Source organism: Anas platyrhynchos, chromosome 7, assembly GCF_047663525.1.
Source record: "Anas platyrhynchos isolate ZD024472 breed Pekin duck chromosome 7, IASCAAS_PekinDuck_T2T, whole genome shotgun sequence".
Taxonomy (NCBI): Eukaryota; Metazoa; Chordata; class Aves; order Anseriformes; family Anatidae; genus Anas; species Anas platyrhynchos.
Genome location: NC_092593.1, coordinates 7,800,773 through 7,851,250, shown reverse-complemented (window position 1 = coordinate 7,851,250; position 50,478 = coordinate 7,800,773). Strand labels below are relative to the sequence as shown.

General features: G+C 65.4%; 2 protein-coding genes across 12 annotated transcripts; one reads left to right on the top strand and one right to left on the bottom strand.

Moving 5' to 3' along the window:
- Window positions 1–225: 225 nt before the first annotated feature.
- Window positions 226–49,876, top strand: TNS1 (tensin 1). Of its 11 annotated transcripts, XM_072040629.1 has the most exons (34): window positions 226–326; window positions 2,352–2,466; window positions 3,176–3,213; window positions 15,020–15,058; window positions 16,470–16,511; window positions 18,099–18,148; window positions 18,351–18,522; window positions 18,722–18,772; window positions 18,898–19,020; window positions 19,212–19,276; window positions 19,385–19,468; window positions 19,580–19,692; window positions 19,986–20,046; window positions 20,942–21,017; window positions 21,106–21,235; window positions 21,492–21,557; window positions 21,869–22,030; window positions 28,974–30,668; window positions 32,347–32,433; window positions 34,823–35,001; window positions 35,225–35,300; window positions 37,187–37,279; window positions 37,899–37,928; window positions 40,220–40,394; window positions 40,511–41,382; window positions 42,314–42,400; window positions 42,803–42,934; window positions 43,304–43,396; window positions 43,665–43,742; window positions 44,031–44,102; window positions 44,181–44,349; window positions 44,550–44,618; window positions 44,887–44,919; window positions 45,507–49,876. In XM_072040629.1, exons 1-34 carry the CDS (start codon window positions 294–296, stop codon window positions 45,649–45,651), a joined length of 5,505 nt encoding a protein of 1,834 aa, XP_071896730.1. In that variant the 5' UTR covers window positions 226–293; the 3' UTR covers window positions 45,652–49,876. The 11 variants fall into 11 exon arrangements, with proteins under 11 accessions (XP_071896730.1, XP_071896731.1, XP_071896737.1 ...); XM_072040630.1 differs by lacking the exon at window positions 16,470–16,511; XM_072040631.1 differs by lacking the exons at window positions 226–326; window positions 2,352–2,466; window positions 3,176–3,213 and adding an exon at window positions 7,740–8,402.
- On the bottom strand, window positions 8,421–13,905 carry LOC140002964 (uncharacterized; the record flags this gene model as incomplete). Its single annotated transcript, XM_072041213.1, has 2 exons — window positions 13,842–13,905; window positions 8,421–9,409 (listed from the first exon to the last, which is right to left on the bottom strand). Coding segments are annotated over exons 1-2 (1,053 nt in total), but the record flags the coding sequence as incomplete, so codon positions are not given.
- Window positions 49,877–50,478: the final 602 nt, after the last annotated feature.

Sequence of the window (50,478 nt, the reverse complement as noted above, 5' to 3'; positions counted from 1 at the left end):
CCCCCCCGGCCACCTCCACAGCGTTTTTTTGTCTTTTTTTTTTTGGGGGGGGGTCTCCCTGAAGGCGGCTGCCCCCCATACATCCCCCAAAAGCGCCGCTGGGTGCTGCGAGGGGGCTGCGGAGGGTGCGCGCTGCCCCCTTCTCTTTGTCCCCAGGTTGGAAAGGGGGGGAGCTTGGGGGGGGGGGGGCTCGGTCCCGGGTTGGGGGGGTCGGGGGGGGGTCGGGGGCGGTCCGGGCGGGCGGAGCGAGCGGGGCCGGGCTGCGGGCGGTGCGGCGGGGCCGCCGGGGCAGCATGACCGGGCTGTGCCTCTCCTGCCTGCTTTGGGTACGGGGCCGGGGGTACCGCGCACTGGGGGGGGTGGGGGGCGCACGGAGGTGGGGAGAAGCTGGGGGGGGGTTGGTGTTGAACCGGGAACGGCTGTAAAAAAGAGGAGGGGGGCGCGGGGAGTGGGGGGGGGGCGGTGGAGGAGTGGGAGAGGTTTGGGGGAAGTGCTGCGCTGGCACCGGGGTGCCCCCCCCCGAGTATCCCCGGGGGTCTCCGGGGGTGGGGGGAGCCGGGATGGGGCCAAGAGGAGCAGAGGGGGGTGGGGGGGCACCGGACCGGGACGGCTGCAGCAAGGGGGGAGCGGGCGGAGGGGGCTGGGGAGGATGCGGGGGGGACACGGGGCTGGCCGGGGGGGCTCGGTGGGGGTGTGTGGGGCCCCCCCGTTACGCGCAGCCTGGCCCTGTGCTCGAGGCTCCGCTGCGCCGTGGCGCTTGGAGGAAGGGGGGGGGCACTGGTCAAACTGGGAGGTTCTGGTGTGTGCTGGGGGCTCTGCGCCCCCCCCTCCCCATCCAGACCAGTCGGGCTCCGAGGCTCCGGGGGTGCCCGAGGCTCCGGGGCAGCACCCCAAAAATGCCCCCCTCCCACCTCAGCTTTGCAGCCCCAGCCGAAGGGGATGGGGGATGGAGGAGGCGGGTGTCCCCCTTCCCAGGGGGGGGGACATTCCCTCTGCTGTCCCCCCCGCGGCTCTCTGCAGTGCTGGGCAGTGAACCCAGGCGTCCCGGCGCTTGATCCATCTGGCACCTCTCCCTGGGGCCTCATCCAGCCCAGGACACCTGGGTCCCCTTCCAGCCTCCTTGGGTCCCTCTGCCGGATTTGGGGACCCCAGGCTCTCAAGGTGACAGCCCCAGAGGGGCTCAGCCCCCCCCTGTGTGTCCCCCCCCAGCCCCAGAACGGAGCTGGTGCCCGGATCTGGCTGGCGGGGAGCTGGGATCCCATTGTTTCCCGGGACTGGGGGCACCTCCCCGGCGCGGGGACGGCGTTGGCACCGTGACAAGCACAGGGGGGCTCTGTGGGGTGGGAGCAGGGGGGGCTGCGCTTCCCCTGATGAGGATAATTGCCCTTAACGAAGCAGACCCCAGCTCCTGTGCGGGGTCAGGCTGGCGGGGTGGTGGTGGGGGGGTGCGCGTGTTGGAGACGGGCTGGCATCCCCGGGCATCCCTGGGAGCGGGGGGCAAAGCCTCTTCCCGGGGCACCCTGCAGCGGGGAGGCTGCTTTGCATATGCAAATGAGCTCATGGCATCGTTAGGCCTCGCTGTCACCCAGCAACTCTGCAGTGGGAGCCCCTGGGGGGGTGGGGGGGGGGGACACACAACACGGACCTTGGGGGGTTTGGGCACCAAAGGGGACGTTTTGCCCGCAGCCACAGGATCTGGGGCCCCCACCCCTCACTGGGGAAACTGAGGCAGGAGGAGCAAGGTGGGGGGGGGCAGCACGGACACTTCGGGTGCCCTGTGCAGCGCGGCGAGGCGTGCTAGCCCGGGGGGGGGGAGCAGGGTGAAAAGGGGGGGCTGCGGGGCCTCAGCGTAATCCCATTAGTCCTGGCACGGAAAGGCGGATTTGTGGGATCTCACGGCTTCATCACGGCCAGGGGGACCCCCCCTCTCCAAACAGCCGGGGGGCGGTCGGGGTGGGCACCCCCGTGCCAACACTTGTGCACACTTGTGCGCACACAGACGTGCACTTTACACGCACAAACCCGTGCGTCCACGCGTGTGCACACCCACAAGTGGTCCCACGCCGTGCGCGTCTTCATCTCTCCGTGTGCACCCCCGTGCGCGCACACCCCCCGCGTGCGCTCACACGCGTGTGCTCAGCCCCGGTGCGCGCCGCCAGAGGGCGGCAGAGACTCTTTATAGGGCCCGGGGGGTGTCGCAGCCCCCCCCCCGGCACCGGTGGGGCGCGGGGAAGGCGCAATTGGGGTGCCCTGGGGGGGCGTCAGTGTCCCTACCCGGAGGGGAGCTGAGGCAGGGCGAGGGAGCGGGGGTCTCCCCAACTTGCTGATGTGTCCCCGTGTGTCCCCCCCAGCCCCAGGACCTGGAGGCCCCCCCGGCGCACGCCTTCAAGATGACGAGCTTCAAGAAGGTGAAGGCGTGCGGGATCTGCCGGCAGGCCATCACGCGCCAGGGCAGCACCTGCCGAGGTGAGCGGACACCACCCCGCACGTGTGGGCACGGGCACGCTCACGGCCCCGCTGCCTGCTCCTCCCTTCGCTTTCCTGGTGGCCGCTGTCCCCCCCCCCGGTGAGGCCGGGGCGCCCGGTGGGACACGCGGTGACGTGTCCCCTCGCACGTGTGTGGTGACGCCGAGCCCCGTGCGAGGGGCGGCGGGAGGAAACGCTCCCGGCCGCGGGAACAATGCGCCTTCCTGTGTTCCCTGCGCTGCAGGAAACCATCCCGGGGGGGACGGGGTCTTGGGAGGGGGCCGTGCAGCCGCGGCCACGCTGCGCGGGGACCCTGGCATCCCCTTGGGGTGGCGCACCGGGGTGCGCCTGGTGTTGCCCCACTGATGGGTTGGCGTCCTGCACGGAGACTCGCAGTGCGTGTGCACAGCTGCGTGGGTGTGCAAGAGCTCACAAGCAGAGTTGGCACCACGCGCTCTCCATCCGTGCCCCCTACCTCCAGGCACCGCGGTGCGCACAGGCACACGCGCCCCCGGCACGTTGGCACCACGGGGGGGGACGTGTCCCGCGTGTGGGGCGCACGGGGGCAGGGTTTGTGCATCTCTGCGGGTGCACCCGCAGTCCTGGGGTGCTGGTGTGGTCCGTGCCCCCTCGTGGGTGCGACCCTGTGTGTGGGGTCACCACGGGCTGCCCCCACGTGTCCCCTCTAACGCCCTCTCCCCTCCCGCAGGCTGCAAGCTCTCCTGCCACACCAAGTGCCAAGCCAAGGTAAGGCTGGTCCCCTTTTGTCCAGGGGGGGGTCTGGGGGCTTAAGCAGGGGTTTTGGGATCCACGCCGGCCATCCCCAACCAGTTGGGCACCCGGATTGCTGCCTGCTCACGGCGGCACCGCTGTCACCAGTGCCAAAGCGGCAGCGTGCCACCCTGCTGCCCGTGCCTGCCCTGCCATCGGGGCTGGGTTTTGGGCTGCGCATTCCCGAGCCCCCGGGGAGGGCCGGGTGCCAGGCGGCTCCGGGGCTGGCATCTCTGGCGGGAAGAGGCTGGCGCGCCCCGGGCGGGCAGCGTGGGCTGGGACGTGCCTGTGCCCGTGCCTGTGCCCGTGCCCGTGCCCGGCTGGGCAGGGAGGGAGAGGATCAGCTCTGGAGCCCCGAGGCGGCCGTGCCAGGGGCCGGGCACGCGTGGCGCTTCGCAGCGTGCCGCGGTGTGGGTGGTGCTGGAGCAGCCCTGGCACCACGCCGGGGGCTCAAGGGGCTGCAGGGGAACCTTTGGGATGCGCCCGGCACCCCAGATCCCGAGCGGGCAGGGTAGAGGTGGCTGGGAGGCTGGGCAGGGCTGTGCCACCCTGTGGGGACCCTGTGACAATCCGGGGGATCCCGCGTCACCCCGGGGACCCTCTGCCAAGCGCCCCGGGGCTGAGCTGGGGGAGGCAGCGTGCCCTGGTGATGGGGAGAGGGAATGGGGATGCCGACAACACGGCACGCGGTGGCGGGGAGCGTCTGGCAGCGTTTACAGGCGGGAGGAAGCGTCTGGTGGGGATTCTCCGCTGTCTGCTATGGGGTTGCGCACCCGCAGGGCGTTGCACCCAGGGCGCTGGCTCGGTGCGTGAGGGAAGCCCGCTGCAGTCGGTCGGCCTCCCTCACCCTTCCCACGCTCGTCGGGGGCTGGAGCTTCCCCCTGCCGCGGGGGTGCTGCTGGGGTGGGGGGGTGCGTGCGTGGGGCCGGGGCCGGGGGCCTTCTCCGCAGCTCCGCTGGGCCAGCGCCCAGGGAGGGGCTGCTGCGGCCAGGCCAGCAGCCAGCGGGCTCACGCCAGCTCGTTCCTTTAGGGTCTCCAGGGAGGGAGCGGGTGGGGAGGGGGTGAAAACGGCCTCGGGTCCACCTGAAGCCCCTCGCCTTTAACCCCTGCGCCCCCTGGATGCTTGGGGAGTGGGGAAACTGGATCCCCCCCCCCGAGGTGCTTGGTGCTGTTCACCCCAACGCTTCCTCCTGCTGCCCTGGAGATGCTGCTGAGCTCGTGCCCCCCTCCCCGGCTGCTCCTGTCCCATTCGTGTCCCCTCCCTGTGGTTTCCCCAAGGGACCTGCCCCGAGCCCTCCCGCAGCCCCCTGCCAGCACCGCTGGATTCCTCCTGGCCCCATCTGGGGAAAAACCCCACGTAAAAGCCCCAAATGGACGGGCTCCGGTGGGAAGGGGGATGCGGAGGTGCTGGTGGCACCGAGGGGGACGTGGGGATGGCGAAGTGGCCGTGCCCCCGCGGTGGCAGGCGAGGCTGGCGGGGTGCCCGCAGCCCGTGGGCGGCACTGGGGGGGCCGGGGCAGACGCACAGACATCATCTGGGAAGCACGAAGCCGTTCCCATGCCCATGTAAGGCCCTTCTCGCGCCCGGCCCCTCCGCTCGGGGATTTTTCCTTGCTTAGCAAACCTTCCCCCCTCGGTCTGAGGGGGACGGACGGACGGACACCGGCGTGCGCTCGAGCCCCCCAGCCTTCCTCCTCCATCCCTCGCTGTGCCAGGGTCCTCAGCCCAAAGTTGGGGGGGCTGCAGCTTCCTTTGAAAAATGGGGAAACTGAGTCACGGGGGGTGGCCGGGCACGTGTGAGCCCCCGGGGTGCGTGGGCAGGTCCTGTCCTCACTCCCGAGCTGTGGTGCAGAGGTGGGGGCCCCATCCCGTGGGTCCCACCCTGCCAGGGTGGTGCTGCTGGGGGCGACCCCAAGGTGCTGGGTGCAGGGGGGGCCGCGCGTGCTCCCGGATTTCAGCCCCGGGGACATGCTGGGGGCCGGATCCATCCCCTGCTGGCCCCGTTCCAGGCTCGGCTTGGTTGCCAAAGTGCCCCCCACGATGGGGTCGGGGAGGGGGGGGGTTTGTCCATCATTAAACCGGGCGCTGGAGCGGGGCCAGGGCGGTGCAGCGAGGTGTGTCCTGGCCACAGCGATCGCTCCCGGTGCCCGCGGCACCTCCTGTGCCCCCGCACGGGGACGGGGTCCTGGGCTGCGGGAGGGGGGGACGCGGCGGGGACGCATCCGGGCAGCCTGGATTTGGGGTGCTGGGTGCTGTTTGGGGCACGGCCGGGCCCTGTGGCTGTGCCAGGCAGGGGGGACACGGGGAGGGGACAGCAGTGACCCCGCTGCGGCACACGGCTGTCCTGCTGGCCTGCCCCCAGCCCCGTGCCTCGGGCTGGGCGTCCCGTCCCCGTCCCCGATGCCCCCCGTTAAAAGCCACCCTGCCTCCGGGACAGATAATTAGCAACACCCATGGTCTCCACAACACAGCACGGGGGAGGAATGCGGCAGGAATGTGTCCTTGGCCCTGGCACGGGCCCAGCCGGGGTGCGGGACAGGGGGCTGCAGGGGGGGCAGCCCTGCCCGGCCGCTGTGCCAGCTGGTGTTGATGCAGCGGGTCCTGGAGGGGGGTTTGGGTTGTGTTGTTTTTTTTTTCCTTCTTCTTCTTTTTTTTTTTTTTCTCTTTCCTTTTTCCCCTTCTTTACGTCACCGCCGAAATATTCAGCCTCTGTCTCAGCTCTGGGGGGGGGGGGTCGGTGGAGCTGGGGCCCGTCCTGCACCCTCCGGGTGCTGAGCCCGCCCGCGCTCAGGGCAGGGGGGAGCGCGGGGAGGCTCCCCCCCAGGGCTGGTCCCCACGTCCCCTTCCTTCTGCCACCCTGGGGGTGGGTGGGGATGCTCCTCCCGGGCTGGGTGCGCTCCGGGATGGCTGTTTTGGGATAGGGATGGCTGTTTTGGGATGGGGATGGCTGGTTTGGGATGGGGATGGCTGTTTTGGGATGCGCAGGAGCTGGTTCAGGTGGGGTCCGTCACCGGGCCCAGGTTTCCCTGGGGGGGTTCCGTGAGGCCACCGGAGACACTGGGCCGCCTGCTGGACCCGTCCCCCTGTCCCGTGTTGGCTCCGGGATGTTTTTGGTGGCTGGCGGGGGTCTGAGTTCAGCGACACTTTAAGGACTCGAGTGGCTGCGCCCTGTGAAGGGGACGCGTCAGCTCCCCAAGGGACAGCTCCGTCGCCTCCCTGGGGACAGCTCCTGCAGGCAGGGGACAGGGACGAGCTGTCAGTGCCCTCCGCTCACCCCCTGGATTGCCGATCCTTTCCCATCTGGCCCCAGCTCTTCCCACACTGGGCTTTCCCAGGGCCTGGGAGCTGCCCCGGGGCCGTGTCCTGGGGAGCCGAGATTTGTGCCGGGTCCAGCTCCGTGCCCAGCTCCTGGGCTGGGGGCGTTCGTTGTTCCCCTGCCCCATTTCTGCTGGAAAGCCCCCAGCCCCCCGAGCCCTCCGTGGGCACGCAGCCGCCCCGTGCCTCGGTTTCCTCACGTGCCGGGGGCTTGCTCCACGCTTTCTAGGAGCACCGGGTGCAGGTGCCAGCAGCGGCTGCGTGGGGCTGAGGAGGAGCGGCCCCGGTGTGGCGCAGGGGATGCGATCAGCGGGATGCTCGGGTTGGACGTGGAAGGCTGTGGCTGGCTCCTGCCCCACGCCGCTGGCCCTGGGGGGAGAAGGGCGAGCCCCTCGCTGCCATCCCATCCCAACCCACCCCATCCCACCCCATCCCACCCCCTGGCTCCAGGCAGAGCCAGCCCTGGAGTTTTTTTGGCTGGGCCCGCGGCGCGAGGACGGAAACGCAAACAGGAACGGGGAGGTGTTGGGCGAGAAAATGTCAACAGTGCCGGGCCCGGCGGCTGGCTCGTGGCCCCCCCGGCCTGTTTGCCTTTCTGTGGGCTCGCCCCCGGCCCCGCTGCGGCCGGGGTTTCCTTACACCACGGCCCCTCTGCGCCCCGGTGTCCTGGCACTGACCACTTGCTCGCATGCCGCTGCCGGTGCCCGCGGGCAGGGCTGGGGCTGAGCTCCGAGGAGGAGGAGGAGGAGGAGGCTGGAGGGAGGTGGGAGGAAGGCCAGGGGGACGTTGGGTGTGCCCCGGTTTTGGGACAGGCCAGTGGGGGGGCTGGCAGGGTGTCATGTGCCACGGGACAGCGCCGGCAGCCAGGGCTTCCCCATCCTTTTTTTGGCTTTTTTGGGGGCAAAGCTTCGCTGCCCCCGCTCCGGCACCAGCGGGGTACCCAAGAGCCATTTTTCGGGCATGCAGGGTGGGGGACCGAGCTGTCCCCTGTTTGGGGGGGCCAAACAGAAAAGCCCCAAGCCGAGCCCCATGCCCGTGCCCCTGCCACCCCCCTGCCAAGGGCACGGGGACGCCGCCGGCGTCACATGGGGCGATAAGGCCCCGACCCCGCCACCCGCCCGGGGCCCCTTGGCACGGGGACGTGCGAGGCGCTGGGCTGGGCTGCTCGGGGAGGGGGGCAAAATTTGGATTTGGGGGTCTGGGGGGGTGTGTCCCCCTTCGCCAGCGCCCCTCGCCCCGGGGCCCGGCTCCCGGTTGCCTTTAAGGGCGTTTTTGGGGGAGGCGAGGGGAGCGGGGCTGGGCGTGTGCGTCCGACTTGGAGCGCGCCGGAGAGAGGGAAGAGGAGAAGAAAGAGAGGGAGAAGGGAGAGGAGGGAGGGGAGCGGTGGAAAAAAGCCACCCGGGACCCCCCCGTCCTCCCCCAAGGCCGGGGGCCGGCGCCCCAGGGCCCCCCCCAGCAGCCTTGGGGGTACGGAGGGGCGAGGAGGGGGGGGCTGCAGGGACCCCCTCCCCGGCTCCCCTCCATCGCCGGGGTCCTGCCTGCGGGGAGCGAAACCCTTGGGCTCTCCCCCCCCTTTTTCCCTCCCCTCCCTCCTCCCTCCCTCCTTCCTTCCTTCCTTCTCCGGGCTTGTCCCGGGGAGGGAGGGGGGCTCTGCCTGCAGTCCGCCTTCACGCCTGCCCGCCCGGGCGACGCTGGGCTCCCGCCTGCCCCCGGCCCCCCCCTCCCTCCCCCGTAAACCCCCCCCCCCCAGCCACCCCCAGAGCCCCCCGGCCAGGTGAGGCTGCGCTGCCGTCCCCCTCGGATGTAGGCAGGCGAGACCCCGGATGGATTTCGGGAGCGTCATGAACCAGGTACAGCTGGGTGCCACGGCACACGGGGGTCCTTGCCCCCCCCTCTTCCTCCCCCAAAACCCCATTAGGGGGACAAACGCTGCGCGGGGCGGCATCTCCTGGGGGTGTGTGGGGGGGTCCAAGCGTGACAGCCGTGCGGGGAGGGTGCTGCGTGGCTGGGGGACCCCCTCCTGCGCCCCCCTGCACACTCCAGGTTTGGGGACGCTGCTGGGGGTCGGTGCCCGGAGGGGGTCCCGCAGGGGGTGGGGGGCTCGGAGGGGGCAACGCGGGGAGCAGCGTCAAGGGAGGGGGCCAGGGAGGGGGTGCAGGGTGTGGGGGGTCCATCCCGGACACCCCGTGCCCCCTCTCCACGGACGCAGGAGTGGGGGGGGCCTGGCAGCCGTGTCCCCTCACTGGGGGGGTCACGGGGTGGGCTGCGTGTGTGTGGGGACAGCCCCGCAGCTCAGGGGTTAATCCCCCTCCCCGTCCTCCTGCGGGACCGTCAATGGTTAAACCCCGGGTTAATGAGTGGTGAGGGGCCTTGGGGAGAGGGGGGGGGACACCACAGTGGCCTCCTGGCCCCCCCCTCCCACCCCGACGCCGCCCGGGCACGCAGAGGGTTAAATTCGCCAGGGCAGGTCCCGGCGGCGCAGATGTTTTTGGGCTGTGTTCCTGGGAGAGGAAACGGCTGAGCGAGGCATCAGCCGTTTTGTTTTTAAGGGGAAAACAACAAAAAAAAAAAAAAGGAGAACTGCGCAGCCCCGTGCGGGGGCCGGGGTCCGTCCCTGGGTGTCCCCCCCGGCTGTGGGTGGTGGGGACAGAGCCGGCAGGGGGGCGGCGGTGGCTGCGTCCCCTGGGTGCTCGTGGAGGGTGCTGGGGTGCGCTTGGGTTTGGGGACGCGTTTTGGGGAGCCAGGGGGTACCCGAGCACGCGCCCCGTGCCCCTGCAGCGAGGTGACACGGAGAGGGCTGCGCTGTCCCTGCTGGGGCACGGCGTTGCCGGCGGCCCCCTGCTCGTCCCACACCTCCCTGGTCAATGCCACCCCCGTGGTGGCACCCCCGGGGGACACGAGCCCCCGGTCTCCGCTTTGGAGCCTCCCTAGGGCAGCCTCTCCGCGGGCCCCCGCGCCAGGAAGGGCAGGGCTGGCGGTGACGCTTCGTGGGGCCCCGCTCCTCGGGGCTGTGCTCGCCCGTGTCACAGAGTTTTGGGGTCCTGAGCCCCACCCGGGGCCTCACCCCAAACGCTGAGGGCCGGTGGCTCTGTTTGCACCCCGGTTTGTTGGGGGGAGCAGAGCCAGAGGGTTCGCCTGGTGCCACCCTCCCGCTGGCTTTGCTGTGCCCCGTGGCCAGCCTCGTGCGCCCTGTCCCCGTGGCACCCCAAAACGGTGGCGCCTGTGTCCCCTCAGCCCCCTGCCACCCCCGCAGGAGCGGGGCAGAGCCCCCCAGGTGGCGCAGGAGGGGACAGTTTGGGCACGGGGATCGCGGCCCCACGGGGACCGGGGGTACCCCCGCTGCCAGTCCCACGTGGGGATCCACTCAGCGACCAATCCTGTGCCGGGATCCCTGCCTTGGCCAATCCCATCTGAGTATCGGGGATCCAACCGATGCCACGGGGGGGGATCCACGTGCCGACAGCGAGGATCCACTCGCAGACCAATCCCTGCAAGAATCCACTCGCTGGCCAATCCCGCACGAGGACCTCTCCATCCCAGTCGATCCCTGGGGCCGATCGGGGTCCCCAGGGGGGGACGAGAGCCCTGGGATCCCCCCGCCCCGGTGGCTGGAGCAGGGCGCAGTGACCCCGCTCCTATCCGGGGTCCCCATTCCGGGGCAGGTGGCACCCTGGGGACGGGCATCCCTGCGCCCACGGGTGGCAGCACCCACGGGTGGCAGCACCCACGGGTGGTGGCCAGGCCGGGAGAGCGGCCACGGGACGGGCGCTGGGGCCGCAGCCAGGCAGGCGCTGGCCTGGCGGGGCGGCCGGTGCCGAAACGTTGCCTTTTTAGGTGCTGGAGCACAGCACGGCCCTACCCGTGGCCGGCCCCGTGCCGAGCCCGGCGCCCGCAGGAGGAGGCAGAGCAGGGCCGGCCCCGCTCTGGGGCACGCCGAGGTGCCCTTGCCGTGCTGCCGACCCCAAAGAGCCCTTTTGCATCCCAAGAATGTCCAAGGGCACGGCTTCTCCTCCTTCTCCCAGTCCGGCCGCTGCAACCCTTGGGCCGATTGCTCGAAGCCCTTCGGAGCCAGGAGCTGCCCTTATTTGGGTTAAACCCAGCTATTTTGGTTCAATGGAAACCAGCCGGAGTTGGAGGCCCCGCAACTTTCCCGCGCGTCCCCTTCCCGGCTCAGCCTGACAAGTGACACGCCACCGGGAGCCCTTGGGGCTGCCACCCTCCCTGCCCCTATTGCCACCTTCCTGGTGGGCCACCGGGGCAGGGGCCATCCCGGCCAGGCTCGGCACCGTGGGGCGGCTGCGCGGCGTCCCGGCAGCTCTCCGCTGCCTTCCCTTACATGGTCCCCTCGGCTTTGCTGCCCCGAGCCACCGCGCTGCCAGGGGACGAGGACTTGTTGCCACGAGGGTGTTTACGGGGCCAGCGCTCGGAGGTGTTTGTTGGAAATAGCAGGGAGGAGGTGGGAGGGGAGGGATCCTGCGCTGGTGCTGGGCAGGGAACCGCGTGCCGGGCGCACGGCCCCGCCGTGAGCTTAACCAGGCACCCGCGTGTCACCGGGGTGGCTGGAGGCCTCCGGCTGTAGCAGGGCAGCTGGGGATGTCCCCGGGCTGTGCCGCGGTGCCACGGCTCTTGGAGCACTGCGGGTGCTGTTGGAAATCAGTGCTGACCCCAAGGAAGGGCGCTGCTGGGGTTATGGGGGTTTGGGGTGGCTGTGGTGGGGTGCTTGGGGACGGCGTCCCCTTGCCTTCGCCCTGCCCCGGGGTTGGTGCTCATCCTTCCCCTGTGGTTGGGTATGGGGTGAATCCTTTCTGTTCCTGAGCCCTCCTTGTGGCTCTTCTGGGGTTTTAGTGGCCTGAATCAAGGAGGCGTGCAAGGGAGAAATAGGAGCGGGGCGTGCGGGTGCTGCAAGGGGTTCGCCCTGCAGCGAGCCTCCGGGCTGGGGATCGGAGGAGAGCACTTCCCTCCCCGGGTACCGCCAGCATCTCTTGTGCAACGGCTGCAGGGACACGGTGACGCCCAGCCCGTGGCCTCTGCCCTGCTCTGGGAGCGCCTCGGGGCCGGGCACGTGGCGGGGCTGTGGCTCTGGGAAGGGGATGCTCGGAGCAAAGCCTGGGAGCAGCGGGACCTCTGCGCTCCGGCGTCCGCCCAGCTCCTGACTCACCCCCAGCTCCTGACTCATCCCGGCCAAACTGGGGCTCCCGGCACGTCCTGCCCGCAGCCAGCGGCTTTGCAGGACACAGCTGAGGGGCAGAAACCCGAAAAGCAGCCGAGCACTTGCCGTGCTGGGGCGCTGAGCCCCGTTTTTCGGGATCCCCCCGCAAGCGGCTGGGTGCGGGCGCCCCGAGGCTGGCACAACGGGGTGCCCGCAGCGCACCGAGCCTGGGCAGGGTGGGGCTGGGCCGAGGGGGGGAGCGTGGCTGGAAACATGCCGTCCTCCCGCGGGGGACTTGTTGCATAAACAGGAGATCGGCTGCGGCGGCGAGAAACGCACGCTGTGAAATTTGGGGTGGGAGCAGGGAGCGGGCAGGTGGCCGGAGGGGCGCTGAGCCCCGGGGTCGCTCCCCTTCGGATGTGGGGGTGCCACCGCTCTCAGCCTTGTCCTTTCGGGGAGGTGATGCACAGCTGGGACGTGGGGTGGCACACAGCTCAGGTGACCGTCCTAGGGGGACAGAGGTCCCCTGCGGGGTGACACGGCGCTGGGTGCAAGGGGGGAGCTGGGGTGACTCCTCTCCACGCATCCTCTGGTGCCACCCCGGTGGTGTTCTGTGGGACAGTGACTGAGCCACTGAGTCACTGAGTCACCGTCCTCTTTGGCAACTGCACGTCCCACCCTCTGCCCAGCTCTTGTGGCTTCACGGGAGGGGATCGTCCTCCCCATGGCCCCGGGGGAGGCCATGTGTCTCCCCTCTGAGTGTCTCCACCGTGCCAGGGAGCGCACCGGGTGCGCGCTGGCTCCCGCCGCTGCTCCTGGCACCGCAAGGGTCAGCACCGGCCCGGATATCAGACGGCTCGGGCTTGTTTATCAGAGCTCCTGGGGAAGGGAAAAACAAAAACCGCCACCCAAAGGAAGGGATATGCGTCAGCGATGGGCCTGTGTAACCCACCGGCAGCTGGGAGGGCTGTGCCACGGGCCGAGGGCCAGTGCTTGCCCGGCCCCGGGAGCAACAGCGCAGCATCCTCGCGTCCCGCAGCCCAGCCAGGGGACCCCCGGAGTCACCGTGGGTGTTTGCTGTGTGCTGGATGTCCCAGGGGCGTGAAGTTTCTGCAGATGTTGTGCCAGCAGGCGGCTGGATGCAGGGGGAGCCCCTTGGCACCCTCCAAGTGCAGGATGTGCTCCGTGCCCAACCCTTTACGAGGCATCAGGGAGCCCCCACGGGCCGTGTTGGAGAAACTTGGGCTGGGCTTCACCTTCGAGGAGAGGCCGGGGTCTCACGGCGGGGACCCTTTGGAAGGGCTGCGACCTGGGGGGGCGCAGGGCTTGGGGGTGGGCGGCCACCCCGCTGCGCCTCGTTCCTCGCATTCCTGGGCAGGGCTGCCGGGCGGAGGGGTCGTGGCGGCGGGAGCCGGGCAGCAGGAATGCAAACACCGGCAAGGGGGGGGGAGAAGAAAGGCGGCTGTGTCTGCTGCAGCCCGGCAAACCTGGCCGGGGGGTGCACGAGACCCCCTGCCTTATCCCCCAAACCCCGGCAGCAGGGGACGTGGGGGTCCCTGGGGATGGCGGTGGCCCCGTCACCTGCGTGGTCCCCGAGCGTTTCCCTTCGTCTCACGGGCGCAGGGGCAGGACAGGCAGCGAGGGGCAGGGGGATGAGGGGACGGGTGCAGGGCTCGCCGTTGCCAAGCCCGGCTGAAAGCTCAGCCCCTTGCTCGCAGCCCCGCTGCCACCAGCTGGGGTGCCTCGGGGACAGGAGGGATGCTGCTGTGCCGCTGGGTCGGGAGCTCGGCTTCCCAAGGAAGGGCTGTGCTGCCCGGCTCGGGGGCTGCTCTCTTCTCCTTGAACCCGAGAGCTCGTTTTAGCCAAGCTGGAGAGGGGCAGAAACTTAAAATGGTGTTGGGCTCCTGCCGGCCTCCTAAAACTGCCTTTCTGGGATGAGAGAGAGACAGGCGGTGTTGGTGCCTCCTGTGAATGGGAGGAGAGGTGCCGGCTGAGCACAACCCCATATTAGTCATCGGAGAATCCACCGGGGCAGGGAATTATGACCACGGACACCCCCCGAAGCTTCTGCAGCTGAAGGAGCATCTGGAGCCTGAAAGCTTGGCGCGGAAACCAGAGGGCGGGTGGGCACGCGCCCTACCTGTCCTCAGCGCCCTTGTGTCCCGTGGCGGGGGGAGCGGAGCGGCTCCCCCTGTTCCCCCCATCGTTAGCCTCAGGAATTGGGGTTCTGGGGGTGCCGGGGTGTGGGGGAACCTGTGTGAGCATCCCTTTGGGGGGGCGGGTGTGGGGCGCAGCGTGGGGCGCAGCGCGGCCCCGTGCCGGCCCCGTCCGCGGCGGCTCGCTGCCGGAGAACATTCCAGGGAGGCTGGCGTGGGGCCAGCGCCGCGGGGCAGGGAAAGGGGCCTTTTATGGAAGCGTTTCTGCATTAGAATAAAATCATAATAATAATGCGCAGGGGAAGGGAGCGGGAGGAGGAGGAGGAGGAGGAGGAACCCCCGAACAAAACACGAAGGCGGGACGGGAACGGTCCGGCGGCTGGAGAGGGAGGGGGCACCTTTAGGATCTGGCTGCTCACAGCGGGGTTTTGCCCCAAACGTGCTTTTTGCAGCCCGTGGCAAGGGAGGAAGAGTGGGGTGCAAGGGGTCCCCGTGCCGTGGTGCTTGGGGACCAGCCCCGGTGTGGTGTTGGGCGTCAGAGCTCAGCACCTCGAGGCATCAGTGCCTGGGACAGGGCAGGGGGTGGCTTAATGGGGTCACTGCTCCCTGGGGACACATGTTGGGAGTATAGGGGACGAGCTGCCCCGAATCGCAGCCTCCCACCACCACCAGCATCCCCAGTCCTCCACGGGGCTGCAGCAGCTCCTGGTGCTGCTCCCGGCCCCGACAAACAAGGCGCTGCCTCTCCCAGCGCGGCGGCGGCGCGCTGCTGCTTCCCAGCGCGCTGGGGCGCACGCAAAACCCAAGGTTAATTGTCAGTAATTGCCGCTGGTAATTAAGGTAACAATAGCTGGGCTGTTCGTCTGGCGTCTGCAGAAGCGCTCACGAGGCCGGGCTGGGTTTTGTTCCAGCAACCTGGGGCTGGGGCTGCCCCTGCTTGGCCGAGGACGCGTGGCACTGCCACCGGCACAGGGCGTCCCTAGGGTGTCCCCTAGTCCTCCCCTGTCCCTACAGGAGCCCAGCCGTGACCTTGGGATGGTGCCTGTGCTCCTGCCCATGGGTTTGGTGTCCCCATCGCTCCCTGCTGGGACGCTGCGCCCTGTCCCCTTCCCGTGCCGGGCTCTGCGGGGGATTAATTCGTGCCCTCTCTGTTCCCTTGCAGGCTGCCACCCCGTGCGCCCCCGCGGTCAACTATGAGCTGGTAAGTGCCCCCCACCCCGCGTGGAGCCGTCCCCGGACCCCCAGAGCTGGGGCTTTTTGGGGAGAGGGCTGGCACGGGCCCTGAGGAGGACAGGCGGGTGGGACGTGACCGGCTCAGGCTCTGGTGTCCCCTGGAGCCGGGGGCCTCCCCTCCCGGCTTGGAGCGGGTTTCTTGCACGCCCGGAGATGGCTCTAGCAGATGTGCCTTTGGCTGCGGGCGCCCAAGGCCGCGCGTTAGCGTCCCTTGCTATTGTCACCCCCCTTCTTTTGTCCCTCCCGGGGCCGTTTATGAGCAGACGGATGTGCACAGAGCTGGATGGAGGCTGGGGGGCGTCTGGGGTGACACGAACCCGGGGCTTTGGGCAGCCTGGCACGGTGCCGGGTGCCTGTGCCCCCCCAGGGCACCCCGTGGCACAGAGGATGCTCAGCAGGGCCCCCGCCAGCTCACAAGGGCAGCGCGTGAGCAGGGCCCCCTCCGTGGTTATCTGCCCCGGGTTTAATCTCCGCCTGCACCGCCTCGGGCACTTATCGTTGGCAGAAACGTGTTGGCTGCCAGCTGGGACCGTTACTGCGGCTTCGGGAGGAAATGGAAAGGGGTTTGCCCCGCTGCCAGGGCTGGAGGTGGCGGCGCTGCCCCTATCCTTGGGGTCTGGGCACTGCTGGCCCCTGTCCCCGGACCCTTTTCAAAGCTCCAGAGGCTGCAGGAGACGTCTCACCAAATGTACCCCTTCCTCAGCATCCCCTGCCCCGCGGGGACCCTCGCTGTGCCCCCGCAGCACCACGTTTATCTCGGGGAGCTGTGCAGAGGGGTGACCCCCGGGCAGGCAGTGCGGGGCTCGTGCCGTTGTTTTCCCCGTTGCATCGCGGCCCTACAACGCCCGGCGCCTGCTTTGGGGGGCCACGGCGGAGTCTGGGGGCTGCTTTTCTTCTTCTAAATCACCGCAGCGCTCCCACCTCACCCATGGGTTGTGGGGTGAGGAGGGATGTGGGAAGCATCCATCCTTTTTGGGGGATTTGGCCCTGGGGTATGCCAAAGGGGTGTTGGGGTGTGGGTGCTCTCCGTCCGTGACCGCGGCCCCGTGGGGGCAAGCTGCTGCGAGGCAGGGGGGCAGTGCGCTCGGCCCCCCTCAGGGCTCCGTGTCACCCCCGTGCCACGCTTGGGTTTCGAGGGATTCCCGGCTTTTAGGAAGAACGGACACGTCCTTCCCACAGGGACGCGGGCAGGGAAGGAAACGGCACGGCGGAGCGCTTCCTAGGAAGGGCCAGAAATAGCCGGGGGGGAACTTCTGACCCCGGCCTCCACTCTCTGTGTGTGTGCACGCGTCTCTCACCCTCTCTCTCTCTCCCGTTCTCTCCCTCTCCCCGTCTCCTTTCCCTCATTTCCCCCTCTCCTCCTGCCTGTCCGCCCGCAGCCGTCCCCAGGGGAGAGCATCACCCAGCAGGCGGACACCCCGGTAAGTGCCCCGTGCCAGGGGGGCCTGGCCTCCTCCTCGAGACATCGCTGGGGATGTTTCATGCCTGTCCTCTCGCCGCAAGCCACCCCGCAGCCACAACCCCTCAGCCCGCTCCCGAGGCCCCCCCCGGTGCCGTGGGGACCCCCCCGTGCCCAGAGCCGTGCCCGGAGCAAGCGGCGGAGGCGGTGGCAGAGCCCGGTGGAGAGGCCCTGGAGAGGAGGCCGGGGCTTTTGCCTCAAAGCCGGCTTTCCTGTCCAAGAGCTGGGGATCCGTTATTTAATCTGTGGACATGAAATTGCTAAGACAGTGTAGACAAACGGCCTGCCAAAGTCAACGCAGACGGCTTCCCCCTGCTCGCCTGCCTCCGCGCGCACCGGGGCTGGGATGGAGCGGGCCCCGGTGGGGATGGAGGATGGAGATTGGCCGTGAGGAAGAGGAGATGAGAGCCTTCCTCACCTGGGAGGCTGCTTGTCCCGTCCCTGTGGTGGTTCAGGTCACGTCTCCAGCTCTTGATGAACAGGAGAGAGGGAACCCAGGGCTGGGAAAGTCCAGCAGGGAGCTCTTCGCCGGCTTTGCTTCTCCTGGGGAGTTTTCTGGTCTTCCTGCGCCCTTTCTTGCGGCTCACATCACCCTGCACTGGTTGGGGGCAGGTGGGACCTGTGGGTTTCGGGTGGTGCCAAGAGCCTGGGGACATGCTGAGGTGACAGGAGAGGAGGCAGCTTGGGATGGGGACCCCAGGTCCCCGCTCCCGAGGGTCTCCGCGGCACCAATTCCACCCAGAGGGGCTCGGGCAGGGATGCTGAGCCCCCAGGCAGCTCATCGGGGAGGCCGTGGGCCACCCCAAACCTCCCACGGAGCTCCAGCGGGCACCGTGACCTTGACGGGACCGGCTGGGGACGCAGGAGCCGCAGCGGGAGGTGATGTTGGTTGCACGCTGCCAACCTGCCCCGGGCTGGGTCATGTCTCGGGACCCCACGGGGTGGTGGCACGTCCTGCAGCTCTCCATCAGGTGGATGGGGTTTGGGTCCTTCCCGGGGCTCAGGAGGTGCTGCCCGGGCGAGATGAGTCTTTAAAGGCCTCCTGCTCGTTAGCAAGAGATACTAAAACTAATGAGGTGTGAGTGTGTTTTCCCTCAGCGGGTTTTTTTTGGAAACCCTGCTTTGTTTTTCGGCTGAGGTCACGAAGTCGCCCAACAAACGGGCTGCAGATGAAATTCTTGAGGCCGGAGAAGACGCATAAATAGAAGTTTCCTGCTCGGAGAGCTCAAACATTTCCTCCCGGCGTTCGGCGTGGTGGAGCCGGGGCCAAAGCAAACGGCGCTGCCCGGCCACGCGAGCCTCCCGCGGGCTGCAAGCCCGCCCCGTCCCCTGCTGTCCCCTGGTGCCATCGCGCTGTCCCCATCGTGCCCGGTGCTGCTGCTCGTTGCTGTGCCCGTGGCGGGGGTGGCAGCGCGATGGGGTGCTCGGTGGCACCAGGATGGGGCTTGGCGTGCCGGGGATGGATGCGCCAGCCTTGGCGTTGCCCCTGGGGACATTCGACCCCTCCGGAGCCACGGCAGTAACTCGTTTTTCCTCTCTGGTTCTTTAGGACACCACGAAATCCCCCAGGAGCGGGCAGTCACGCCGCAAAGCGTCCAGGTAGAGTCCACGTGGGGACGGGGACCTGCGGTGGCGGGGCCACAACGACACCTGGGAGCGGGGAAAAAAAGCCACGGGAAGCCCGACCCCGGAGTCCCCACCTGTCCCAGCCCATGCCCCGTAACCCAAGCGACCCGGGTGGGCAGTGTCACCGTGTCCCCTTGGTGCCACGTCCTGATGGAGGTCCCCTTCCCTCGCCCAGGAGCATGAGCGTGACGGCGGCGATGGAGAGCAGCTGCGAGCTGGACCTGGTGTACATCACGGAGCGCATCATCGCCGTCTCCTACCCCAGCGCGGCCGAGGAGCAGAGCTTCCGCAGCAACCTGCGCGAGGTGGCCCACATGCTGAAGTCCAAGCACGGGGACAACTACGTGGTGAGGGGCCTTGGGAAAGGGGCTGGGGTTTTGCGGAGGCATTCAGGCGTTGCGTCCTCGCCGCCGGCTGGTCTCGATCCCGCTGTGCTGAGCCGGAGAGGGAGGCTCTGTGCACGGACGTGGAGGTTTTTTTTTTTTTTGTGGGAGGGTTGCTGGGGAGGAAGGTGTCCCCTCACTCTGTCTTTCCTCTTCCCTAAAGCTTTTCAATCTGTCCGAGCGGAGACATGACATCAGCAAGCTGCACCCCAAGGTGAGCACGGGGCTTTGGGGGCTGGGGAAATCTGTGGGACCAGCTCCTGCTGCAAGCTGCTGGGGGCGTGGATGTGACCCCCGGCTGTGTCCCACGCCCCCCCTCCTCCCCAATTCCTCACCCAGGTGCTGGATTTCGGCTGGCCCGACCTGCACACCCCGGCGCTGGAGAAGATCTGCAGCATTTGCAAAGCCATGGACACGTGGCTGAACGCGGGGGCGCACAACGTGGTGGTGCTGCACAACAAGGTGGGCTGCGGCCCGTCCCCAAAATGGGGAGGGACACGACGGGAGGGGGTCCTGAGCACACCAAGGGGTGCAGGGAGCTGGTGGCTCGTGGCTCGGTGTGCCAGCATCCTGTGGGTGCGTGGTTATATGGGATGGAGCGTGGGTGCTGGGGGGTGGCGCCACCCCTGTGCTGACCCTTTTTGCTGTCACAGGGGAACCGCGGCCGGCTGGGGGTGGTGGTGGCAGCCTACATGCACTACAGCAACATCTCAGCCAGGTGAGAGCCGTACCCGGCCCCGGGGCCCCCCGACCCGCTGCCCCCACGTGGGGACGGGGACGGTGCCGCCGCCTCCCTTCTCCCCTCACCGTCTCCTCGTCCCCGCAGCGCCGACCAGGCTCTGGACAGGTTTGCCATGAAGCGCTTCTACGAGGACAAGGTGGTGCCGGTGGGCCAGCCCTCCCAGAGGAGGTGAGTCCTGGGGGGCGTCCACAGCCCGGCTTTCACCCCGTGGTTGTGGCAGGGGGGGGGCGAGGGCTGCGGCACAGCCCCCGACCTCCCCACCCTGTCCCCTCCCCGCAGGTACATCCACTACTTCAGCGGGCTGCTGTCCGGCAGCATCAAGATGAACAACAAACCCCTCTTCCTGCACCACGTCATCATGCACGGCATCCCCAACTTCGAGTCCAAAGGCGGTACGGTGCCCCCAGCCCTATCCATCCCCATCCATCCCCATCCATCCCCATCCATCCCCATCCATCCCCATCCATCCCCATCCATCCAGCCCCATCCAGCCCCGAGCATCCCTTTCTGCCCACCCCAGCGCAGCCCCAGCTGTTGCCCGCGGCCGGTGGCCCCAGCGGGGAGCGGCTGTTTGCCTTGGCTCCTTCCCTGTTTGGATTTCTCCCCCGTGACTAAGCCCTGCCCCGGCCCCTCCGCCCCGCCGGCTAACAACGTGCGCCTTCTCTCCCCCGCTGATGTCTTCCAGGTTGCCGGCCCTTCCTCAAGATCTACCAGGCCATGCAGCCCGTCTACACCTCGGGGATCTAGTAATTATCCTGGGGAGGGGGGCTCGCATCTTGGGGGGGAGATGGAGACATCCAAGACCAAGCCCCCTGCGGTCCCGGTCCCGCTGCTCAGCCCTTTTGGTTCCCGCCGGCCTCGGGAGAGAAAAAAAAGAGGCTCCCCGTTTTCTTAGAGGCTGTAACTGGTTATACTGGGCCGTACTGGGCCGTACTGGGCAGTGTTGCTGTGGGGGGGGGCTGTAGTGACTCTGCGCATCAGCAGAGGGAGCCTGGGGCTGTGCGGAGCCTGGGTCCGGGGACACCTCGCCCTCCTTGGGGACACGGAGGCGTTGGGGCCAGACGGATGCTCCTCCTGTGGGGCTACAGAGCGATGTGCCGCGACACGAGGCACCCTCCCAGGGCTGGTTCACCCTCCCTATAGCAATCCTATAGGGCTGACACCCTGCCAGCCCCCCCATCCCTCATCCCCATCCCTTGGGTGCAGAGATCGCTGTGAAGAGCCCCCTCGGTGGCCTTCTTCACCCCAAAGAAGAGCTCCCCACAATTTCACCTCCCCACTGTTCACCCCGACACCATGTCCCGCTGCTGCCGCCCGGGGCAGGGTCTGTGCCCCCATTCCCAGCCCCACCAGCACCAGGATCCCAAGGAGCAGGCACAGGGGAAGGCCAAGGAGCTCATTTCCCCAGCTGCCCAATTCCCACTGTGGGTCCCCCCGGCGCCTGGCTCCCCTTCTTCCCGCGTCCCCCAGTGCCAAACGTCGCCGCCACCGCTCGCAGGCGGCCCCCGGGGTGTTTGTGGGGTGCAGGAGGTGAAACTGAGGCAGGGGGGCAGCTGCTGGGATGGAAAGGGGCAGGAGGAGTCGGGGTGCTGTGGGGTTTCTGTGCTGCCACCCGTGTCCACGTGCCGTCCCTCTCCGCAGCAACGTGCAAGGGGACAGCCAGACGGGCATCTGCATCACCATCGAGCCCGGGCTGCTGCTGAAGGGCGATATCTTGGTAAGGAGCCCGTCCCCCGCTGCTCCTCGTGTTCTGGGGGATCCCGGTAACCGGGGGGGACTCGTCCTCATCCCCGTTCCTCCCGCAGCTCAAGTGCTACCACAAGAAGTTTCGCAGCCCGACCCGCGACGTGATTTTCCGCGTGCAGTTCCACACGTGCGCCGTGCACGACCTGGACATCGTCTTCGGCAAGGAGGACCTGGACGAGGCGTTCCGAGGTAACCACGCTGCCCTCCTCCCTCCTGCCAGTTTTCGGCTCCTCCTGCGGCCCCGAGGCTGCTCCCGTTGCTGGGATGTCTGGGCACCCCGCTGGTGGGGAGCGCGACCCATCCTGACAGCATCACCCCAAATCCGGGCATCGTTGCCCAAGGAAATCCTTTACCAGCTCCTCTTCCTGAGCTGGCCGGGGCAGCTTTGGGCACATTTTGGTTGGTGGGACAGATGGGGACGGTCTCTTTGCTCTCTCCCTGCCAGATGACCGCTTCCCCGAGTACGGGAAGGTGGAGTTCGTGTTCTCCTACGGCCCCGAGAAGATCCAAGGTACGGCGCACCCTGCGGGGAGCACTCCCTGCCCCAAAAAGCCCACGCTCTGTCAGTCCATCCGCCTGTCCCCAGGCGACCCCAAAAGCCCCAGCCAGCCACGTACACCTCGTCTGTGCGTCCTGCTGTACCCCCCAGCCCACCCGTCCCTCTTGGTGCCCCCGTTCCTATATCTGTACCCCCCACTTCTCTCCCAAAAGCGGGAGAAAGCCCCATCCGTGACGCTCCTCCCTTACCCCCTGTGCCTCCCCCTTTTTCCCTCTCCCCATCCCACCCGTGCCGTCCCGCCCGCCCGCCCCTCATCCTCCCAGGCATGGAGCACCTGGAGAACGGGCCCAGCGTCTCCGTGGACTACAACACCTCCGACCCGCTCATCCGCTGGGATTCCTACGAGAACTTCAACATCCAGCGCGAGGACAGCGCCGAGGGAACCTGGGCCGAGCCTCCGCTGCCTGCCAAGCACCTGGAGAAAGGTCAGGGCCGCGGGCGGCTGCCGGGGCCACCGGGATGTTGCCGTGCCTCGGTTTCCCCTTGCCGGGGACGAGGACGCCTTGCTGTCCCCGCGCTGTCTGCTTGGAGCTGGGAGAAGGTCCCCGAGCCCCCCGCTTGGCTGCTGCATGCTGGCTGCCCTCGCCTGCTCTCCAAGGACAGGGCGTGCTTGTATTTTAGACATATTGAGGGTGCCGAGCCCATGTCCTGGTGGCCAAAGCACCTGTGGCCGAGCAGATGCCTGAATTTTCCTGGCCGTCCCCGGGGCAGGAACAGCTGCGGTGCCCGGCGTCCCTGAAGGTCACCGGCTGTGCCGGCTGCGAACCTTGGGTGGCTTCGCCTGCCCCGTCCCCGCAGGGGTCTCGTCCTGGCAGGCTGCCTTTGGGGTGGGGGCGCACAGCTCTGCCCCGTGTGGGGTCTCCGTGGAGAAGGGGGACCCCCCCGCGATCCTCCTCCCGCTGGCTTTTGGTGGCGAGCCTCCTGTCTGGTTGGCAGCGGGGATCTGGCAGTTTTGCCGTCTCTTTTCCCCCCCTCTCCAGCTCGGTTTCCTTCCTCCCTCGCTCTCCGGCGGGTGGGCAGGCCGGCGGGGCGGCCGCGGGGGCCCACGTGCGCCATGGGGCCGGGATCGGGGCCGGCGGTGCGAGGGGTCGGTGTTTATGGTTGTTCTGGCCTTATTTGGGCAGGGAATCGCACGCCGGCATTTTTTGGCACACCAGGCGCGAGCGAGCGGCGGCGGTGGCGGCAGCGGTGGGGCGGAGGGGTGAGGGGGGGGGGGACGACCGAGGCTGGCACGAGGCGTGGGGGGGGGACGGGACCAGAGCCCGGGGGTGGGATCAGCCGCCGCGCCGCTCCTTTGCCACTGCTGCTCCCCGCCGCCCGGCGAAGGCTCCCCGAGGAGGTGGCAGCCAGGGAATTCGGGATCACCCGCGAACCGGTGGGTTCCCCCCGCCCCGTGCCGCGTCTCCACCGCCCCCCCGTGCCCGCCACCCTCGCCGTGGCTCTGCTTGGGGACCAGGCTGGGCAGCGAGGGGGGTGCTGAGCTGGGTGGGATGGGAGGAAGGGCCCCGAGGGGTAGGCGGGGATTTGAACCCCCAGGACTGGGTTTTTGGCACGGAGGGTACCCAGGGTACCTTCTCCAGGTCCCTGCTGCCCTGTGGGTGTCTGTGAGGTCGGGGTGCGTGGGACACCCCCGTCCCCATCCTGCCACACCTCATGTGCCCCCGCGTGGCTCCGCCTGCCCTCCTTCGTCCTCCTCAGAGGGGTTGTGGGCTTGGTGCCGGCTCCGTGACGAGTTCCCACCAGCGTCCTGGCAGCTGTCGCTGCCTTGGTGGCTCTTCCCCGTGGCTGGTTTTGGGGTGGGCAAAGCTGGATACGTGATGGTGCAGAGGGGGGGGACACCGGGCTCGGGACACCCCTGGGGCAGTGCAAGGTGATGCCAAAGGGCCACGGATGCGTCTCCAACCGCAGCCCCTTGGACCCACTCGCCCCGCTGCACCCCTTGTCCATCCTTCCCCTGCCTCCCTCCTCCGTACCAGCCCCGTTCCCGCTTCGGGCCAGCCCTGCCCGGCCCCGCTTTGTGCTGCCGAGGCCGGGCCAAGCCCAACATCTGCAGGGGACTTGCTAAATCCCCACCTGAGTAATGCTGCTGGCGCCGCGCTCGGCCGCGCTCAGGCGCGTGCGCTCCCCTCCTGATTGATGTACCCTTTGGCTGGCTCGGAGGGGACTGGATGTACCCGGGGGGGGGGTACAGACAGGGGGGGCACCACCTCCCCAAGATCAGCCCTGGCTGGGAAACCTCCTGGGGTTATGCTGGTGCCCTCCTCCTCCCGCCTGGTCTCCCCATCCCATGCTGGCGGACACCAGCGCACCTTTCCGCGGGTCACCACGTCCCCAGCTGGGGTCACCGCCACGGGTTTGTCCCCCCCACGGCGGGGCTGGATCCTGCCTCCTGGGGGGCCGCCAGGACGGACGGGGAGCGCGGAGTAGCGGGGAGCCACCCGGGGCCAGGCCGGGGCTGTTAAAGCCATCGTGGAGCTGCCGGGCTGCGGCGCTCCCCCCGCGGCTGGCTCCGTCCCCTGGCCGGGCTCTGCGGGGAGGGGAGCCGCTGGCTCTGCTCTCGCCTTCGCCAGCTGACTAAAGCCGAAGGAATCCGCTTCCCCCTCCCCAGCCCGCCCATCTCCGCCGCCCTGCGCTCCGACCGCCGCGAGGTAAGGGCTCGGCGGGTGGGTTTTTGGGGCGCACGCGGGGCTCGCACCCTGCTCCTGGGCAGCGGGGACCCGGTTAGGCTGGAGATGGGTCGGCGGGGAGGCTGTCCTCCTTTCTGTCGGGTTATTCCCCGAAAGGGGGAAATGCTGGAGCATCCGTGGGCTCGGCTGGATGTTTGGGTTGGACACGCAAGCCGGCAGCTGCTCCCGAGGCAGGGGCCGTCCTCTGACCTGATATTTTGGGGTGGAGAAGCGGGGACTGCGGGGCTGCGGGCCAGCAGGGCGCACAGCAGGGCTGTGGGCTGGGTGCCCGGCAGGCACTGGAAGCTCAGCCCCTTCTCCTTCTCCTTCTTCGAGTCCTTAAAGTCCAAACCCGCTGGGGGCAGGTGTGCGTGTTTGGGGTCCTTGGCCTGCCCTCCCGTGGGTGCCCAGGGCTGTAGGACCTGGGGGAAAAGAAGAAAAAGGTGTAAAATGGGGAAAAGAAGGTTTGCAAGGATGCTGGCTTGGTGCATGGCACTGTCTGGAGGATATGGGGCTTTGAGTCGGGGGCCTGGCTGGAAAAGGGAAGGTGGGAAATGTTCATTTTGGGGGGAAGAGAGTGCAAAACTTGCATTTTGGATGGAGCTGGAGCGTGGCCACTTGGAGGGGAGAAGGGCTTGGCCGTGAGGGGTTTCTGCTCCTCTTGAGCCGGGCGTTTGTGAAGGAGAAACTCAGGACTCCAGCCCCCTCAGAGCACCCCGTGGGGCCCGAAAGGCCATCCCCCTCCCACCCCAAATGCGTCCTGGCTTCCTGGGGACAGGTGTGACACGGCGTGGGAGCCGGGCAGGGCTGGGGGGCTCAGGCTGGGGGGTCCCCAAGGGGCTGGGGTCCCCTCCAGCGGGGTGATGCGCTCTGTGCCAGGCTGGGGGGGGGACCGTCCGTCCGTCTCGCTTTCGGGGTGAGGCTGTGCGTCTGTCTGTCCGTCTGTGGTGCCTAAGAAATGGTTAAGGCAGCGCTGCCCGTGGAGGAAGTAGTTAATATTCATAACTAGGAGTTAATATTCATAACTAGGAGTTAATATTCATAACTAGGAGCCCTCTGTCTGTCCGGCTGTCCTCCCTGTCCTCCTCCCTGCCCTCCCTCCGTGGCGTCTCGCCCCTCGCCGGCTTAACCGGGGCTGGGGCTCGGTGCCGGCCGCCTCCCCGCTGCCTCTCCCCGGTGTGGTCTGGGCAGAGGGGAGGGATCCGACCTGACACCTCCTCGCCTCCAGCCTCCTCCGTCCTCGCCTCCAGCCTCCTCCGTCCCCGTCCCGCTGCCTCCTCTCCTCCTCCTCTACTCCGTCCTCCCCTCGCTCCCCCGCCGGCCGCCGCTGCGCCCAGCTCCCGGGGCTGAGCCCCCCTCCGGTCCCCCCCTTTGCGCTCGGGGTGCCCCGAAGTTGGCCCCGGGGACGCGGCGCTGTGGAGGGGATAGCTCGGCGAGAGGGAAAGCAAAGCCAAAGGGACAAACGCCAGCCAAAGCCAGCCCCAGCCGTCGGCTCCTGTCCTGGACGGACGCACGGAGCCGGCTGCGGACGCCGCTCGAGCTGCCGCCAGCTCCTCTGGAAGGCTCTGGTGCTGGAGGGAGCGAAGGAAAGGGATTTTGCCGCCCGCTCCTTCTCTTCGCCTGGGATCTTTTCTTCCCTGTGCCCTTTGGTAAGTCCCGATTCTGCTTTTCTTTCAGCCGGAGGGGCTGAGGGGGGGGGATGGCTGGGGCAGGGTGGGATTTATGGCCGCGGTGACCCCTGGCTCAGGGGCTGGAATTACTTCTTGCCATCTTATCTGGGCACACGGTGAAACCAGAGCTGGGAGGGTGGTGCTGAGCTCTTCCCATGGGACTCAGCCTGGTTTCTCCATCCTCTGGAGGGTCCTGAGACCCCACGGACCTGCCCGGAGGCAGAGGCAGCAGGTGGGATGCTGCTGGACCAGGGGACACGCGGTGGTGCCCCAGCTCTCCACGGGCGCAGAGCCCCGGGCAGGATTTGCTGCGAGATGCACCCCTGGGCATGAGAGATTTGGGAACTGGGGTCCTTCTTCCACCCACTGGGCTGAGCCCCCATCCTCTTGCCACTTGTTGTAGACCGGCTTTGGGGTTTTTCTCCCGGTTTGAGCTGCGGGGTGCCGGGGAGGGGAGCGGGGCCATAGGGCCGGGCTCGGTGGCTCCCCAAAGCTCTCCCCGAGCTGCAGCGGGGGCTGAGCCCGGACAAACCTGGCCCTGCCAGGCTGGAGCTGCGCTGACCTTCAGGGACAGAGCCTGACCTTGCGGGGAGCTGCAAGCACGCTGCGAACGGGGACCTGGTGCCCCGCTGTTTTGGGGACACCTGCACTGGCTGTGGCAGCCCGCGCCCCTTCCCTTGGTGCTTTTTGGGGGAGTTTGCTCAACTTCTCAGGTGACAGTGACGGGCAGCTGTCACAGCGTGGCCCAGGGGTGGCGTGGGGAGGTGGCAGGGGGCAGCGGGCAGTCACCTCGTGTCACCAGAGCCCGGGGGGTGCATGGGGACAAGGATGGGGAGCGCAGGCAGGTATGGGGCGGAACAGCCGTGGAACGGGGGACCCGAGGGGGCCTGACCAAAGGCCCCTTCCTCGCTTGGTGCTGCTCTTGGGGGTCACCAAATCCCCGTGTCCCCGTTTAACTGGAGGGTCCAGGATGGGTAGGACCGGGCACTTGGAGATCTTTTGCCCCGCTGTGGGCCGTGCCCCACGCTGACCCCGCTTTCGAGACGTTTCGCCCAGCCGGGGGGCGGTTCCCAGCCTCCAGCCTAATTAAAGCCTTTCTCCTCTATTTTTTTCCCTGGGAGCCACGTGCTTTCATTTATATTTATTTATTCCCTTTTCCTTTCCATTCCCTTGCCCTATTTATCCCAGCCCCCCCTCGGCTCTTGCCCTATTTCCCGGGACCGGCCAGCACATCAACCGGGAGGGCTGGGCGATGTCCCGGCTCCAGACGATGTCTCAGCCTCTCCGGCGTTGACGCGGCCCCTGGACACGCTGCTTTTTCCCTTTTCCCTCCCCTGGAAGGGATTCCCTCCCTCTCTTCTCCCTTTCCCTGCTCCGGGAGGGGTGGCCGAGTCGACTGCTGCCGGTTCCTGGCTACGCAGGGCGCACCGAGGAGCAGAAGTCACGGACACCTCCTCATCTCTCCACGCTGGGTGCCCGCAGGAGACCCCGCTGTCCCTGCTGCCCTGGGGCATCTTCGAGGCCGGGGCTCCCTGGGCTTCCAGCAAGGAGCTGGGAACGGAAAATCGGCGTCAAGGGGGCTCTTTCCGGGGAGGGAACAGGCCGGCTGGGTAGGTGGTGTGCCGGGCGGTATTTCGGGTGAGGAGGGGTCGTGGCAGGGGGGCGAGGGCGTCCCCGCGGGCAGGCAGGGACCCGGGAAGCCGTCCCCGCAGCCCGGCTCGGGGGCTGGCTTTCGGAAGTGTTTTGCTCGCAGATAGGAGCGCTCTGATTTCACACTATCGCATTAGGGCCGTCTTCCGTTCCTGAGTCAGCCGCCTGGCCCCCGGCCAGAGAAGAGTCATTTTTTCCTCCAAAAGAAAGTGTTTAATGCTGCTCGCAGCCCCTTCCAGGAAACCTCGGCGGGGAGCTGGAAAAACAAGAGGCTGCAGCCCAGCCGGTGCCGTGCGTGCTGCTGGGGGGGGGGGAGAGCGGGCACGGCGAGGGGGGGCTGTCCTCGATGCCACCCCGGTGGCTGGGCTCCTGGGGACCTCGCTGCGTTCCCAAAAGCTGGGCAACCGCTTTGGGAAGCTTTAAAGGGCGAAACTGGTGGCTGTGGGAGCTGGGGAGCTCGGAGCAGGACGTGTGCCCTGCGGAGCTGGTTGTGGGGTGTCCCGGTGGGGTTGGTGGTGGGGGATGTTGCTTCGAGCTGTGGGGTGTCCGGTGCCTCCCCGGGGAGGAGACGCCGTGTGCCCGGGGCTGGGCAGAAATGCTGCTTGTGGGGGAGCTCTGGGGAAGCGCCCGGCCGTGAGAGAAGGTCCGGAGCAGATCCACCCACCCTGAAAGAACAGAAAGGGTGGGAGCCTGTCTGTAGCCAGGGAAGAAAATGTCAAGGATGGGTGGCTGGCGGGGCCCCTGCCTCGTCTGGGAGGGGAGTGGGAGGTTGGAGCAGACGGGGAGGGGAAAAATGGGCCCTTGGCTCATCTGCCCTCCATCCCTGTGCCGAGAACATCCACCCAGCTGGGGGCACGGAGACCCGTGAGGCCAGCCCCCCACTGCTCCCCCTGTCTCCTAAGGCATCGCCCCCACTCTCTGCGCTGCCACAGCCCCCGTTCCCCCCTCCCCGATGCCCTGCGGCCCTTTGGGTGCAGGCTGCGCCCCGCGGAGCCGCGGGGCAGTGGTTAGGCAACAGCCCACGGTACCGGCAGCCCTGACCCTCCCCGTCGACGGGCCCAGGAGGAGAACTGCACGGACTTTGCACGGCCCCGGGGGGGGTGTTTGCTGGATGTCGGCGGAGCATGCGGTGCTTGCGGGGCAGGGAAGGACGGCACGCGGAGCCAGGGCCGTGCGGGGGCACGGGGAGGGGGTCCGGCCCCGGTGTCTGTGCATGGTGGCGCCTGCGGGATTGCGGAGGGTGCAGAGGAGACGGCGATGCTGGTAGCTATGCGTTCCGGCGGCACGGAAGAGATCGAAACCACCGGCTAATGGGACCCATTAGCTCCGTGCAGCGAGCCAGCCATTGATCTGGGCTCTCGTGTTCGTTTCTCCCCTTGCAGAGGTTGGGCACACGCAAGGGCCCCTGGACGGGAGCCTCTACGCTAAAGTGAAGAAGAAAGACTCCCTGCACGGCAGCACCGGCGCCGTCAACGCCGCCCGCCTCCCTCTTTCGGCTACTCCCAACCACGTCGAGCACACGCTGTCGGTGAGCAGCGACTCGGGCAACTCCACCGCCTCCACCAAGACCGACCGGACGGATGAGCCGGGGGCGCCCGGGGCGCCCGGCGGCCACGCGGTGCTGAGCCCCGAGGAGAAGCGGGAGCTGGACCGTCTCCTCGTCGGCTTCGGCTTGGAGAGCGCAGCGCCCATGCACAACCACGCGCCCGGCCCCGTGCCCGCGCGCGCGCCCGCCGTGCCGGGGCGCCACGTGGTGCCCGCCCAGGTGCACGTCAACGGCGGCGCCGCGCCGCTGGTGGCCGAGCGGGAGACGGATATTTTGGACGACGAGCTGCCCAACCAGGACGGGCACAGCGTGGGCAGCCTGGGCACGCTCTCCTCCTTGGACGGCACCACCACCGCCAGCGAGGCCGGCTACCACGAGGCGCCGCGGGTGGGCAGCCTCTCCTCCCTGCCCAACGGGCCGGCGAGCTACAACGGGGCCGAGAAGATGCTCAAGGAGGGGCTCTACGAGGCCGAGCCGCTCTCCAACGGCACCTACCCCTACGGCAACCAGAACGCCCTGGTGGGCCACCACCTCCGTGACCCGCTGGCTCATTTGCGGCCTTCAGCATCCGCGCAGGAGCACCTGGCCGCGTACCCGCAGCGGCCACCAGCCACGGCCTCCCCAGGCTGGCTGCAGCCCCCGGTCCCCCAGTCCTACGTGTACGGCTACGAGCTTCCCGGCGCCCACCGCTCGCAGTCCTTCCCAGCCGTCGGGACGGCCAAATACGAAGCGAACCCGGCGCTGCCACAAGCCCCAGCTCGCAGCACCAGCAGCCGGGAGGCCGTGCAGCGGGGCTTGAATTCCTGGCAGCAGCAAGGCGGCAGCCGGCCCCCTTCCCGGCTGCAGGACGGCGGCTTGGAGAGCCACAGCCCCAGCTTGTCCAGCTGCAGCCCCCAGCCCAGCCCGCTGCAGCCGGTGCCCCCGCACAGCCACAGCATGCCCGAATTCCCCCGGGCGCCCTCCCGCCGGGAGATCGAGCAGTCCATCGAAGCGCTCGACGTCCTCATGCTGGACCTCGCGCCCTCCGTCCACAAGTCGCAGAGCGTCCCCACGGCCACCCGCCAGGACAAGCCGGCCGCCTTGCTCTCCTCGCTCTCGGCGCAGCCGCTCGCCAGCCACTACGCCCAGCCGGCCCCGCAGGTGGCCCAGCCGAGGTCCTTCGGCACCCCCGTGGGCTCCGATCCCCTGGCCAAAGCCTACTCTCCCGGCCCGCTAGCTCCCGTGGGACGAGGCGCGATGGAGCCAGACTACACCGTGCACGAGTACCGGGAAACCTATACGCCCTACAGCTACCAGCCGGTGCCGGAGCCCAGGAGTTACAGCCACGCTGTTGCGCCGGCGAGCGTCCTCCCGCTCAGCACCTCGTATAGCCCCGTGGGGTCCCAGCAGCTCCTCGTCTCCTCCCCGCCGTCCCCCACCGTCCCCGCACAAAGCCAGATGCCCCCCAAGGGATTGGAGAGCTACGAAGACCTGTCGAGATCAGCGGAAGAACCCTTGAATCTGGAGGGCCTGGTGGCCCACAGGGTGGCAGGTAGGACGCTTTGATTCCTCGGGGGGGGTGGAGGGGTGGGAGGTGGCGCGGGGGCCAGCTCGGCGGTGGCACCATGCGTGGTGGTGACAGGGACAGGGGACGGTGACACCTCGGCTGAGCCCATGGAGGGCTCGTGGAGAACCCCGGTGCAGCTCGCCGTTTCTGGGGGAATGATGCAGCCCCCTCACCCTACAACAGGGCAGGAACGGGCAGCAGCACCTTGCTGGCGGCGATGGCTCCGTGCCGCGGAGGGGAGGCTGTGTTCCAGCTCCCTGCCCGCCCTAGGCTCTGATTTGGGGTTTTTAGGGCCACGGAGGGTCCCAGCTCCCGGGGAAGGAGCTGCTGAGGCTCTGCGGCACTGCGGGTGCCCTCCCTCCCACTGCCTGAGCGAGCAGTTGTTTAATTGCGGAGCGACATTTGGGAAGGGTTCGGGGATGTGTCCAGGCTCGGGGCCAGCTCGTGATGCTGGGGCTTGGCAGCTCCGTCCGTTCCAGCTCTGCGCTCAGTCCAGAAACTCGCCCGGTATTAGAGGGAGGGGGAAGAGGCTCGGCTGGAAAAATCCGACAGCACCAACCCACCCAGCGCTGCGGCTGAGTCACCGCTGCCCCAGGAGGGGGGCAGCGCCACGGGGCAGGATGGGGGGTGTTGGGGGCGGTTTGCATCCATCCGAACCCCGTTTTGGGGGGTTCAGGCCCACAGAGGTGTTCAGGGAGCCAGGGCAGCCAGCAAACCCAAGGATACCGGGATGCCCAAACCGCGCCGGGTGTCGGGGCTGGATGTTGTAAGGAGAAGATCCCGCACGCCCCCAAACCCATCGAACAGCTACGGAGAGGGGAAAAAGTAGGATGGAAAAAAGGAGAGCCCTGAAAAGAGGCTTTGGAAGGAGTGGGAAATGGTCGCTCGGTGTCTGCTGAAAATCCTGGCCCCGTTGCTGGGGCCGGGGAAGGGTCCTGGGTGCGGTGCTGGGCTCGGTCCCACCCCATAGCCGCCGGGTGTCCCGGGCAGGAGCGGGGTGCGGGGACGGCCCCAGCCCATGTCCAACTGTCCCCGTTGGAGCCTGTCCGTCTGTGCCAGCGGGGACAGGGCGGGTGGCCGGCCTGACCTCTGGCAGGAACGAGGTGTCCCCGAGGCAGCGTGGAGCTGGAGGGGACGGCTGAAGGGAGCGGGGCACGGCCGGGTTTGTTTGCATTCCCTGCTGCTAAAAACTGCCTGCAGGACGCGGCGCAGCCAGGAGGAGCGTCCTGCATCCCCTCCGTCCCCGATGTCCCCTGACATCCCGATGTCCCCGTCCCCTTCAGCAAGGCAGCCGTCCCTTCGTCTTATGATTTGGGGGCCCTGCCCGGTGCCGTGCCCAGGGGGCCGATGGCAGGGCACCAGCGGCGTTGCACAAGGCCACGTGTGGCTGGGAGCCACCGTTTCTCCCCCCTGGGGGTTGAAGCGGAGCTGGGGGCGAGGTGAAGCAATGTCCCTGCGCTCTGGGTGATGTGACTTGGACCCCGAGCAACCCTGGGCTCGTCTTCTGGAGCCCAACTAATTTTCTCTTGTTTTCTCTCTCTCTGTCTCCCTTTTGTATCTCGTGACATTTGTCCTGTCTGCCCTCTCCTCTCCCCGTGGGGGGCTGTGTCTGTCCCCTGTCACCCCCTCACCCTCCTTGCACCCTGTCCTGGTACGCTGGCAGAGTACAACGCCAAGCTCAGGGACCTCAACAAGAGCACCAAAGCCCCCCGTCCTCCTCCGAAACAGCAACGGTCCTTCTCCTCCTCCGGTTCGTTCAGTCCACCTCCCTCCTTCCCTCTCCTCACGCCTTCCTCCTTCTCCCTTCTTCCTCCTTCCTTCTCCTCCCTTCTTCCTTCTCTTCCTTGCTCCCTTCTCCCTCCCCTCTCGCCCTCCTTCCCCGCATGCCGAGTGCTCCGTGTGTTGCATGGACGTGGGATGGAGGGAGGACGATGCTCAGGGCCCCCCTCCGCCTCCCCTGGTGGATTGGGGACCCCTGGCCTTGGGTTTGTGCCTCATTCCCATGGCTTCGTGTCTCATTAAGGCTTGGCACGTCCTCTCTGAAGAGGTTCGAAGCCTCCAAGTCCTTGGCATAAAGTGACCAAAATGCTCTTAGGGCTGTCCCCGGCTGGGCTGGACTCTGGTCCGTGGTGTGGCCGTGAATTCACCCAGGGACGGGTTGGGAAATTGAAGGCGCACCCCGGAGCGCACGGCTTGCAGCAGGGACCGTGCGTCAGCCCTGCAGTGCTTTTTTTGGGGTGAAACATGGGCGGTCACATCCATGAGGCACCCCAGGATGGAGAGGGGGGAGCTTGGGGAAGGGCTGGCAGCGTGGGCCACGCGGGGGGATGCTGCTGCCCCCCAGTTTGGCCACTCTGGGTGCGCCGTGATGGGGACACCCTGGTGCCGCAGCCCAGCGAGGCGTCCTTGGGGAGCTGGTGCTCGGCTGAGCCGGGCTGTACATCTGCAAGGGGGGCACAGCGTGGGGGGAAAGGAGGGTTTACTTTTCAGGCGTAGTTTCCAGCACATAAATCACCTGGGGGTCGGCGAGACTGTGCGCAGAGCCTGGGTTTCCTCCAGGCTTCGCTCCGAGCAGCCTGTGAAGTTTCCCACTCTCCGCTCCTGAACAATGAGTCCCTTTTTTTTCCCCCCTCCTCCCTCCCCTCCCCGCCGTCCCCGTCTGCTTTCCATTTCTGGGGAGTGGAGCAGCGAAAATCCCGTGAGCTGCCGGGCGTCCTGGGCACTGGGGCAGGAGCTTGGCCACCGAGGCTGGCCCCGTGCCGCCCCTTGTCCCCCGCCGCAGCTTGGGGACCTGGGGACACCCTGGCACGGCACAGCCCCTAATTTGGGGAGCAATGGGCTCCCCAAATTTAAAAAGCCAACCAGTGCAGGCGTGAGCGAGTGGAGGAGCCCAACCCCTGCCTCTCTGCGACGTGAGGAGCAGGGCAGAAGGTTTGGGGCGCCCCTTCACCACGCACGCCTGCCGCACGGCTTCCCGGAGACCCTCCGGGTCCCCCCCGTCCCCACCACCGTCTCTTTGAGCTGCTGGCCCCCGAGCACCTGCAGAAGGGATCGGGGAGTTGTGTTTCAAAGCTGCTCTTAGTGGAATTTTCCAGGCCGCCTCCGCGGCTCGAGCCAGCCCCGTTGGCTCGCGGCCCCCGCCTCTCAGCCGGGCCGCTGCTCCCCAGAGCGCTGATTTTATTGTTGCTGCCATTAACTGCGCTGATTAGTTCGAAACGCACCCGGGCCACCTCCTTCCCTCCCTCCCTCCCTCCCACCCCTCCTCCCTCTCTCCCTGCCTCGCTGCCAGCGGAGCTGTGAGGCCGCATCCGCGGCGCTGAGCGGGCGCAAGGGGTGGCTGGAGGAGAGGTCAGCGGGTGCGAGGCGCGGAGCCCTGCAGGGCAGGGGGAGCAGCTGATGGCCGGGCGTCCTCTGCGAGCCCGTGGGAAAGGAGTTGGTGTTTGAGAAGTGCATTTCCTGGAGCGTGCTGCTGGCCTCTTTCTTTCCCTTTTTTTTTTTTTTGTCTCCTTTTCTCTCACTTTTTTTTTTTTTCCCTTCTCCACCGCGACGCCTCTCTGAGCAGGGCGCATGGGAAAGGCGGAGGGGACGGTGCTGTCACCTGTGCCTCTGCCCCCATTCCTCAGCTTTCTCCCATCACTGGGGTGAGCCACCCAGCCCCAGGCAGCCAGCACAAACCCACGGTGACTTTCTCCCTTCTCTTTGTCTGCTCTGCGAGACCCCGAGTGCTCTGCTGAGCAGCGTCCCCTTCCCCTCGCTAGTGGGGCTGGCTCCCCGGGCTGCTCACAGGATACTCACAGGATGCTCGCAGGATGCTCGCACCCCTCACACCCGCTGCTGGGGGATGCTCTGTCCCCGAGCTCAGGGCTCGTGGTGCTTGGTAGGGCTAACGCAACGAGCCGGCCACTAGCCACAAACCTGCCTTGCTTTTTCCCTTGTCCCCGCGCCAGATCTGAGCCAGCTTAAAAGCGGCTGGCCCAGGGCTTTGGTGCTGCTATGGGACAGGAGCAGGTGAGTGCTGAAGCTGCCACCTCTGCTGGGCAGATCCACCTTTCCAGACCCTTTTGGATCAGCCCCGGAGCATCTCCCACTGGTCCCCATCCCGCTGACCCCCTCTCTCACCGCCCTGTGCTTGCCCGCAGGGGTGCAGTCCCGGGAGAAGCCCCCGGAGGAGAGCTCCGTCCCCGCCCGACGGCGAACCCCAAGCGACAGCCACTATGAGAAGAGCTCGCCGGAGCCCAGCTCGCCCCGCAGCCCCACCGTCCTCTCGCCCGAGGTGGTCAGCACCATCGCGGCCAACCCCGGAGGGAGGCCCAAGGAGGTGCGCGCGGGGAGGCTGGCGGGGAAAGGAGGCTGCCTCCGGGGAGGGGGAAGGCTTGGGGACGGCTCTGGGACTTGGGGCATCCTCAGCATTATTGGGGATGAATGCTGCTTTTTGGATAGCTGGGAGGAGGTGGAAGCTTTCCTCCTTGGGGGGTGGGATCCTGGAGGTTTGCGCCCGTTGTATGGATGGGGCCAACACTTCGCCCTGCTCTCCCCCCCAGCCTCACCTCCACAGCTACAAGGAAGCCTTCGAGGAGCTGGACGGTGCCTCCCCCAGCAGCCCAACCTCCGGCGGCGGTGAGATTTCTCCCCCCACCCCAGCCTTCCCCGTCTCGCCACAAACCCCTTACTCTGACCCCCGTAAGTGCCGCGGCTCCGGGAGGCTGAGGGGCTTGGTGGGTGGCTCTTGTCCAGCCAAAAATTCGCCAAGGGTCAGACAGCTCCGGGCTCCACACACCCACCGCCACGAGAATCACTCCTCCTCTCCCTCTTCTTCCCTCCTTTGCATCCCACCTCTCCACGCCGCCCTCTGCATCCCACGCTCGCCACCCTCCTCTTGGCTTTTCCCCATCCTCCTTTCTCTGGGGTGTTTCTCCAAAAGGGATCAGGGAGCGGGATGAGGAGAGAGGAGGCAGGGTCTGAAATGCTGGCATCATTTCGCCCCATCCCCTTCGGGCACATCCCCACCTTTCCTCCTGGCATGGCAGAAGGGCAGCGCTGCTGCTGTAGGGCGGGTTATAGGGGGCAGGAGGAGGCGCAGACAGGAGCAGGGTCTCGGGGTGACCCCTGGCATGCTGATCCACTTCTCACAGGGGGGGGGCACAGAGCAGGGAGGTGCCAGCGTGGGACTTTGCTTGCCGTCTGTCTCTGCCCCTCTGGCTCCTTCCTGACTAACCCCAGTCGCGGTGGGTTTGTGGGGACTGGGTTTGTGTGACCGGGGCTGGTGGCGAGCCTCACGGGCTGGATCGGTGCCACGGAGCCCATCAAAAAGTTGTCAGCCTCCCTACGCCCCCCCCCCCCAAAAAAAAACCCCACCTGTAGGCTGAATGCAGAGGGATGCTCTCGAGCTGGGGGTGCTCGGGCTCGCCTCTGGTGCCACGTCCTGGTCCCAGCTGGCAGCCCTGGTGGCCACGGGGCCACCTGCCCCGTGCGGCTCAGCCTGGTTCCCCCGCGGTGCTGCTGCTGCTGGTCCCGCTGATTCCTGACCCCAATTCCATGGGATGCGGTGACCCCGGTGTGGGAGCATCCCCGGGGCACTTGGCAGCCCAGAAATGGCTCCCTTGTTCCCGGAGACCCGAGGGCTCCGGCTTGGGGCAGCAGCTCCTTGGCAGAGGGACAGTGACTCATTTTGGGGATGAGTCACTCACAGAGGTGACAGAACAGCCTGGCTGATGGAGTCCCGAAATGAATCCTGTAGGATGAATCCTGTAGGGTGAATTCTGTAGGACGAATCCTGGAGGTGTCTCCAGGGGGGGCTGGCAAGCAGGGCTGCTCACGGTGCTGCTGAAACACAGCATCGGGGCGATGGGTCAGACCCATGGGGCAGGAGGGGACGGGAGGTGCGGCCATGCCCTACAAATCCTCGTCACCCTACAACCATGCCATCGCCATACATGCATAGGCGGCTCCCCGGGTATGTATGTATGGGCACGGGGGTACAGAGCTCACCTGTGCGTGGCCACCCTTTGGGGAACGTGCTCCGTACCAACATCCTCATCTGCCCGTCGAGCTGTTTTGGGGGTGGAGTGGGGTTTTTGGCAGCCCTGCTGCCCTTTTTGTGGGGTGGTGAGATGCGTGGGGATCACCAGAGGGGGCTGGTGGGGTTGGAGAGCTGGGGGGGAAATGGGGTGAGGAAGGAGGCTCTGTGCCTACAGTGGGACCATTCCCTTATGGGAACAACATTGAGAGGTGGGATCTGGGCCTGCCCTGCTGGGAATTGCCCACTTTCTGTCCTGCCAACCCTAAAACCGGGCAGGTTTCTGCACTGCCCTTTGTGCGTCCTCGGGCAGAGATGGGGATTGGCGCTGCCCCCCGGGGTGTCGCTTCAAATGGGGGCATCTCCTCCTGGCAGCCCCCGGCTGCAGCTGGCGGGTGGGATGGGGCATCCAGGGCAGCGCCAGCTCCAGCCCTCGTGCAGCTTCACCCCCCTATAACGCTCTCCTTTCCCTCCCCGGTGCCGACAGTGCGCTCCCCGCCCGGCCTGGCCAAGACCCCGCTCTCAGCGCTGGGGCTGAAACCCCATAACCCGGCCGAGATCCTGCTGCACCCAGTGGGAGGTGAGTGCAGGGCAGGGGCTGCGGGTGGTTTTCTTTTGGGGACATCCGTGAGGAGCCCCTTGGGAGGGTCCCGTGGCTGGAGGAGGCGCTTTTTGCCTCCCTGCTTTGGCCAGGTGGCTTTGGGGACCTTGTCTCTTCCCATCGGGATATGGGGACGTGCCGAGCAACCTCCCAGCAGGGGAGGCTGGAAAACGTCAAGGTCCTGGCTCTTCCTCACCCTTCCTCCTCCCTCCTCCTTTCATCCCCTCTCCTCCCAGCGCAGCTGGGTTTGCAGCCCCGCCATCCAGGCCTGTCAGCCAGAACAGTATCCAGAGCCCTCTCCATCCCATAAAGCGCTCCCTGTCTTCTTTTTTTTTGTTGCTTGCCGGGTTTCTGGGAGCAGAAACCTTCGTGGTGGCTCCTCACTGGGCTGTTCCCTCGTCCCCACCCCGAACCTGGGGTCTGGACGTCACCTCTGGGGTGCCCAGGTTGGGCGCTGGAGGTGTCGGGGGCGGCGTGGGGCTCTCCTTGGCTCTCCGCGCGCTGTCTCAGCCAGGCAAAGCTGCTTAACTCGGGTTTCTCTTTCTCTCTGCCTCACGCCTCTCTTCCATCTCTGCCCCCCTCCGTCTCTCCGAGCTAGAAGGGGAGGCGGGAGCTGCCTCTGCGGAAGGTAAGGAAGGCTTTTCCTTCTCTCTCTCTCTCTTCCCTGCTTGCCTGGCTGCCCGTGCCCAGCGCTCAGAGCACCTGAGGATGCCCTGGTCTGGCCGTGGGTGCCCAGGTGCCCACAGTTGGGGTGCTGCGGGCTCTGGGGTGGCCCCTGGCCAGGGGACAGGGCACCTCCAGCTCCCCTGGGTGCCTCCTGCTATCTAGCAGTCGTTGGGTGGTGTTGCTTTCTTCTTTAATGAAACTTTGGGCCCTCAGGGCCAGGTTGGGGAGCTGTTTGTTCAAGATCCTTCCCAGGGAGAGGACGGCTCTTCTCCGGGTGTTTGCCGTGCTTCCCGCAGCTCCGCCAGCGTTTCTCCCTCGGAGTTCCTCACCAGGCAAACAGCCCCAACCTGAACATTGTGTAACGCGTTTGGGGAAAGCGTTTGCTTGAGGAAAACAGCACAAATGTGCTGTGTCCAGAGCCAATTTTTCAGGGGTGGCTTCTTGGATACACCAGAGGAAGAAAAGCTGGGATAAAACCGGGCTTTTTCCCCCTAGCCCTCTCCTTCCCACCAGCCCCTCAGATTCCCAGCTTTGGAGAGCCTGAGGGCTCAGACAGCACCTACCCATGGGCAGCAGCCTCCTGGTTTCCCATTTGTTTGCTCCACAAACGGGAACAGGGGGTGCCTGTGACCATCAGGGCACTTCGCTGTGAGCTCCCAGAGGTGCCCAGGTTGGGACCGGGATCCCCCAGGCAGGAGATGTGTCAGGCACTCAAAAACTGGTCAAAGAGTCCGTGGGCATTGTCTGGGGAGGACGCCTGCCCCCAGTGACTCACGGCCTCTCCATTCCCCCGCTGTCTTCCCGTCTCCGCAGCCTCTTCCAAAAAAACACCAGGAGGCCAGATCTGAGTTTTCAACCTAAAAAAAAAAAAAATCCCTCCCGAATCTTCCCAGTATTTTTTTTTTCCCCCGTGTTGAACCAAACAACTCAAGCACGTGCCCGTGGTGGCACATGGTGCCGTGGCACACGTCGTGGCACCCCTGCCCCTGTCCCGTTTCAGCCTCCCCGTTTGCAGGAGGGGCCGGTATTTTTGCAGCCGTTTTGGTCTTAACCTCTTGCAGGCTGACTCATCTGTGCTGTCTGGCTAATTTTAGGCCGGGGTGGGGAGACGGGTGGGAGATGTGAGTAGCTGTGAAATTAATTTAATTGCCCAAGCGGGCGATGTGTTTCTCGCAGCTGCCCTGGCTGTCCCCCTGGGCACCGCCTTATCCCTGTCGCTCTGACCCCGTGCCCGGCTGGCTGCTCGGCCCCCTCTGATGTCCTCGCTCTGTTTTTGGCTCAGCTCTTTCCTGGGGTGGTTGAGCAGGGCTGGGCGGCGAGAGCAGCCCCACGGGATCGATTCCTGTGTCTGCAGGTGGAGGGGATACTCGCGCAGAGACGTGGCGAGGCTCAGGGGGGACCCGTGACCGTCTTTTTCCTTGCAGCCCCGAGCACAGAGCTGTGCGTTGGCCTTGCTGGCTGTCAGCGGGGCCGTCTTGCCTGAGGGCATAGCCAGAGCCTGCCTGTTATGACTAATAATAATAATAATGTTTGTAATGCTAATTACTGCTGCGGAGCCGCCTCGGGCACGGCCAGCCTGGAGCCGGCCCTGCAAGGAGCTTTTGGAGCTGGGGACCTGCAAGGACGCCCGGCCCGAAGCATTTTGTGCCAGCAAATCTCCCTTGGGGTGCTCCGGGAGCATTGCTAGGGATGGACCCCATCAGTTTCCCCCCTGCTCTGCACCAAAAACGGGGGAGAAACTCGCGGGGAAAGGGAGGAGGCAAGGAGGGAGAGCTGGGGTGACGGCTGCTCCTGGCACGGGACAGCTCGGCGGCTCCGAAGGAAAATTGCTTTTGTTGGGAGTGCTCACGGGCTGCAGTTCCAAGCAGGGATCAGGGAAGGCGTTGGATGGCTCCGTGGAAATAGCTGGAGCTGCTCTCTGGTCTCTGCTGCTGGAGGTGGCGGGGAGAGGTGGCTGTGCGGGACGTCACCCTCCGGCCCCCCGTGAGTCAGCGCAGGCTGGGCCGTGTCGCCGGCTCTATTTTTAGGGGCTGAGGATGAGCACGGAGCACGCCGTGTGCCGCGTGGTGGCCTGTCTGGGCAGGGACACTGATTCAGAGCTGGGCGGGGGGCTCCGTGGCATGGCACCGAGTGAGGCAGTGTCCCCCGAAATGGGGCTAAGGGCACAGCCTCGTGCCGTTGCCGTTCCCGTGCCGTTCCCGTGCCGTTCCCGTGCCGTTGCAGCTCATCCCTTTCCCTTTCTCCTCTCCGCAGAGCCCAGGAGCTATGTCGAGTCGGTGGCCCGGACGGCCACGACGGGCAGGGGGGGGACCCTGCCGGCCGCCCAGCCCGGGGGCCTGGAGGTGCCCACCAGGAACGGCGCCTTTGGCAACTCCTTCACCGCCCCCAGCCCCGTCTCCACCAGCAGCCCCATTCACAGCGTGGACGGGTAAGCAGCCTGCTGGTGCCGTGCCTCAGTTTCCCTCGCTGTGCGTGCAGGAGGGGTGCCAGCCAGCAGTGGGACCCGCTGCGGGGCTGAATCCTCCTCTCCCCATCTCTCCCCAGTGCCTCCCTGCACAGCTACCCCTCCGAGGGCAGCCCCCACGGCACGGTGACGCCTCCCCACGCCGCGGCCGAGCCGGCGTACCGCTCGCCCGTCGCCTCCCAGATGCCCTCTGCTCACAGCAGCTACCAAACCTCGTCTCCTTCATCCTTCCAAGCGGCCACCCCGGGCTCGCTCTACGCCAGCCCCGACTACCCCGATAGCCGAGCCGGCTTCCAGCCGGACCCCCAAACGCGGCCGCAGCAGCAGCAGCAGCAGGTCAACGTGGTGGGCGTCCACGCGCTGCCGGGGAGCCCCCGCACCCTCCACCGGACAGTGGCTACCAACACGCCTCCCAGCCCTGGATTTGGGCGAAGAGCCGTCAACCCCGCTGTCGGCGGCGCTCCCGGCAGCCCCGGGCTGGGCCGGCACGCCGTAGCCCCCCACGGCAACCTGGCTGTGCCACCAGGGAGCCCAAACCTCGCCCGGCACCAGGCGGCGGTGGCGGCCGTGCCACCCGGCAGCCCCGTGTACGGCTACTCCAGCCCAGAGGAGAGGCGCCCGACGTTGTCCCGGCAGAGCAGCTCGTCCGGCTACCAGCCTCCCTCCACGCCGTCCTTCCCCGTCTCGCCGGCGTACTACCCGGGCACCAGCACGCCGCACTCCTCCTCGCCGGATTCGGCCGCCTACCGGCAGGGCAGCCCCACGCCGCAGCCGGCGCTGCCCGAAAAGAGGCGGATGTCGGCTGGGGAGCGCGCCAACAGCCTGCCCAACTACGCCACCGTCAACGGCAAGGCCTCCTCGCCTCTCTCCAGCGGCATGTCCAGCCCCAGCAGCGGCAGCGCCGTGGCTTTCTCCCACACCCTGCCGGATTTCTCCAAGTTTTCCATGCCAGGTGAGCGATGCCGTCGCCTCCCTGGCTCCTCGCCATCCCCTGTCCCCTTCTCTTCTGCGTCCCACGAGGTTGTGTCCTGATTTACTCCTGTCTGTCTGCAAGCCCGTGGCACTGCTGGGGCTAGGGCCATTTCCTGCTTCTTCTGCTTTTCAAACCCAGTGAATCCAAACAGGAAAAATACCGGCTCGGCACCGGGACCATCGTGCTGGTGTAAACAGCGCGGGGATTTGTGTACAGGGAAGATCAAAGCTCCCGGAGGCAGCTCGCATCCGCCTGGCTTTTCTCTGCCGTGGGGACGCGCCGACCTCCTGGCCCCGTTCCTGGTGTTTGCACCCTGGGGAGCCCCCGCGGCCGCGCTCCGTGCCCCCTCCTCGTTTCCAAAGGGGTGCCGTGCCCTGCGTGCTGCTGCGCCTGAAGCGCTGTCCCCTGCTCCCGTTACGAGACGCCTCCGTGACGCCAAGATCGGGCTGATAGGAGCCAGGGAATAAAGCGCCGGGGCGGCCGTGGCTCCAGCTGCCGCTCCGGTTTGGCTGCCAGGCAGGTGGCCCTTTGTGGGCTCGCTGGCGCCTGTGCCAGCCCCGTGACTCGCGGTGGCTGGGAGCCACCAGGGGAGGGGGGACCTCGGAACTGGGAGCACTGGGGTGAAGCAATAGGCCTGGATTGCGAAGTGCCAGCTCCATTTTAAATGTTGAAGCCCTGTTTTGTCTCTGCCTGTGGGGCAATGCCCAGGGGTGCCGTGCGCTCCAGGTGAAGCCCAACCTGGCCCTGTACCGAGCAGCAGGTTGGGGTTAACACAGCGTGCTGGGGCTGAAAGGAGGTGAAGGTACCGAGATCAACCAGCCATGCTGCTCTGCAGGCAGGATTTGCTGAGAACTCATGCAGGGTTTTAGATACAGCCTCTCTTGATTTCTTTTCTTCTTTCCTCCTGCAGACATCAGCCCCGAGACTCGTGCCAACGTCAAGTTTGTGCAGGACACTTCCAAGTACTGGTACAAGCCGGAGATCTCCAGGGAGCAAGGTGCGTAAATGGCACGGGGTGAAGGACTCCGGCAGCTGGGGTGTGCCTGGGGCTGAGAGAGCTGCAGCTCTGTGGGGTTTAGCGAGGGTTTCCCTTAGGGGCTGGGCTAGGAGTGATGTGCTGTGGATGGAGCCTGGCTCAGCTGCTGGCTTGTGTAATGTGGGCTCCCCAAACCTCCCCGCTGGGCAGGAGCAGTGGGGCTGTGCCCTTTGGGGTGCAAATCTTGCACTGAGAAGGGTGAGATGTCCCCCTTCCTAGCCACAGACCCACTCGAGTCCCCGACCCAGCTGGTAACGTCGTGGTGCCCAGCGTGGGCACCCCGTCCCGACCCCCGCCGCTGGTTTGGGAGGGCACGCTGCCTCCGGCTGTGCCAGGTCTCAGCTCTGCCCTTCTCTCCCACAGCCATCGCGCTGCTGAAGGACAGGGAGCCGGGGGCTTTCATCATCCGGGACAGCCACTCTTTCCGGGGAGCCTACGGCCTCGCCATGAAAGTTGCCTCCCCGCCTCCCACGGTCATGCAGCAGAACAAGAAAGGTATTGTGCGCCCTCCTGCTTCCCACGCCGGGATGCTTGCTATTGTTCGGCCCCGGACGAGCGGGCAGGCGGCTCTGCTGAGCTCAGACGTGCCCTTGAGTATGCGCTGATGTGGCAGCATCCCTCCCTGCCAGCCCCTGCCAGCCCCTGGGGGACATCTGCAGCTGGGCAGATGTCCCCCAGCTAGTACCGCCTCCCCGGCCCCCCAGCAACATGGCTTGGGGTTGGACCCAGTGCAAAGGGTCTGATTCCAGTGGAGAACCCTCCCTCGAGCTGGGGGTGAGCCGGAGCACTGCTTTCCCTGGGGGATTGCTTTGGGATGGGCTAGGGAGGGTGGCTGTGGAGTGACGATGTCCCATCCCTTCCCAGGAGACATCACCAACGAGCTGGTGAGACATTTCCTCATCGAGACCAGCCCGCGGGGTGTGAAACTAAAAGGATGCCCCAACGAGCCTAATTTCGGTGAGTGCCCAGGTGTGGTTCCCACCCAGCCCGTTGGAAGCCTTGCCTTCGCTGGGCTGTCCGAGCAGAGCAATCAGGTGTCCGGGAGAGCCCCTGCCCCAGCTTCCTGGGGACAGAGCGAGAAGAGGAAAAGGGATGATGCTGGGCAGGGTGAAAATGAGCCCCAGTGGGCACAGGGGCTTCAGGAAGAGCCCCGTGTGGTCCTGTCCACCAAGAGCATCAGCCTGACGGGGCAGGCTCCGTGCTGACTGTTTCCCTCTCTCCCCAGGCTGCCTCTCGGCTCTGGTCTACCAGCACTCCATCATGCCCTTGGCCCTGCCCTGCAAGCTGGTCATTCCTGACCGAGGTAAGAGCCACGGCCAGCAGCATGGGGTGGCATCGTCCCTTCGGGTGTGCTGGGGGCTTCCCTGCCAGCCAGGAGCCACGCTTGGGGCTGGGTTTGATCCCTCTCCTCTCCATGGGCTGTTCCTGTGCTCAGCTGGTTCAGAGCCAGGCTGGGTTTTACTCTTCATCCTCGGTGCCCCTTCAGCACTGGCACACGATGCTCAGCTGCTGGAAAGGGGACAGTGCGTGTGCCCCCACCACCCGGCGGGTTTCCAAGCAGGGAGCAGCAGTAACGTCCCATTTCTCCTAGATCCCATGGAGGAAAAGAAAGATGCCGCATCCGCCAGCAACTCGGCCACAGACCTTCTCAAACAGGGTGCGGGTGAGTAGAGAGAGGCTGCAGCGAGGCGAATGCGGCCCAGGGAGGTGGCTGACCCCACGCCTGCTTCTCCTTTTCCAGCCTGCAACGTCCTCTTCATCAACTCGGTGGAGATGGAGTCGCTCACGGGCCCCCAGGCCATCTCCAAGGCTGTCGCCGAGACGCTGGTGGCCGACCCCACGCCCACCGCCACGATCGTCCACTTCAAAGTCTCCGCGCAAGGCATCACCTTGACTGACAACCAGAGGAAGTAAGAGCCCCCCCAACACCTCCCCATGTCCCCAAAGCCTGGGCACACGTCGGGTGTGTGTGTCCTGCTGGAACGATGTCCCCATGGTGGCATGCGCCTGGGCGTGGAGCAGTCCTGGGGTGCCCAGGGGACAATGGGGCAGCTGCGATGGGCAAAGGTGGGGGGCTCGCTGGCCGTAACACCCCTGCCTTGTGTTTCAGGTTGTTCTTCCGACGGCACTACCCTCTCAACACCGTCACCTTCTGCGACCTGGACCCCCAGGAACGAAAGTAGGTGCCCGAACGTGTGGGGAGCGCGTGTCCCCTGCCCCTTTTCCTCCCCCAGGCTGCTTGGAGCAGGGGCTTTGCTTGCTCTGCCCCCCCCTTACTCCCGAGGAGAGCAGCAAAGGAGGGTCCTGGTGGATACCCTGGGCAAATGCCAGCATCTCTGGTGACTTCTTGGTGTCCCCAAACACCTTCGTGCACCAGGTAGCAGTAGGTCCCTGTCTCCGCGGTGTGCAGGAGGCACCGTCCCTCACACCTCCTCTTCTCCTTGCAGGTGGACTAAAACTGACGGCAGTGGCCCAGCCAAGTAAGTGCTTGCTGTGCTCGGTTCCTCCTGGCCGCTTTTGGGGTGGGTCCCACTGCTGTGTGAGCATCACCCCCAGGAGAACCGTGCCTGGTGGCCCCATGGTCACCCGAGGGGTGGGCTCGCCTCCTTGCTGCAGGAACACCTCACCCAAGCACGGGAGCACAGCCCCAGGAGCTGTGCCCAGTTCCAGGGGTTAATTCCCCCTAATTTTAGCCATTGTGTTAGCGAAGGGGTTTTTATTAGGATGTCCAGCTGCCGGGATCTTTCCCCTCTCCAATTAGAAACGCCACAGCCTGGGCCTGTCGCACATTCTGTTCCCCTGTATTTATAACTGGAGTTTTGCGTGTTCTAATTAAAAAAAATAAAAAAAGAAGGGCATTTTCTTTACTGGGGGGAGAGACTGACGGAAATAACCACATGGCCTCATCCAGCGTGGGTCTGCACGCCCCGTGTCCCTGCGTGGCCTTCCCAGCTCAGTTGCGCACCCCAAGGTCCCTCCTTGGGGACGGTGATGGGGAGGGTGGCGAGGGTGGTGGCGTCCTTTGGGTGAGGAGCGCTGGCAAACCTCTCGCTTTTTCCCCACCCAGGCTCTTCGGCTTCGTGGCCAGGAAGCAAGGGAGCACCACGGACAACGTCTGCCACCTCTTCGCCGAGCTGGACCCGGAGCAGCCGGCTGCAGCCATCGTCAACTTTGTCTCCAGGGTCATGCTTGGCTCCGGCCAGAAAAGATGAGCCGGCGCTGGCGGGTGATTCTTGAATTTTGGAGAAGGACTTGGAGCTGATCCGAGAAGGAGTGTGAGGAAGTGCATTGTGGAAGAGGGAAGTGAATCGGGGGGGGGGAGGGAAAGGGTTGGAATTTTGGAGGAAAACAGCAAACAACAGCAACCAAAAAAAAAAAAAAAGAACAAAAAAAGAACAAAACCCCTAAAAACTCAACACAAGCCAAACACACACACGTAGAGGAATCAAAGCCATGCACCTACGTACCAGAGCCACGAAGTCACGCCAAAAAGGGAAGGTGACCAAGGCGGTGAGAGGTGTTCCAGCTTTCGGCATCGCGGTCCTGAGGCTGCACCGAGCGGTGATGCTCGCTCCGGACCGAACGTGGGATCATGACTGATACCTTCTATCTGGAAAGAAAAAAAAAAAAGAAACAAACCGGCAAAAGCCACGGAAGAAGCTTCATCGGCGCGTGCCTGCTGTGTGTTTGATGCAACCCATGGGAGTGACGCCCTGCCGCAATGTGGGACAGGTCTGCAGGACACCGGAGGAGATGCCCTTGGAAACATTCCCTTGCCGTGCTGCAGCGGAGGGTCTTGCCAGCCCCTGTGCCGAGCCCAAAACCTGCTGGCTGCCTCGCTGGGGCATCCGAGGGCTTGATCCCAAACCCTCTTATGCCCTGGGAGCTCGGCTTTGGGCTGACCTCAGCAGCTGGCCCAGAGCCTGCTCCGATTCCAGCACCGCTCATAGGTGAGGCAGCACGAATCCACCTGGAGAGGGGCACCTGGAGAGGGGCACCGCAGCCTCTCCACGCCTCCTGGGGTGCTGGTACCCGGGCAGCCCGATCCCGTGGGGGCTCCTGCTGCTCCACGCCTGGGAGCAGGAGGATGCTCCCCAGGGACATCCCGGGCTGGTGGAGAAAGTCGCCTCCTCTCCCGCCTTCCCCTTTTCCCTCCCATCACCAGTCCTCTTTGGCAGCCTTATCCTGCGGCCTGTCACACATTCTCATAACAACAAAAAAAAAAAAAAGGAAGAAAAATACTGTAGTAATAATAATAATTATAATAATAATAGCGGATGCTTGCACAGTTCCCTGTGCAGAGCAGCGGACCCGTGGCTGGCCCTATCTCTCTTCGGAGACGTGCAAGCAGTTTTTAAATTGCATGGACGTTCAAGTTGCACGAAAGGCGAATGACTACAAGTAACTCAGGCGCTTTTTTCTCATTTTTATTTTGGAGGCCACGTTAAAAAAAAAAAAAGAAAAAAGAAGGAAGAAAACATATTAAAAAAAAAAAGGAAAGGAATGGAATGGACCAGCAGTTGCTGGGCTACTTTGGCTCGGTGGGGAGGCCCCAGGTCCTCTGAGAGCCACCCTCCGCCTTCCCCCACGGCCGAAGGCTCGTGCCCCCCGATGCACAGCGGGTTTTGCAGCAGCTGAGGCTCTTCCCTTTGCCTGGGGGTGTGATGAGAGCCAGCCCTTGCTGGGAGCCGAGCTGCTGGCCGAGGGTCCCTGTGCCCTTGAGGCAGGGTGTCACGGTTTTGGGGAGCAGAGGTCCCAGCCCCAGGCTGCGAGCATCCCCTCCGAGCGGGGGGATTCTCCAGCTCTGCACGGGGCAGGAGCACGGTGAGCGCAAAAGCCGAGAGCATTTTATTTTTTTAGTATTTTTTTGGAGAAGTTTCAGTGCAAAGAAGTGGCCCAGATAGCCCGTTGGGGGCAAAATTTAGAAACTTAGTAGTGCAGTCCCCCCCGGCGAGCTCGCCTCCCTTGGACCACCCTTGCCTTGATAGCTATAATATATATAGGAGCTATACCGACGAAATACTGTAAGCTAACAGAATTTTAAGGAGGAACAAAGGTTAAATTTACACTCCAAAAAATATTTATTTTTGCCATATTGCTTTCCGCGCATCGTATCTCCCCCATTATATCCGCCTTCCCCCCCAGCCCTGGAGTAAAAAAAAAACACCCAACACGATGAAAGCAAACCGGGCGGAGGAAAAAACATGGGGGGGTCCCCACTTCGTGGTGGTGGTCGGGGGGGGTGTGTGCGGGTGCCATGCGTGTGAGCGGGGGCGCGTGCGTGTGCGTGTGTGTGTGCGCGAGAGAGCGGCGTGGGCGCGCGGAGGGGGCCGGCGTGGCCGGAGGCTGGTGTATGGCGAGCGTTGGATGCGTAGCGGGGATTTTGGGTGCGAGACTGCAGCGGGATAAGGGGGTTAGGGCGGCCAGGGGGGTTTTTCTCTCCCCCCTCCCGGCTCCCCCTCTGCCCGCATGGATGCGGAGACCTTTTCATAGATCTATATATTATTTTTGGTGTTTCAAAAGCGATTCCCTCCTTCTGCGAAATTCAAGCGAGACGAGAGACGATCTCACCCGTAATCTCCTCACCCTGCCGTTAACCGATTAGAGAAAACACTGTGTTTATAGATATATAAATATATATTTTTTGAAAAGTCTCTATTTTTCAGACTGCGTTTTCTCACTGCTAAGAAAGAGAAGAGATGCTAACGATGTTAACTTTATTTTAATCTGCTGCCTCGGAAACCGGTGCTCGAAACTCCCGTTCATCCTCCCCTCCCTCCCCGTCCAAGGAAGCAGATTAAAGCCCCCCAGAGATGTCGAGCACAGCAGATACCTGCCGGCAGCATCACGCCTGCTTCCAGCTGGGACCTCCCGGCTCCCGCACTAACCCACTCGCTGAAGCCAGAGATTTACACCGCATCCCAACCTCGGACCCTAACAAAATCGCCCGACAGTTATCTAGTTTTTTTTTTTTTAACACAGAGCTTCCGATGATGTAGCCGGGTGTTTGTCAGCTACCTTTAAAGGCACTTTTCTTCTTTTAGCTCCTTTTTTTTTAAAAAAAAAAGTTATGTTTTTAGGTGCAGCTCCCCTTTCTGTCCCCAGCTCACGTTGCCTGGGGCCAGCGGGGACCCAGCACCGCGGTGATATTTTTCCTTATGAAAGGGACGGAAAAGGTTCTTTGGTTTTTCTTTGGCTTTTCCATGCAGTCCTGGTATTTGAGAGCCGAGCTTGTGCGAGTTAAGCCCAGCATATGTTTCGTTGTAATCACACTGCCGTGTTCAGCAGCCGGATGTTATCTCTCTCACACACACACACACAAACACATCCCTCCTTCCTGCACAAAGAACTGCATATATTCTTGCCAAAGATATCCTTAAAAACGCACTTTTCCCCATATATATATATATATATATATATAATTTTTTTTTTTCTGTTTGTGTAAATTTGTTGTACGTGCCCTTTTCGTGTCGGTTCGTTCTTCGGAGAGGAACCCCCCCCCCTCCTCCCTTTGCTGTCCCTTTTGCTGCCCATTCACGAAGGCTCCCCGTGGGATTCAGCTTCTTGCCTGTCCCCAAATGGGGGCCCCCGAGCAGAGCTGGCACTGGGGACCTGCAGCAGGGCTCCCATCCAACTCGCTGCCTCCAGCCCCTATTTTGGGGGATCCCCCGTGTGCAGCCCCAGGGGTTGTCCCAGCCCCCAGGTCCCACCTGGATTTGGCCACAGCCGCCAGGCATCAATTTTTTTTTATTTTTCCAGCCCGTTCAAGAGCCCGAGCTGAAGCGCAAAGTGTGACGGCGCTGAGCAGATCCCCACCCAGCAGGTCGGGCAGGTAACAAACCAGTTGCCCCAAAAACCCAGACGGCAGCATCAGCAAAAGTCATACCTTCCCGTTGGAGCAGGCAGGGAGATCAGACAGCAAAGGAGCCCGCAGGGGCTTGTTTCATTTCGTTCGTTTGTTTTGCAAATTGCGAGGTTGGTTTGGGGTTACTATTTTTTTTTTTCTTTTCCTTAAAAAGGAAAAAAAAAAAAAAAGAAAAGAAAAAAGGAAGCAACCCGATGTTTCTGTTGGCGGATCCCGTGTTTTGTATGTTATTTTTTTTTTTTTTTCCCCTGTTGTTGTCTTTGTTACTTTGGGAACATTACAGATTTATTTGCTAATCAGTGTTAATGAACAGTTTAAAACTTTCAGACTTGCCCATTTCTGTGTATTTATATAGATGGAGAAATACGTTATATTTTGTATCTCTGTGCCCACGATGTCGTCGCGCGTGTAAAGGTGACTTCGGTCGCACCATGTCTGCGTGTGAATGTGACTCCGCTTTTCGTCTTCCCCTTTGTACAGACGTCTGATTTCTCTGCAGTTCATTGTATGGCTTTATAAAGTGGTAAAAACGAAAATCAGTTATATAAAATATACTGTTGCTTGGAATGCCAGCTCGGTGTCTGCATCGCTGGGAATGTATCCTGACATTTCAGGGAGGGCAGGAAGAAATGCGCTGTTCTTTTTGCACAGGGGGAAACAAACAAACAAAAAAACCCACCACCACCAACAAAAAGCCCGACAGCTCTGCCCCCCACCTCCCCCTGTTCCTCGATGGCAGGCTGGGGGCTGGCAGTGGGTGTGGGAAGATGGGGCTGTGCTGCTCCACATCAGCCTTAGCCGCAGCCGCTGCTCTCCAGATGCTGCTTCACCGGGGAGCCCGAGGGCTGCCTACAGGGCTCCAGCTCTGCTTTTGGCCTTCGTTAGCCATGAGGGACATCTCCATCTTTCTGGGAGCCCCTGCCAGCACTGGGTGCTCTTCACATCCCGCTGCTTCGTCCCAGGTTGTCCCAGGCACTGAGGGGGTGATGGATGATGCGCCCCCGCGAGCCGCTCTCTGGTCCCTGCCGACCCCACGGGGGTCTTTCACCTTTGCCAGGGTCATGGTTCGGGCCGAGCTCTGCGCCCCTCAGCCCCCACATGTTCCCCTTTTTGGAGCCATCCTGCCTGCTAAAACAAAGCGAATTCCCCCCTGGAGCTGCAGCCCCAGCTTTTC

What these genes read in the sequence shown, in the direction of transcription:
- TNS1 (XM_072040629.1), top strand. Translation starts at nt 294, where the DNA reads ATGACCGGGCTGTGCCTCTCCTGCCTGCTTTGG. An exon ending in CCCAGCAGGCGGACACCCCG is followed by an intron (nt 16,512 to 18,098) that starts GTAAGTGCCCCG and finishes CTGGTTCTTTAG; the next exon opens with GACACCACGAAATCCCCCAG. An exon ending in TTGACTGACAACCAGAGGAA is followed by an intron (nt 44,350 to 44,549) that starts GTAAGAGCCCCC and finishes CTTGTGTTTCAG; the next exon opens with GTTGTTCTTCCGACGGCACT.